This window comes from Pinus tabuliformis, chromosome 3_2 (assembly GCF_031772625.1).
Source record: "Pinus tabuliformis cultivar Carrire ecotype Pingquan chromosome 3_2, CPIR1, whole genome shotgun sequence".
In the NCBI taxonomy this organism is placed as follows: Eukaryota; Viridiplantae; Streptophyta; class Pinopsida; order Pinales; family Pinaceae; genus Pinus; species Pinus tabuliformis.
In genome coordinates, this window is record NC_142302.1 from 138,552,233 (window position 1) to 138,624,321 (window position 72,089).

Sequence of the window (72,089 nt, forward strand, 5' to 3'; positions counted from 1 at the left end):
CTTGCGCCATATCTTGTGTCCTCTTGTCTTGGCTTGTCTTCTGCGTTTTATATTTATGTTCTATCTGCAGTTTATCATAATGCTGATGTGATTGCCAATTGTGAAAATTTAAATAAATTGCTCTAGCATAGAACATACCAAAAATTAACATAATTGCTTGATGAACTAAAAGAAAGAAGATATAAAGAAACCTACTAAGAAATCAAGAACATCACAAGTAATTATCAAGTATAAGAAAATATTTTTGCCTTTTTAATTTTCTAACACCAACGAGCTATTACACTAAGGTGTTTCTTGAAATAATCCCCTCCACACGACACTTTTAGCGTTTTTTATTAAATTATGTTGATAATAACCCCGTTTTACGAGATTCATCAGAATGCAACAGAACCAAGAAAGAACTGTGCAGAATTGCCCTGGATGATGAAATATAGCAAGTGAACTCCATCGAACCCTATAAAACTCCTCCAAAACCCTCTAGGCCCTCTAATGATGTAATCTTGCTCCTGTAAACCGGTTGCCACCAACCTTGGAAGTCCATCCTGACTCCTTCATAAGGGAAACTGAAAATGGGGACATGAAAGTGTAGGACTTCATTATCGTATAGGAAGACAGAAGCTAACATGATGTGCCAATTTTTTCCAAATCTCGCAATTTTTCGGGCCAATTTTTCGTTTGAAGTTTAACATCATGAAAATCACAATGTTGCCAAATTTTTGACGATTTTTAGATTTATAGTTTGACAAAGGATTAGTTATTGTGAGTTATTTGCACTTAATAATGAGTTGAGCACTTTAAATAGAGAATATTTTCTCCACTAGTGTGACTTACTCCTCATGCACAAGTGCACCTTATCTAGAGAGGAAACTACTCCAAGTCACTTGACACATGTCAGTGTAACTTTAGTGAGACATTCTCTCATATGGAAGACCTTCCTAGTATAGCTAGTGTGCCAACGTAGGAGAGTCAAACATGTCTTTTGTTATCTTCTTTAATTGGTGGTTGTCTTCTTCCACCACTTGGTTTCTTGAGATGAGCATGTGGCAAGTTAGAGGGTGAGTCAGTTGTTGGTTTCTTGAGATAAGCATGTGGCAAGTTAGAGGGTGAGTCAACTTGAGAAAACGCACCCATGTGGAGTGCCTACTTTCTGAGGGTATTTCTCTCTTGTTTTGGATTGTTGTAATCATTCTTTTGAGGTTAGTGAAAAATAATGTGATTGTTGTTGTGGTTTTCAAGCTTGCTAGCGTTAATTTTTTGAATTAGCAATTTTCAAATCTATACTCTAGTCTACGACAAGGTGGATTGACCCAATATTCAGATATGTTGTGTTTCTACTCCTGATCTATCCTTCTATTGTTTTAGCTTTTGAAAATATTAAACTTTGATTTGTGTTTCGTAAAATTTGAAGTTTCAGCTTTAGATTAGATCTTGTTCAGATTTCAATGACATGAATAGAAATTTTAACAAGAAAACCATAGTCTTAAGACTATTGATGCTGGTCAAGACAATAGATTTTGTATTTCACTAGAAGAGCCAAAAGATGTTATCGAATCCAAATATTGGTAATATCAGTGAATTGATTTATCATTTATTGTTTGAACAATGAATATTTTAATATTTGCATCATTCCAAACTTTCTGTTGGCAATATTAATCACGCTATTGAGGATGGCTCTGTTTTTACTATGAGTACGATATCTCTATGGATGTACTTGTCATAATTTGAGTGACATGCAAAACTATTTGTATGATAAGTGTTGACACTGAGTTAAAATTTTGATGTTTGCATATATATTAAGAAAACCCTTTATACCCCTAAAACGCTTTTTATCAGGAAACCCAAGAATTTATGTTTCAAAGACTGAATCCATTTCTCGTTTCATTTCACGTTTCTGGTAGCATAGATTAACACTTTTTAAGAAAAAGTTTTTGATGTTGGAGAGCAATATCACCCATTTTACAGGGTTCTTGTTTATGTTTCTGTTCGTGATCAAACAAAACAGTTCGCAATCAATTTGAATCTAAAAAATTATGTTAAGTTCATCTTGGTAGTCCTCGTCAAAAATTTAATAAGTTTTAGACCAAATATATTTGTGTCAAGTTCAACCGCCCAGTCATAAACCTTGATATTTAGTGCATACAGGCTTACAGCAACCAAGAACATTCCATTTGCAGCACATATATTTGATTATACACTATATTTTAAATACTTATTTAGTCACTGGTAACATTGTTATGCAAGGATAGCCCCCTGGGGACAGCTCAATTGGCGATGGCTGTGAAAATGAAGTATTATGTTCCCAGAGCTTCCAGGTTCAAATCCCCCGAGTTTACCCATGGGTCATGTGCTGGGAGTGGCGTGGTTCACCTAGAGGTTATGGTGGTAGCAGTTGGAATTGACCCTGTGTCACGTGACTCAGAGACTTGCCCAGCTGCCGATTCCTCTAGATACAATAAAAAAAACCACTGTTATGCAAGGACCATATGAAAGGCCACCATTAGACCTGCGTTATTATTAATCTCTGAAATCACTAACAAGGCCTTGGGGTTCACTGGTGAGGATGACAGAGTAAGCCATCCACCAGGATTCCATTCTTCTTGTGGTTAGCCCCACCAAAGTGGCATGTCAAAGAAGGATGAGGCTAGATGCATGCCCCAGGCAAATTCAATGGAAATGGAATAGATGCCCCGTGAATAGATTTACGCTGCATCCAATAACCAGAAGGCTGTATGTTTTAAATCATTAGAGGACTGCACACACATGCAAGTAACTCATCCCAGAGATATAAAAGAGTGACCCAAAATCAAGACGAAACAATGACACAGCTGATAAAGATACCTGAAGTGATGATTAGAGTTAAGTCATCTATAGCCCCCATGTAACGCAGCATTCCATACTCAAGTTCAGCAAACCCCTGCATTCAATAAAGTTCAAAGTCTAAAATTCCCTGTAAAGTACTAGAAATATTACCACTAGCTTTGTTGACAAGGTAGAAATTCAGAAGGAAATATGGTTAAGCGAAAGTTACTGATGGAAAACAATAAAACCATCGGCATTACAATATGTCATCTTTAATTCTCTAATAAGGTTTGTCCAAGACACCAACTCCAGTGTAACTCAATTCCAGATAAACTCTCCCCCAGTGTAAAGTGGTATGTTTTGTCCCGATGGTTGCTTCGTTTGAATTTCTGCCCTGTCTATGGTCCTCTGTACAGTCCTTTATTGAAAATATGAGAGCGTCAATGTTTATAATGGTTTCTTATGCAGTAGATTGATATATAGAATATCTAAATTGACTTTAACAGTCTAGCCCTCTTGAAAAAATTGCAATAGATCTATCAATACTGCACATATATCCAGCACTTAGATCCTATACTATTATTTTTAATAATGTACTATTTCCCCAGTTACATACATGATACAACTACACAGCAGAACACTGAACAAAATTCTATAAGCCATCCACTTCAATATCTAGAAATGGATTTTATCATGTAAGAACATATTGAAATCTAGAATAGTCGAGATCAACAACATCAAAACCGCTAATATGGAATAATCCTGCTAAGCAAGTGTTTTAAGATTGCCCGCTCTAATATAGTGGTCTTACCTATGAGCAATAATACTCTAACACATCGAAAGTTACTGTGCTGATACTGTTTTTTATGAGGTGAAATTTCCAATCATGCCATTTCCATTCAAATAAAAGAAATGTAATATTAACTTGAAAAAAAGTGAAAAAAAAAGATGTTTATGTTCTTAGATTTTTCAGAGGAGTCCAGGTAAAAAAAAAAAAAAAAAAAAAAAAACTAAAGCATCATCACCTCGCCTTTCCCAAGCCTTGCACCAGTTCCGGGATCAACAGCAACTGACCCAATGACAATTAAGTCAACTTTAAGCTTTGCATCTAAACTAACTGGCTTCCCATACTTCCCAGCTCCAGCTGAAGTACAAGCTTCATGTATGGCTCCTTGAGGCAAAGTTGTAGCATCCAGAATAGAGAAGAAGCCTGTTCTCAGACGTGGCTGAGGGGTCAGAAGCTTTTTCCCACCTACAATAACCCAGTAAATTCAGTTCAATTAAAGTCCAACACACTAAGAGTATTCTGGAATTCAAACAGACTGAAAATCTTACAGCAGAAAATTAAAAGTCCAAGGCTAAAAACAGTGTAGCTTGAATGGTTGGGAGGATCTTAGGATCGCCTTAACAATGCGAGAATTTCAAAATTGAAAATCCCAAGGAGATAACTGATACGAGTGTTATACAACTACCCCTGCATGGGAGAGAGAAAATTGAGAGTGACTATACCTGGGTTACCTTTAACAGTCACAAAGCAATGATTCTAAATTGTTATAGTTACAAATATTGATGGTATCACAGGTTTCTCAACTCCCTAATTATTGGACATTTTTTCTTTGTCATCATCAGATTTAGTTAGGCAATTTTCACCAAATTTACAATTTTGAATTAGATGATATTGTTTTTTTAATGTAAAAATGAATTAAGAATCCACAATTACCTTTACTGCAACTAGATTATGCAATGTTAACATCTAACATCTAATATTTGCAATTCTATCTAATCCGAAATTATTCTTGACAGATTTCAAGTCAAACATACCCATTTGCACGTGATTTTGAATTAGTGAAAAAGGACCAATTCATAATGCTTTTAAACTATAGCCCAAAAAATCACCACATATAAACAAAATATCCAGATATTGTGGAAAATATTGTCCAATATGGAAATTTTTTCCCTCATTTTGAAGAGAAAAACAAGAAATTGAGAATAAAAGGGTTACTAGCCATTCCCTCTGCCCATATAAAAAAATAGAGAGAGGAGTTGTCTTTAAAACATGTATACCCATAAAAAGAATAGTGAGATGAGGTTGTCTGTCTATATATATGTGTGTATAAAAGGTTGCCTCTATTTTTCCAATATTTCAGATAAGTTGCTGATACAATATTGCAGCATTGCTTTTAATGTAACATTTTTGCGTATGTATTGTATTGAACAGGATACCTGATAAAGCCAGATAGCGGACTTGCTTTTGAGGTGAATCAGGATTCACCTTCACACACTTCGCAGTAGCAAATGCCTGCAAGCTGCCCAACTTGAGGCATGAACAAGAGAAGAACATTATACCATCTTAGGGAATAAAAATATAAACACTCTAATAATGAACCAGGAAATTATGAAAAGCCAATTAATTCCACCCTTGGGACTTCAAAGTGGCAAGATTTACAAGGAAAAACACTGAATTATTCCAACTAATTCATTCATAGCATCCTCTTTCATTTTGGTGCTCACATGGAAGTAGTTTCAATATTGTGCTTGGTTATTGTTGTTATTCATGCAAGCTATACAGTAGCATATATTTATATTAAGATTTTGTTCCACATTCATACTTCCTTGTATGAGTGTAATATCCCTTTATATTATTTTCGTTAAAATATCAGGGAATTAACTTCGGGAAAATTATTCCATGAATTTCATCCAAAAATACCATGAAAATTTCACCAATTCACATAATAGAAACTGCCAGCAAATTAAAAATTGTAAAAACCCTAAAATTGAATAAAGTGTTGCTGATCCGGCAATTTTATTAATGGAATTTCAGGAGAAAATTTACATAAAATTTTGGAGATGGAACCAGGTGAATGAAACCTGAAAATGCTGGTCCTCAGACTTCTGGGTAGTTCAGCCCTCCAACTGAATAAATCAGCCTTCTTGCAGATTGCAAATCCGCCCTCCTTGCTGGTACAAACTCGGCCCTATAATTGAGACAATCCGGCCCTCCTTGGAGACCAATAAATTTGATCTCTGGCTGGAATAACTTGGCTCCTCGGATGACGTAACAATTTAAGCTCCTTGTAAGATCAATGATTAGCTATGGTGGCTTTACAACCACCACCAGCTAGGGTGTATATTTCAACACCAAAACCAGCAAGAGTTTCTCCCTCCCACTGTAAGCTACTAGAGCTCTCACAATAGTTAATAAAATATCAATACTCATGCATATCCCCAAGGGAACTCTCTATAATGTCCCCTATGGATTAATTGCCCAGAGGAGAACGAAATAGCCTATCCAAAATGGGGGTTGTACTTGTAACCCCTCACATTAGATTAAGGAAGAGAAAACCCCATGAGGAATCTATAAATAACAGAGTGAGGGTATCCTTTTCTCATCATGAATTGGATTGAATTGTCTCTCTTTTCTTTGAGCCTGAGGCTTTGAGGGTTTTAAGACCCTTTCTTCTTGATTAGTTTCGGTGAAGGTGATTCCACCCTGTTTAATCCCCTGTCTAGTTTTTGTGGAGGTGATCCCACCCTAGCCAGTCACTTTTTTCTTTGTTTTGGCACAGCACATTATCTTGGAACCATGCAGATTTGTCTGGCTAGCAAAATCGAAATTTTTGTGGTATTCTCTAAATCGACCAGCGGGAATTTCTTCCTAAGGAAACCCTCCCGACCTTTTCCCTGAAGTTGACCGAAGAGATTTGAAGCAAAACAATAAGGGCAACGAAAGACAGTACAGCACATCAATCACCAGCTCTTAGTCTTAAGGTTGATTCAAGGATCGCAGCGTAGCAATTAGGGTATTGCCTGCGGTCAACTTAACCCTCCAAAGACTGTTCGGACAACAAACAATCTACCAAATCTTCCTAAGGCTACTCTAGACAATGAGTTTACCTAAGGACTTTGTTACAGCCAAAAATATCGATTGAAGGGAAGTCAGACCGAATTGGAACCTTGTTCAAGACTGTAGGGAACCGGACTCAGACAGCAAAGTTGATGAGAAGGAAGCCAAATCATTTGACGTCCTTTGTTCATGACAACAAGGACCCCTGAGGACAATGTTCCAATCGGCGAGCTTGTTACAAGTCTTTTGTAGCCACAGATATTGAAGAAAGCACAGTTAGTCTTTGGGTTACAAAAAGGACCTGAAGCTACACTCAGTGCCAACATGAGGAGTGAAGAAATCAAAGGGGAAGACCATATTAGCAAGCTCGGTGAAGTATAGAGTCCATCTATTTTTGAAACAGTAGTATCTGGATAATAGAGTGGTAATGAATAGGGTTTAATTTATTGGTTCAATTACATTACTAGTGTCTAAATCAGGGTTGCAGAGGAGCAGCTCCCCCTCCTCGAACCCGCTCCCGAAGCGCACTCCCTTTGAGAGCGACCCCGGGAGCGAAATTTTCGCTCCATAGCCTTTCTGCAAAAACATTCCAAATACAATTTTTTTTCAAAGAAACAATAATTTTTGAGTGGAGCAACCTAATGATCAAGCCTATGGCCCGAGGATTGATATGCAATTCATGGTAATGTTAAACTCTTAAAGTAAAAGTGACATTCTCCTTAATCTTCATTTTCATCCTTTTACTTAAATTTTTAACATTACCATGAAATGACTCGAGATGTTCGAGAGTGGTTCTAACCTCATTGGATTTCATATGGAGAAAGTAGAAATCTAGATCTCATTCAAAATCTAGCAGACTTATCAATTTTTCAAGATTTTAGGATTGGGGGGATTGCAATGTTTCCATTGGATTTTGTCATGTATTAGGGTATGGAACTTGTATTTAATCAAGAGCACCAATCCCTCTAGGTACCTTGATGTTAGTGACATTGGTTGTCAAACTCCTCTATCATGACACTACTAAAAATGTACCCATCACTCACAAAATCTTGACTTGACATGCTATGTTTTTCTATCTTATGTTAATGCTTAGAGGGTGATATTACTGACAAAGGTCCCTATACAGATCAAGAGGTAATGACAAATATACATCTAGATATTAATGCTTAGAGGGTGATATTAATGACAAAGATCCTGATTTTCCAACAAGACTCAAAAATTAGACATTTCTCGTGGCGGCAAGAGGCCCAAGCATTAGCAATAGATAATAGATTTACTTGTCTTTTCTAGTTTCTAGTAGTTTTTATAATTGTTGACTCTTTCATATTTATTATGATATTTTTTGTAAACAATATATGACAATTTAAGTTTGAAGTTGGCAATTATAACTCATTGGTAATGAATTATGAATATGATGCTTCATGAAAGTTGAAAGTTGTTTCATTTCATTTCATTTTATAACATTTCATTTCATGTTAGAATTTTTATATAATTTTGGTGATCAATGATGATAAATGTTATGTATTGAATTTTGAAAGCTTGAAACTTTAAGATTGATGAATCATGAGACTCGATATGTTGTATGTTACTAACTTGTGGACGTGGTTGATGAAGATTATAACTTCTAGATGATTAATGTTATATGGTTCAATCTATGTTTTTATGCTTTTTATATCTAATTCATCATTCTACATGCTTTTGTTGACATATATGCATCAAAATATATAAAAATATATATTATATAAAAATACGCTCCCAAACCAGGAGCTTTCGAAAATGTCGCTCCCCACTCTCACTTCCCACTTTCGCTTCCGCTCCCAAGTAACCTTGGTCTAAATTGAATGAATTGTTACTGCCAGGGTGCAAAAGCCCTTGTAAATGATTTTTAGGTTGCAACTAGCATAAGCCACTAAAGTCTTTATATTGTTGGATGGCAACTGAAGTATTTTGGTTGATGTTACTTATTTGTGGCCTATTGTAACTCAATTATTACAATAATTTATGTGGTTGTTGAACATATTTATATCGTTGTTGAATTAATGATTTGTTAAACCCTAGACCAATATCGAAAAAACATAGAAAAAACAAAAAAAACAAAAAAAACTATAGCTAGAAAATCCCCTTTGGGATATTACAGTGTTATCAGAGTTGGGCATCCTGCCAGCTTGTGAGTATATTACAGTGGTATCAGAGTTGGGCATCCTGCCAGCTTGTGAGTTTATGACCCTTGAAGGTACAAGTTACAGTCAAATGAAAAGGATTGTCAATAGCAAAGTTATGGAGGATAGGGGAGGTCAATGAGAACAAGATCCTAGTGATCTCTTGAAGGTACTAATCCATGGACAGCAGGAAATGACCAATTTGCTATTGCAAAGGCCGCAGCAGATAGCCCATAAAAAGCAACAAATGACGTAGCTCATCCAGGCCATAAACACTCTAGGTAACAATGTTGCAAATTGTTTGAATGTTGGTAACAGGAATGGGGTTGAAGGGAGCAGAAACCATAATCCTAGCTCTATTAATACTTTTGCACAATCTAATGCTAGGGAAATACCTCAAATGTCTATTGGTCAAAGAGGGGAGTCATCTCTTTTTGTTCAATATGGGGTATCTAGTTTGGTCAATAATAAAAAGCCTGTGCAAGTAAGGGCAACATCTCTGTTGACTCCAAAGGCAGATGGTAATAGTGGGGCATCATCATTGGAAAAGACAATTACATGAGAGACTGGAGACAAATTTTATTATTTAGACAATGACAAACAGTTTTTTGGCTTTGATAAATTGTATGATTCAAAAGGGGGCAATGTCTATAGGATGTCTGGGCCAATGCGTAGTGCTTCCCAGCATGCACGTAAGATAACTGGTTACAAGGTTGATGGGATCCATGTCCACACACAAGCAGAGAGTGATACTTCTAAAGGCCAAATAGGTTGCGCATGCAATTATGAAAAAACAGAACCAAACATGATTAAGGAAATTGATGCTGCAATCAGATTTGAAGGTAGTAATATGTTCCACTAATTTGGAAGTAGAAACGGCTTAAATCAACTTTGAAGACATAGATGAATATGAAGCAACCTTAAGGCAAGATCTCTTTGCTAACAGTAAAGTCAACGTTGGTATGAAACAACCATCCAGGGATTTTAAAGCCACCCCTAACGATGAGGTATCAGTTGTTCAAGAGGAAGTTCCTAGTACAAAATCCGATGATGCTAACACTACTATCAAAATAGAGAGTCCTAGTGAAGCAGAGCCACTTAAGCAGATGAATGAGAAGTGTATCAATGATAAATTTGGTGATGATGTGACAGCTGATTCCAACAAAGAGAACAGCACAGAAATTGAAGAAGGCATTTTTGCTAGCCCCACAAATTTGACGCTTTATCAAGAATTTAAAGGAGGACAATATGACAACAATTTAAAGAAAAGTTTAACACAAATTGTTGTTAAGTTATGGTATGTTCTATGCTTATAACAGTTTACTTCTTTTTCTTATTATATTCCACAGATTAGCAATCACATGCACATAAAGTAAAGTGCAAATAGAACATTAAAAGATTGACAGAAAACAATCCAAGACAAGAGACACAAGATGTGGCGGCTAGCCAGGGACAAACCCCACAATGTGTGGGGAAACCCTTTGATCAAATCTTCTTTTATCTTCAATAATTCAGCAGAGAGAAATAGTACAATAAATATGATTTATATCAGCAGTAGCAAACCCTAGATCAGCAGCATCAGCATTAGCAGCTTCATCATCAAACTAGGGCAGACGATATCTCACAAACCGACCGTCGGATCGGCTTGATTCCACCACCAAAAGTTGCGGCTTCCATAGGAGGTTCAGATGAACCTACAACGCAGTTCAGATGAGGAGATCTTCTAATCCACGCAGGTCAAACTTTACTTCTGCAATTGCAGCTTCCGTTTTGGCAGCTTCCAGTTTCAAACTAGGGCAATCAATATCTTGCAAACCGTTCGTCGGATTGACTTGATTCCACCACCAAAAGTTGTTGCTTTCAAAGGAAGTTCAGATGAACCTACAACGCAGTTCAGATGAGGAGATCTTCTAGTCCAGGCAGGTCAAACTTTACTTCTGCAGTTGCAGCGTCAGTTTCAGCAGCTTCCGGCTTCAAACTAGGGCAGTCGATATCTTGCAAACCGTCTGTCGGATTGGCTTGATTCCACCACCAAAAGTTGTGGCTTTCAGAGGAGGTTCAGATGAACCTACAGCACAGTTCAGATGAGGAGATCTTCTAGTCCACGCAGGTCAAACTTTACTTCTGCAGTTGCAGCTTCAGTTTCGGCAGCTTCCGGCTTCAAACTAGGGCAGTCGATATCTTGCAAACCGTCCGTCGGATTGACTTGATTCCACCACCAAAAGTTGTGGCTTTCAGAGGAGGTTCAGATGAACCTACAACGCAGTTCAGATGAGGAGATCTTCTAGTCCACGCAGGTCAATCTTTACTTCTGCAGTTGCAGCTTCAGTTTCAGCAGCTTCCAGCTTCACATGTGTGAGGGAGAGACCCTTTTCTGCGCAGTAGAGAAGAGATTCTTTTCTGCGCAGTAGAGAGAGAGATGTGATGAGATGAGTGAGTCCAAATGAGGAAAAGTCCTCCTGTATTTATACACAATGTTGGTGTTTGAATAGATGCGACTGTTGGGCTTCTGAGCCTACATGAGTTGTAGGTCGACTTGATAATAATTCCATAATCAAAATAAATTCATATCTCCATGAATACTTATCGGAATCGGATGATATTTATATCAATCCTACACCTCTCGACGAGAGGAATCTAATAAAAATATTATCAGCGATGAATAAGATGACCCACATGAATTTTTCCCTAGTTGCCAATTTTAACAATTGTGTACTAGGAGTAAAAATAGAGAGACTCCCTCCTTCATAACTGAGGTATAGGACATGTTTACCACACAAAGGTCAACTACCCTATAGCAGAGAACACTCCATATTTTTTCAAAGAGCAGTCAGAGTTTTGAAGATTTCATCATCATCTTTCAACTTCTGGTCTTATGTTGTAATTCCAAATTTTGTAGCCCTATCTGGCCATTGTAAAAATTATTCTAGTATGACTATGAAGCCGTGTCAAAACATCTAGTGTTATCGAGTCCATGTAAATTATCATTATAAATCACATCTTGAGTCTTGCAGAATTTGGTAAAGTCTAAGTGTCTAAGGTTAATTATTAAAATTTCCCACTGGCCGGGATTTTAATAACTATTTTTATGTAAAATGTAATGTGCATAGAGGTTGATGGGGGTAGAGTACTCATAATTTGAACCTCTACACGTCAACTTTCTATTTAGATACTTTTTGAGGGTTGAAATCATGTCTATCACCTCAAATTATTTTATTTTTTATTTTCTGGCAAAAAATGGTCAAAAAATTAAAATGAGAGAAAATAAAAATTCTCTCCAAGTGGAAAAACGAATTTTTGGAGGAGATTGACTTTCCCAAGGAAGATTAAATTTGAAGGACTCATTTCCAAGGCAGAAAAATCCCACAAAAAATTCCTTGGACCAGGAAAATCAATTTTTTGGGTCCAGGTGGTTAAATTAAATGAGGGAATTTTGAGGAAAGAAATTTGAAAATATTTTGAGGCCCTCTATCAAAGGAAAATTTTGATTTTTTAAGGAAAATCAAACGTTTGGACCATGGTGGTTAAGTCAAGGAGCAATTTTCAAGGAAAAACGTTGGAAAATTTATTTTTTGGACTGGGATCAAAGCCTTCTTCAACAAATTCGATTTTTTTTTCTTCCAGATCAAGGGGCAGGATTAATTTTTGGCATGGATCAAGCCTCAACTAGCTGTTATTCTCCAGTATCAAGTCAAAGTTGTGCACATCTCTGGACCTAGCCATTTTCCACTTGGAGGGGGATCTAGATCTCTCAATTTTCTATACAAGGAAGCTCTAAGCTCCTCATTTGATCATCATGTGATACAGATCTTGGCTAAGAAGCTCCACTGGTCTTGTAATACTTTTTAAGTTTTTCTATTGAGAAATAAAGCAAAAGTCTTTGGGGTTAAACTATGGTGTTTTTCTCAGCTTGTTATGGTAATGTATTTTGAATAATGTGCTTTTAATTTCTACTATTGTTTTAAGACGTGTTATTTCAATAGCCTACCAGATTTATTGTAGCTTGTTTGCTCCTTTATTTGGATTGGGGAACACATTTGATTAGGCGGATGTAGTGGATCCTTGCTTGGATGCTAGACTTCCTTTTCGCTAGAAGGTTTATTCATTTGGTTTGGCATAAATTCATTGATTTAATTGTCTTTTCTTTGCAGAAGCCGAGAAAACCTTTGGAGGGCTATCTCTTTTCATGAGTTGTGAGCATACAAGTGACATTTCATCTCCGGTTGAAGGCCTTTGGGGTCTGATACATTTGATCAAACTGAGGGCCATAAGCCTCAAGCCTTAACAAAGTTCCCTATATTTTTAAATAAAATTTAATTAAAATTCAAGCTATTTTGGGGAACTGGCCGAGAGTATTTGCATCTTTGTTGTGAAGTTTATTATGGAGGTTGATCTTTTGTTTTGCAGGGATAAACCACTGACTCTTGTGTGCAGGACCTCTGAAGGAAGAAAGCTAGCCTATTGTGTCTTTTCACTCAATAAAAAAGGCACAAATTTGTGGCATTCTGATCACTGGCATAAGGTGTTTTCATCATTTTGCAGGAGCCTCTATGATAGAAATTTCAAACCTCTCCTATAGCAGAGATTTGGCAGATTCGGCAGATTTGTGAGCCTTTGCAATAAAGGGAATCTGAAGTTTTAAGCCTTTTTGGTTGAGAAATTTCTTCCTGCCTGTTGAAATATGTAACTAGGTTTGGTCTTCATAATGACATATGTAATCATGATTTTATTTATTTGATGTAATGAGAAAAATAAATTTATTATTGTTGATCTTGAGGCATGGGTTTCATGCTCAAGAAGATTTATTTTTAGGTCAACCTCCCATTGAGAGCTCTTAGGATTTGTCATTCAGTCATCAAGTCATTAGAGTCATTGTCATGTATGAAGCGACCCATTTGGGCATGTTCCATATTGTAAGAAAATTTTATTGGAGTCAAAAGTCTAATCAAAGAACTCTCGAAGACCAAGTCATAAGGGACAGCTTCAAGTCAGCCTCAAATCATGGATGAGGAAGTATATATATAGGACGACTCGGCCTCATTTTAGTATCATCGATGAACAATTCAGAAGTTCAATCAACAAGGCAAGAAAGGGTCTCAATCAAGCAAAGGAGAAGTGAATTGAAGGAGAGATAAACTCACTATATTTCAGATCTATTTTGGGCTCATTTCCTCACACGTGTGACCTGTAACTAGGGCACATTCTTAGCCACAGAAAGTCAAGATTACAGTTAGGCCGAATATGCAAAACAAGGGTAAAAGAAGTCTGATATAGCAAGCCAAATAATCTAAGAAAGGAAGCCTGCCCAAGCGAAGAGGAGGAGGAGTCTCCAACATCCTCAATCTGTCACACGTGCGAAAAGTATAGTCTGTTTCAGGAGGCCGAGAATTGCAGTCAAGGAGGCCAAAAGTTGCAGTCAAGAAGGTCGAAAATTTCAGGGTCAAAGACTGAAGTTGAAGAAGGGATTGAAGTCAAGAAGAATCTATCGTTGACTTGAGGCAAGTTTGACTTGGTCTTGGAGAAGTTCACTATCAAGGGTCTAGGTCTTGGAATTCGTCAATTGAAGATTCTATAAGAAGAAGAATTCTGTGGGTTTTCCTCTCCATATTGGAGAGGTTTTCGCCCTGGCTGACCGCCTATATCTTGTGTCCTTTGTTTCATTGTTCATTATGTTTTGGTTGCTGTTTGATGAAGAGAACACAATAATAATCAAGCTAAAGAAGAATCTGATCAAGAAAAATAAAAAGCCTCCACAAGCAGTTATCATAAGCAAGTGAAATCACCTATACTGCTGCTCCTAGATTTCTCAACATGGTATCAGAGCTAAGGCATCAAGTCAAGAAAGGGCAGCTCAAAGAAGGACAATCAAGAATAGAAGCATTAGAAGATTATCAAGAACTAAGGAAGCAAGATGAGGAAAAGCAGCTTGAAGGGGGACATCAAAAGGAGGATGAATCTTGAAGAATACTTAAGGGCTGAATTCAAAAAGAGAGCTTGATAAAATTCTGGGCACAAAAATCTCAAGGTCTGATCTCAAGGAAGTTACAGTGAACTACATCTCTCAAGACATTAAAGGACCCAATCTCATTCCAAAATCAATCGAGAGTCTTGACTACAATATTTGACCTTCACCAAGCAAAAAGACCTACAATCTGTGGACATAATAAAGTGATATAAAATCACTGTTTCAAGAAGCCGAAAGCACATTTCAAATGTTCAAAAACAACCTGAGTCCACTAGTAAGAAAATCAAGCATCTAAGCCTTGAAAGAAAGGACTGTTTACTTATTCTCCAAAGGGCTATCCTACTAAAGCAACTTCAGAATCAAGTATCTCGGCATCCTCAGAATCATGAAGGCAGTCAAGATATAACATTCATTTCAATAATTGCAAAACCCAAGTCTGGGGTGAGTCAAACATCTATGGCACTAAGAGTGCAAACATCAACAATTCACATATACTTGTTCTTTGTGGAACGATCAATCATTCTAGAAAGGCTAACCTTCCAGTGGAAGTGCCTTGACAATCATTTAAATACATTCTAAAAGAGAGTGCAATTTGGCATCTACAGACAGTAGACAAATACAGCAAGAAGATTCCCTACTGTGAAGATCTGCAGTAAAGAAGTCTTGATGCTGTCAAATATAGCAGAAAAGAGCTCGTGGAGAAGCTGGTCCCATCAGACGAGCAGTAAAAGAAAGTCAGAAAGATAGCAAAAAGGATGGCAAAGATACCTTTGTGAAGGAACCATGGCATCACAGGTAAGTACTCATAAGGTATGTATACTATTTTTTTTATTTTTAAGGGTCCATCATAAGATGTTGTAGGGTTGAAGTTATGGCTCTAGGGTTTGTATCTTGAACTATAGATGGCTCATAAGAAACCCTAGTATTTAAAAACCCTAATCTTAAGGTACTTATTCCCTATAACTAGACTTCTAAGGTTTGTTAGGATGTTAGGGCATGGGAGAAACCCTAGTGTGACATAATATGATTTAGGGTTTGTACCTAAGAAACCCTAGGATGACCTCTTGGTTGCATAGAAACCCTAGAAGGATAACTTGACATCATGTTTTGGTATTGTTGACCCTGCCGCCTACACCTACCTACAAGTCAGTGAGAAAAGCCTTCAACCCCACAAGGTGTGGCTGGTGGCAGAGAACTCAGAGAAGGGTCTGTCACACTAAATCCCTTCTCTCTCCGTTTAAGCTATCTCCTAGGTTAGCTAAGGGGGGTGGTCCCTATTGAAAAGTTAAGTTAAAAAGGATGTGAGTTTCTATGAGAATTGTTTAAACAAATTATTTCTTTAAGATTTATAAGCAAAAATCTGATATGAGCAATAACCATCAATACTCAAGATAAACCTGAAATACATAAACAACCAGTGCCTTCAAAGTATTGCTCTTTAAGAAATGAAATTGTATTGCTTAAAATGAAGTGAGATGCTTTCAAATGGAAAGCCAAAATAATCATGAAAATAAGACAAAGATGACATGAAAGAGTCAAAATGATAATCTACAATTAGTGTACAAGAACTAGATCAAGACATGCAAGTAGAACTCCATACTTGTCTAGTTAAAACCATGCTCTAGGTAGCAAATAAAATCCTTGAAAGCACAAGATATTGATCAAGAAAAATATTTAATTTAAATTTATGTGATCTTAGTAGGCTAGAGGAAAGGAAACTCCCTCTTTCAAAATCATTTGATGAGATCCTTGAGGCAAACCGATTGGGTCCTTCTATTCTTGATCTTGGGAGTTATTTCGTCTATTGGAGAGTTACACCACGCCCAAGTAAATCCTTCAACCAAATCTAAAGATCTCTACACACTTGGAAAAAGATGTCAGCAATCATAAAGGTATTAGATTATACAATGGAGGAGAAGGCTAGAGATTTCACCAAAAATCTTCTAGTGCTCATCTTCCTAGAGTATTTCTCTAACCCAAAACCATACAAGATAGCTTGCATATGTTAATCCAAACAAGTAGCAAAATGATAAAAATGATAACTAGCATAATCCAACATACATGTAGAATGTAAAGCACAACAACTGAAATAACATCACCTCAAGAATGGAAGGAGAACACTAACACAATAGTACCCCAAAGTCTCTTTTATTATATGAAAATGAATACAAAATCTAGCAGAGTCTCCATAAGCCCAATAGGTCGTTCTAAATATGCAAAAATGAGAGCTCAAGACTCGTATAAATGAGAAAATGGGAGATGATCCCAATGGAGATACCAAGTGATAAGTGTAGCTTGATGACAATCCCAAAGACCAAGTCAAGTTTCAAGTCGCAATGTGACTGTGAAGTGTGGAAATCAAACTGTTGTGAATACCCTCTGTTGGCCTGTGCGCACATCCTCACTGCTGCCATGTGTATAAATGTTGGTGGAATGGGGAGACAACTCCTTAGTTAACAGTTGTAAACTCCAATGCAATCCCCACAAAATACGATGTCAAACTGCCTATGCGTATGAACTTAGCAACATGTATCTCTTGACTGATTTTGTAGGGGGACAAACTCTGACACATGTCCCCCACTAACTGAAATAACACAGCCCCTTCCAAATCTACGTGTAGTTTGAACTAGCTGTTATGTAGAGGCTAAGGTAGGTACTGTGCGTACAAGTGTAAAGGATGTGAAATTGTGTGGAGATATACTCCCAAAATAATAGCAATCTAATCTGTTATTACAAACTCTGAACCATGCATTGATTTCCCTTGTTGTGTGGAACCTTCTTTTCCCTTTACGTTGAATCTTTAATGGCATGTGCATAAATCTGATTTGATTGCCTCCTAGTAGACTATATGATTGAGGTGGGGTCCAAATTGGCAACTAGGGCTAAACTCCATGTGGGTCATCTTATCAATGGAAGCCGATATTTTTCTTGGATCCCTCTCATCGAGAGGTGTAGGATTGATCTAAAGATCATCCGATTCCGATAAGTATTCATGGAGATATGAATTTATTTGTGTTATGGGACAATTCGTCAAGGTCGGCCAGCAACCAAATAAACCCCACTTGTGCTCAACGTTTTAGTATAAATAGAGGTGGCCTTCAAGTCATTTCAACACACTTGGGATCTCTTCCTCTCTACTTGTCTTTGGGTTTTAGTAGGAGGAGAGATCCTAAGAGATAATGTTGCCCTAATCCAGAGGGCAGAAGCCGAAACTGCTGGGAGAAGCCGGAACTGTTGGGAAAAGCCGAAACTGCCAGGAAAAGCCGGAACAGCCGGAACTGTCGGAAATAGCCGAGAAAAGCCGAAACTGCCGGGAATAGCCAGAATTGTCGGAATTGCTGGAACTACCAGGAATAGCCAGAATAGCCAGAACTTGCCGAAACTGCCGGAATTGTCGGGAATTGCCGGAATTGTCGGGACTGCCGGGAATAGCCGGAATTGCTGGAACTACCAGGAATAGCCGGAATAGCCGGAATAGCCGAAACTGCCGGAACTGTCGGGAATAGCTGGAATTATCGGAACTGCCGGGATAGCCGGAATTGCTGAAACTACCAGAACTGCCGGAACTACTAGCCGAAATTGCCAGGAACTGCCAGAACTGCCGGGAAAAACCGGAACTGCCGGAATTGATAGAACTGTCGAGAACACCCGAAATTGCTGAAACTGCCAGAACAGCCAGAGCATTTGTCTCCGAAGGAGAGCAACATGCAAGGGACAACTAACTAACATTGGGACAGTTGTATGGTACTTAGCAGCAAATACACCAAGCATGCAATGTTACAGCTAGCATGCAATAGTAAGCATGCAAAGGACAACAAGCATGCAAAGGACAACAAGCATGCTAGGGACAACAAGCAAGCAAGATGCAGTGAGCACATAGGTCAGTATGGCAACATGGTGCAACAATGGCACATAATGCAATACAATGATGGGTATAGTCATGATTAATGAAGCATGATGAGATGCAGCACAGTGATGATGAGTGCAGCACGGTGAGGTGCATCATGATGACGAAATGCAGCACAACGATAGGTGAAGGAGTCACCTTGGAGAATCAGTTGAAGCAGCATGTCTTCAACTGATCTCATGTATCATCTTCTTAGAGATGATCTATGTTCTTATCTAGATAAGTCAAAGTGTTGACTTCTGTTGTAAACGTACTATCTCTCTCTCTGTGCTGAACTATTGAAGAACATATAAGAAGAATTGATCAAGGGTTCCCCACATTGGGGTTTGTCCCTGGCTAGCGCCACATCTTGTGTCGTCTTGTCTTGGCTTGTCTTCTACGATTTATGTTTATGTTCTATCTGCAGTTTACTTTAATGCTGATGTGATTGCTAATCTAGAAAAGATATTGAGCTAGCTGTGAAAAATGAAATAAATTGCTCTAAGCATAGAACATACCTAAAGTTAACATGGTATCAGAGCTGAGGTGAAGACAATGCCCAAGCAAGAGTGAAAGAGCAATCGCTGAACACAGTTGGTAAAGGAAAAAAGGATCAGTGGTTTCCTCATCCCTCTTCAAATTCACCAATGGTGAAGTCGAAGCAGAGAATATTATCAGAATGGCATAGCAGAAGTTTCTGATGGCCTACCTAAAGATCACTTCAATGGGAAGTTCAAATCTAAGGGTGGAAGGAAAGGCAGATGCCTTGGTTTTAATAAGTTTGGCCATTATGCGAAGGAGTGTCTGAATGGCAGAGACACATCTCTTAATGAATATAACAATCATTCCAGGGACATCTTCAATGATCAAAGGAATGACAGGTAATGCAAGTCATCAAGGAAATGGCCAACTCTTCAAAGAAAGCAAGGAACCCCAGGTATGAAGAATCAAATGTTGTTTTTGATAAGATAAATAAGCGTTATCTTGTATTGGCCCTCTCCTTCAGATTCTTTGGGAATCTGGCTTATTGATTGTAGTGCTTCAAGGCACTTCATCGGATAGAAGGGTGCACTCTCTAATTTGGTAGAGATGGAAACAATCATGGGATTATACTTGGAGCCAATGCCACCTATCCCGGAAAGGGTGTAGGGAATGTTACCCCTCAATTGAATGAGGGTAACTCGATTCATTTACAGAATCTCTTTTATGTACCTGATCGCAAGAAGAACCTGGTGTCCATTTCAGCAATGGAAGTCAAAGGTTACGAGGTGGCACTCATCGATGGAAAGGTACATGTTTGAAAATAGAATTTTCAAAGATGTTTTTGAGTTCAGGGTTGTATCAAGTTGCAGGAAGTCCACTGGGGACCATGTCCATTGACACATAGCACCAGAGGTCTGTGAGTCAAATGGTGATAGGGATGCCTGAATTCAAGAAGAGCATGAAGGTACATCTCTGAGATGTACCGAAGGAAAATCCTATAAGGGGACCATTCCCCTCATGCAGCAAGTCCACAAGTTTGGAACAACCTGAGGAGTTTGAGATTCATGAACGGGAATCTCATGTATACAAGTGGAAGAAAGCCCTCTATGGCTTGAAGCAAAACTCCTCGAGCGTAGTATGAGAGGATTGATAGTTGTCAAATGAAGCTAAGATTCACTAAGAGTGAAGCCGATCCAAACCATTGTTCGAAGGTTGTGGATGATAGACCTCTCATACCAGCACCTTATGAGGATGACCTATTTCTGACAGGTGCAGACTCTCTCATTTGCAGAAGTAAGAGGGAGTTGGATTCCGGATGTGCAATGATAAACTGCAAGCCTATGACTACCTCGAGGATCTTAACTTTCAGAAGTTATATGGTAGTGATCTCTGACCAGATTTGGGAAATGCCTCTGAGTTTCAGAAACTCATTCGCATTAATGTTCTTGGTGAACTTCCGTCCAGACATATGTTTTGCAATTAGCATGGTGAGCTCATATTTGGTTGAGCCTCACTGGATTGGTGCCAAGAATCTTCTGAGATATCTTTGGGGCACAATCTCTCATGGATTGAGATACACTGCCAGAAATATGAAACTGCATGATTATTCGAATGCTGACTGGGCAGGCAATGTGGAGGATCACTAGAGCACTTCTCAGTGCTAGTTCTCTTTGGATTCTGCTTCGATATCATGGATGAGCAAGAAGCAGAAGTCGGTTGCTATAAGCACCGTCGAGACCAAATACATAGCTACAAGTATGATCTCGTGTGAAGCTGCATGGTTGCAGAAGCTCTTAAGTGAGCTGTTTGTACACATGATGAACACCACCGTGATTCTTTGTGACAACCAAAAGGGGGATTCGATTATTGAGGAATCCCATATTCGATTATTGCTCCAGCAGATAGACATCAAATACTGCCTTATTTGGGATATGGTAAGTCGATGAGCGAGGAGGTTCCATCCTATTGAGACTGATGTACAGGTTGGAGACATTTTGTCAAAGCCTCGGGGAAGGTCAAATCTATGACTTTCCCGAACGACTTGGAGTCATTGAGAGACCTTATAAGGGTCCTGCATGTTGCATGCATTGAGCTCTGGGAGCTCTGGGGGGCTTGGGGTACTTAGTGGAGCAACATACGACCACAGGGCAACTCACCCTCCCCTAGTGGTGCGCTATATACAAGATGACAAGTTCAACCTTCCCTTGTGATATCCCGTGGCAACTATGGAATAGGAATGACTAGTTCTCGTGTGGGCCGAGATGATTAGTTCTCCCGTGGCAACTGTGGAACAGGATGATTAGTTCTCCTGTGGGCCAGGATGATTAGTTCTCCTGTGGGCTGGGATGATTAGTTCTCCCGTGGCAACTGTGGAACATGATGATTAGTTCTCTTGTGGGCCGGGATGATTAGTTCTCCCATGGCAACTGTGAAACGGGATGATTAGTTCTCCTGTGGGCCGGGATGATTAGTTCTCCCATGGCGACTGTGGGGCAGGATGATTCGTTCTCTTGTGGATAGGATGATTAGTTCTCCTGTCGAGGCATCCTACCCATGCAGTCTAGGACTCATGGGAAGTACCTCTCATCTGATCAATGAGCAGGGAAATGGGGTTAGGGACCATAGTAGTACTATCGATGGACGCATCGATGTATCTACCGTACTCCCTATGCTAGGATGACCTCCATTGATCTGGGATCAATGAAACTCATATGGGATCAGTGCGAATGGTTTGAGAAACTCTCTTGTGATATTGATCTAGGATCAATAAAACTGACTTCGGGCCAGTAAGAGTGATGTGACACACTCTCTTCAGATGAAACTGACTTCGGGTCAGTAGAGAATGGTATGAGACATTCTCGATCAATTCTTCTTCTTCATGGTTCAGCAAAGCAGAGTAGATCAGTGCAAAGCACTGATGGTAGAGATAGTATAGTCGTACATATGGATCAACGGATGGAGTTCTCCCTAATTGAGAGGGAGTGTTAAAATTGGCAACTAGGGCCAAACTCCATGTGGGTCATCTTATTAATGGAAGCTGATATTTTTCTTGGATCCCTCTCATCGAGAGGTGTAGGATTGATCTAAAGATCATCCGATTCCGATAAGTATTCATGGAGATATGAATTTATTTATGTTATGGGGCAATTCGTGAAGGTCGGCCAACAACCAAATAAACCCCACTTGTGCTCAAGGTTTTAGTATAAATACAGGTGGCCTTCAAGTCATTTCAACACACTTGGGATCTCTTCCTCTCTACTTGTCTTTGGGTTTTAGTAGGAGGAGAGATCCTAAGGGATAACGCTGCCCTAATCCAGAGGGCAAAAGCTGGAACTGTCGGGAGAAGCCGAAACTACTAGGAAAAGACGGAATTGCCAGGAAAAGCCGGAACTGCCGGAATTGTCGAGACTGTCGGAATTGTCGGGACTGCCGAAACTGCCGGGAATAACCAGAATTGCTAGAATTGTTGGCACTGTCGAGATAGCAGGAATAGCCGGAACTGCCGAGAATAGCCGGAATAGCTGGAACTGCCGGAACTGCCGAGAATAGCCGGAATAGCTGGAACTGCCGGAACTGCCGGGAATTGCCAGAATTATCGGGACTACCGAAACTGCCGAGAATAGTCGGAATTGCCGGGACTGCCAGAACTGCCGGGAATAATCGGAATTGCTAAAATTACTGGAACTGCCGGGAATAGCCGGAACTGCCGGAACTACCAAAACTGCCAGAACTGACGGGAATAGCCGGAATTGCCGGAACTGCTGAGAATAGCCGGAACTGTCGAAACTGTCGAGAACTGCCGAGATTGCTAGCCGGAATTGCCGGAACTGCCGAGAACTGCCGAAACTGCTGGGAAAACCGGAACTGCCGAGAATAGCTGAAATTGCCGAAACTGCCGAAATAGCCAGAGCATCTGTCTCCAAAGGAGAGCAGCATGCAAGGGACAACTAACTAACATTGGGACAGTTGTATGGTACTTAGCAGCAAATACACCAAGCATGCAATGTTACAGCTAGCATGCAACAACAAGCATGCAAAGGACAACAAGCATGATAAGGACAACAAGCAAGCTAGGGAGAACAAGCAAGCAAGATGCAGCGAGCACATAGGTCAGTATGGCAACATGGTGCAACAATGGCACATAATGCAGTACAGTGATGGGTATAGTCATGATTAATGAAGCATGATGAGATGCAGCATAGTGATGATGAGTGCAACATGGTGCAGCACGGTGAGGTGCAGCATGATGACGAATGCAGCACAACGATAGGTGAAGGAGTCACCTTGGAGAATCAGTTGAAGCAGCCTGTCTTCAACTGATCTCTTGTATCATCTTCTTAGAGATGATCTATGCTCTTATCTAGATAAGTCAAAGTGTTGACTTCTGTTGTAAACGTAGTATCTCTCTCTCTCTGCTGAACTATTAAAGAACATATAATAAGAATTGATCAAGGGTTTCCCCACATTGGGGTTTGTCCCTGGCTAGCGCCACATCTTGTGTCCTCTAGTCTTGGCTTGTCTTCTGTGATTTATGTTTATGTTCTATCTGTGGTTTACTTTAATGCTGATGTGATTGCTAATCTGGAAAAGATATCGAGCTAACTGTGAAAATTGAAATAAATTGCTCTAAGCATAGAACATACCTAAAATTAACAAATCCCCACCCACTTTATTAAAGTTTAAACTTCAGATTTATATTCCATAACATTTGAATTATATCAAGGTGAGCTTTTGGCCATACGTATGAACTCAACGTGGGCCCAGTTTGACTTTGACTTGACTTGTAATTGAGCTAGCGTCTTTTTGGTGGGCTCCATGTAACTGCCACATCACCTTTGATTCTCCACATAATTTCCATGTCAAAATTTGACTTATTTTGACTTTGGAAAAATCTATAAATTTTTCCAATTATTCATTTTTTGAATTTTTGCCTAACATTAGGAAAATTGACTTTTGAGGGACTATAAGTCATTTTTTGACCCCCAAAGTGGCTCCTAGGATAATGTTGGGCCTCTGAGGATGAATTTTGAGTAGTCATACGCCCTAGACATTTCCTAAGGCCACTTATTTACACCATTACATAGAAAATAATTAAAAAATTCCGTTTTGCGAGAAATTTTTAATTATTAAAAAATCCTACTTAGACCTAGCCAAATTCCACGAAATTTTTTGTGTGATCTAGTATGGTAATATACATCGACTCTAGACACTAAGATGTGTTAGGGGCTCAACCTTCAAACTGTCACCCCGGCTTTGGGGTAAAAAGTGAGTGAAAAAACCCAGAAAATTATCCGCCTCTGAAAAAGAAGGGATAATTAACCGAATAAAAAAAACACTCCAAGGTGTACTCGTTTGTTGATCGAGTCCCAACATCCTAGGCCTGTTACAGACTCAAAAACTCATCATTACTAGTATCACTTATTACAATTCCCCGCAAGGTGTGGAATCTGGGTACAAGAAAGATGATGAGAAGATAGAAAGAGTTTAAAAACTCTGTTGATTGATGATATATGATGGTACAACTGTCTTCTGGATCATCCTTGGGCGTGGAGTCTTCATATAATCATCAAGTGCCACTCCATTGGTCAACATGTATCATATTATTTGCTTGGGGTACTTGTTAAGTTATATTGCAGGTACAAGAAATAAAGATGGATGGGCTGATCCTTTGAGAAACATGATGGAAGAAGGGAACTATATGGACCCTTAGACACTATTCATGATGTAGATGGATAGCAAGGAAAAATAGAAGATGAAAGACCTCTGCCATGGTTGAAGAATGATAGGATGCATCTTAAGAAGGCATCATAGTAAGCATACAAGAGCTCATGTCATAACTGAAGTAAAAGTCTACATACTTGTAGCAGTCATCATAGGAAAAAGTAGCTCTTGGTAACCTCATTAGAAGCATAAGTAGCACTTATGGAAGAAGGAAGTCATCTAGTATAGATCTCATCATACATCATTAGAAAGGAGCATTTGCAAGACAAGGATATTCAAGATCCTTCATAGGAATCTTCATTAGAAGGTTCATCCCTTGGAAGAAGCAAGTGTCTCGTTAAGAATACCACCTTGGATGGGATTCACTGTTTAGAAGAATGATGGTATGATGACAAAGGAATGCAGCAGGTCAAAGATGATTGAAGCACTCTCAATCAAGGACAGGAAGCTGCTGAAGGAAGTCTAGATGACCAAAGAAGAAAAGAGGTATGTATGCATATGTTCAATGAGTCAAGTCATGTCATTATATAGTTGCAGATAGTAAGGATGCATGCTCTACCTCATGAGCATGATCAAGGGAAAAGGATCTCTTTCATTAAAAGGATGCATAAAGGCATGGGTCACATATTAACTAGATGAAATCAACATAATATGTCCTCATATGGAATATGAGGTGGTTGACAAAAATGAAGGAACTATGATTGGGAGTTCCTGGGAAGTAATATGTGAATAAAGAGAAAAGAAGAGATCGTGAAAGATGCAACTATGGAGAAGGCAATCAACATCCTATGACTAGAAGAATTGACTATGATATCTCCATGGGAAAGATATGAAGACCTTGGAAAATTCTGAAAAGAGAGAAGACCCTTGACAAATGAATATCTTGGAGATGTGTCAATATGAATGCAGGATGTTGATGTTGCAACAAGCAGATGTCATGATGAAGGGCCATCACAAAAGGTAATTTTTTATTTGATGTTCATTTCTGATTTTTGAATAATATCTGGATGGGCTAATACAAGGCTACCTAAAGAGAAGTGTGGATGTCATCTACAACTGATACTCATGTGGAAGGATGGAAGATCCTGAAGGAGACATGATGTGAAAAAGGTAGTTGTATGAGGAAAAGCCAGATATGGTCCAATGGATCACTCTCTAAGGAAAGGAAGGATGACATGATTGCCTTGATTCAAGAAGGAAAGTGATGGATGGCCGATGCCTTGTAATATCCCTAATGGAAATTTTAACAATAGATACAAAAATGAACTTGAGAAGAAAAATAATTGTAAATAGACACACAACCACAAAATTGATACACAAATAGATGCCAATAAAATCACTAAGCTATTTTATTAATCAACATGAAGGAATAGTGGAACCTGAGCTTGCCAAGCAAGCAGAGCAAAACCCAGAAAAAGATCTTTGACCCACTGATGATGACTCTGGCAATAACGTAGATGGCCCGGTGAGAAGACTGTTGCAAACCCGCTACTGCAAAACTACTCTCTCCAAAACTCCAATGAAGCACTCTGAGATTTATGAGTGAAATCTCCTAAGTGTTGGGTCTTCATCCAACACCCACTAGCACACCCTAGGGATTCCGTCCCAGGGCTACCAATGAAGTAGAGAATCAGGTTCTCAACCTCTCATACAAGAAGAAATATCAAATCCAAGATTACCTCTAATGGCCTTCTCCTCTTTTTATAGATCTGATGGACCCCTCTAGAAGCTCTTATTTTAATATTATTTTAATCATTGAGCACATTTCCCTCAATTAAAATATCTTTTTAATGTGGGAAAGTGGTAAATTGGCCACCATGCTCTCTCTGAACACTGGAAGACACTTCTCAGCATCCCATCTTGTAGATCTTCTCGTTTTAGTTCCAACGAGTTATTACACTGAGGTGTTACATCAATTAATCTCCCCAGAATGCCACCTCGAGCATAATTAATTAAGTTAGGCCCCATAATAACGCTTATTTTTTTAAGCTGTCAGAATGCAACGAAACGAAAGGCAAACTATGCGGATGATGAAATATGCCAAGTGAATGCCATCTAATCCCATAAAAACTCCTCAAAACCTCTGATGATATAAAATTGCTCCCATGACCTGGCCATCCCCTGCCTTGGAAATCCACCCTGGCTATTTAATGGAGGAAAATAAAAATGGGGACGTGACAAATCCTCCCACCCCAAGATTGCTTGCCCTCAAGCAATCCACACATGCCCACTGTAGAGGCATCTACAAACTGATACCAAGATCCCATATGAACCATTGGTCCACATCATGCCTCCAAGCAAACCAAACATGACTAAATCCCCCAATAACTGGATCCAATGCCCATCTCTCACTCAACCTGCTACTAGTAGATCTATCTTGATCCCAATGCCACCATGGCCAATCGTGGCCCAAGCCCCATGGCTCTGATTGTGCTCTGTCGCTAACTAAAGTTGTTGCTCCATCAAGCAAATACCAACTCATTACCTCTCTCCAATCCATCCTCTGGCACAGGCCAAAGTCAACCCCACTGTGTGAATGTTGGGCTAGTGCTACTGAAATACTAATGAACTGTCGACCTACATCCCTCAGCCAACTGAAATATGCAATATCCCTTACATCTAAGGGCTCTTGATGTACTATGTCCCTAAATAAAAACATCACTCCATCAATAGAGTACCAACTCATGATCTCCCGCCAATCCATCCCATGGGAAGGATTGGATGCACATGTACCTATATACGATATGAGTCCACGGTGTTGCACCATGCTCAACTTATGCAACTCTGTCCAACAATCAACCAGATATGTCTAGGAATCCCTGCCTCTCTCCCTATAAGTGGGCAACCCGTGTTGCACGCGCTGTCTATGTACTCCTAGAGAAGGTTGTGGCCTGGAAATATTGCAGCTCTACTGGCTGCCACTGCACCTATCTGCACCTCATCAATGGGTAGGCCAAAAGATGGTTGCGCGACCATCACCAACAGCTCCTCCCTCCTCTGATCGGAAACTCCACGCTCCTACCAATTACTAGCCTCCAGCAAAACTACCCTGTCAGCCTCCAGCACCTCTTGAGGATAAGTGTCTACAAACACTACCACCCTGCTAGTTGTCTATACATCTATCTACACCTCATCAATGGCTGACCCCAAGCGTGTGTTGGAATTTCTAAGTCTATCCATTAGAAATTCTTCCTGTACTATCTGATTTATTTCCTCCTACTTGTTCAGTTACTTAACAAGTTATTTACTATGTAAATACTGAAAATAAATACAAGTACAGTGTCCACATACAGATAATCAACTGAAATAAAAAACAAACACAAGTAACACCATTGTTTTTGGAGTCTGGACTAATGTCCCCGGAAAAACCCAATGCGGGAAAACCAGTGCAGCTATTAGAGGGTTTTATTATTAAGCAGTTTCATAATACAATTTGGGTGCCAGAAATGGCTCACCCAACAGAGAATGCCCTCGGCAATAGTACCTCTCAGTCGGAGATAGATATTCTCGCTAAATCGCCGAATGAATGATCCCACAACAACACTGCAGCACTTTTGCTGCTCTCTGTCACCCTCATAGGGACTGCGTCACCCTATCTAGCTCTCCAACTCTTAGTCTGTCCCACAAAATTCTCCCAGCACTACCTCTAGGCCCTGCGTCAGCCTCTTTGGCCCTGCGTCAGCCTCTCTGGCCCTGTGTCAACCTCTCTGGGCTCTGCGTCAACTTCTAGAGCCTCTGCGTCAGCCCCTAGACCCTCTGTGTCTCACATGCTAGCCCTCTCTGGCTCTGCGCAGCCACTGGCTGCCTTTGCGTAGCCTCTAGCTGGTTCTGCGTCAACCTCTCCCAGCTCTGCGTTGATCCTCCTGGTACTAACTCTGCCTCTCTGCTATGTATTCAGTTCCCCTCAGCTGTAATTCAGATCACTCACTCGATTTCCTCAACAAACCCTACCCCAGAAAAACGAATTCTTGATCTCTCTTGGTGTGTGTTCTCCAACTGACCCTCAAGCCTCCTCTTATACTTTTCTCGTTGGTCCATCAACAGCCGAGATCAAATCTCTAATCAACGCTAAGATCAGATTTGGCTTGATCCATGACTTTTGGACCATTCTAACTCAGTTTTATATTAATTCACATTAATATTTTATTTTTCCTAAGTTTAGACTTAGGAACTCCATTAAAAATATTAAATATTTTAATATCTCCTAAACTAGTTAGATTCTGCCCAAACCATTTCTGAGTTTTGGAGATCTCATGTGCTATAGCCTCTCTACCAAATTTCGTGGCTAGAGCACATCCGATGCTACCCCAAATCAACAGCATGGCTGCTCATCCTCCTCCATCACGGGCTCAATATGAACCTCCAACTAGCTCTCCCCAAAAGGCTCATCATGCATATTGTGCACATCATCCTCCTCAGTTGACTCATGCTCCACCATATGTTGCTCATGTTGAATCATCACTAGTGACTCATCATCCTGAATGTCTCCCATAGGGTCCACTGACTGCTCACCATACACACCGGAATATAAATTTGGCCTGTTGTCAACAACTCCACATGACTCATGCTCCTTAGAGGCATCCTCGTATGAACCCATGGACTCGTCCAAAGAAGAATCTTCACCCTGAAAGTCAAAAGGAATCTCCTCCTACTCTACCTTTGTCATCTCCTCGGCATCACCCATGCATGAGTGGTTAGGTCCCCAAGGTCCCTTGCAAATGAAGCAGAGACCCTTTCTCCTCAGCTCATTCTTGTTGCATGATCCACCAACCCTGAGCAGCCCCTCCCAACTCAATTGTCTCCTGAACAGCGCAATGTTTTGCTCAACCAACCTTTCAGCCAGTTCATAAGCAACAGGTGAAACCAATTGTTCTCTCCTCCAAATGGTCAAAATTTAGTTCGCAACTCCCTGCAAATGGCATCACGATCCCCCATAACTGAAGACAAAATGGACAGCATGTTTTCTTTGACCGCGTCAGGGTGATGTTTCTTAATGCTGAAGAAACATTGGAACATCTGATGGATCAAGTCATCAAACCCTAAATCAAACATGATTTCATATGTTCTGACCATGACCGTGATTTCTAGAATCTCAAGCTTCTTCCCAAAGGTAGAGCCTACACTATTGTCTAAGTCCTGAAAAGTCTCTACTATCAGTTTAAAAACTCTCCTCATAACATCATTGTTGTAAGGAGGTATAGGTGTGGTTAGTCTCATGATGTTACTGAGACAAGATGCAACTGGAAGTTTGACCCCATCACAAGGTTCCTTCAAAAACTTGTTGTATGAGAGCAAACATAGTTGGTTTTAGAGCCCAAATTAGTTCCTTCCCTTCTAACTAGATCACATTGGAAAGGAGTGCATCCAATTCATCTAGTTTGAAAAGAGCTTTCACTGTGACGCTCATGTGTTTCAAATCTGACCCAAGTGCAATGATTTTGTGCCATATTTCATGTCCCCTCTATAAATCTTCTAGCGGTTCTTGTTGGAGAAGGGTGTGAATCCCTTTTGGGAATGGTTTGTTGTTCTGTGTGGGTTTTTGGCCCCATGGTACATGGTGGTTAACTTATGTGTTGTTCAATCTCCTCAATTCATTCATGAGTGTTGTGAGCCTTTGCATGGTTTAGTTTAGTGAGGATAGTACATGAGACTGACTTATACAAGACTTTTGACCAGTACAACAATGGTAAAGATACCAACAAACTTTCTTGACTTTTGTTTATACATGTATCAACAGACTTCAAAATAGACTGATGCTACTTGTATCTGACCCAAAAAATTTGTAATGACCCACCTACCATTACAAATAGAATGTGAATATTAAAACACATATGGGCCACCCATTTGATAGCTACATATGCATGACCCGCGTGTAGTGCAATAATATACATACCGGCTAATGTTGGACTCTATCTTTGCTCAAGTTAATAAATCGATTATCGAAATAACTCACCATAATATATATATATAGTGAATGGCGCCTTTTGATATATATATATATATGTCCTTAATCAAAGATATATATATATATATATATATAAGTCCTTAATCAAAGATATATATATATATATATGATTAAGTCCTTAATCAAAGATATATATATATATAGACAACAACAAAAATAATAAATTATGAATTAAATTTAATTGATGTATAATTTAATTTAATTTAATTATATGTTAAGAATAAAAATGAATTATTCAAAATTATAAATAAAGTAAGTAACATAAATCATAAAACGTTATATTGAACTAAATAAAATAAAACCATAAAATAAAAATAATTCACTCAAAATAAACAAAGTCAGCAAACTTAATGACCCACGTAAAATATATATATACACTCATTTAACATAAGGGAGACAGAGAGGCATTGCAAGTGGCATGTAATGAAGAAGAGTCGAGGAGATGACAAGTAGGGCGGTGGAGAAGTGGAGACGGTGAGAGAAAAGGGAGTCGAAAGGGAGTTTTGAGAGAGGATTTTCTTTTAGAGAATGGAGAACACAGAGAAGGAATTTACAACAAAGAGCCATAACTAATCAAAGATTACTGAGCCTTGATTGTTCTTGATGCTTTTGGGCACGGGGGCTAGGGTACTGAAATTTTGAGGTATTGTGGAGCTAGGTACCGGGGTTGTGCCCAATTTGGCACAGAGATTTTGGTCTTTTGGTAACGGGGGCAGGAGCAAATCAGAAGCATCTTCAACCACAGAAACCCAGGTACGTACTCAACATCAAATTGATAAATTTTGATATTATGAATTTTGGTTAAATCTTTAAAGCAGGTTTCATATTCTGTTTAAAGTAAATATTTGATTTAAATTATTTAGAGCCTTACAGTTTGGTATCAGAGGCATCTTAAACCCTTAGACCTGTCAAGATAGTGTTAAATTATTTTTTTATCCCAATTATTGACGTTATAGATTCAAATCTCTGTATCTGTGTTCGAATTCGGGTATGTTCATATCTTGGGCTTTGACCTTGCCAATTCTGTAAATAAAGCTTCTCCTGCAACTTACCTTTGGATTTAAGAAAGCCCAATTAGGAAGCGAAAATGAAATACTTCGTCAAATCTGGCAATATCATAAAATACTATCTATATTGCGGCTATGTAGGTTAGCTATGATTGTCGGGAATTATAGAGAAACTTCAGGAAAGGGTGTTGTGTGGTTGTATTACTGTATTTAGTACAACACCATACCTATGTACTTCATTGTGTTTAAGTAAACCCTAATAAAGTTTTTGCTTTAGTTCATCATATATAGTAATGCGTTTAGAACCCATTCAACAGTCTTTTAATCTAAGGGCTAATATGTTCTAGTTGCCTTAATTGGTGATCTCTTGCAAACCCAGCTATAACGGGATGTGTGATTCTTTCACAATATTCGCCTCTCAACAGGCAAGTTATCTAATATTTATAGGCGTGTTCGTTGGACACAAATGACCATTCAATTAATTATTTAACATCATTATATCAGTTGATTGCCATTACCAAATGGAAAATTTGCAGAGGTATTGAGAATAACATAGCATGAGGTATCGGAAAACAGACTGTAGTCATAAAGAGGGATATGTTTAGGGATTGTTGAAATTTTCTTGTGATTAGAACTACTTTTAAAAAGTTCTTATCACCCAATTCGGCCAAAGTTATAAAGGGCCTAATGTGAAATTAAGGCCATCTTGAACTAGCAAAATTGATTCACGTAAGATTTAAGGGCCACACTACACGTTGTTAAGGCTTTTGTTAAGCATCTTGAATAATTCAAGTTAACAATTCTTAAGCATGCCTCACGAATCACAATCTCCGTCAAGAAACCATGCAAGGATGTTTCATCGATTACAGTTTTCTCTTAGCAATCTTCGATCCATCTAAAGCTACTCCACCAATACAAGCATAACTTCCTATAGAGATAAGGTGAGTTATAGTTGCAATTTATCGAATAATATCGGCATATGGCCTATAGTTTGTTGGACGCGTTTTGCATGCCCTCGTGGGTTCCTTCCTTTGTTGGACGCGTTTTGCATGCCCTCATGGGCTCCTTCCTTGTGGCGTGACGCTTAGCCTCGGTTAGAACATTGGACCTATGCATCCTGACGTTCAGACTTGGTGCCTTGTTTGATAGTCATGATATACTCGGCATATACTCGGCATTAATATTAGGCGTTAACAATTGATTAACGTTAACACTTTAAAAAATATATATAAAACCCGAACTATTTTATTATTATTGTATGTATTGATTAAATTTAAATTTTATTTATTGTTTATTTAATTTTAATTTATTTTAATTTATTCTTTAAAAAAAAATTGTGAGGCTGGACCTGATTGGGGAACTGAGCAATTTCCCTTGTTGTCTGTCTCAATATTCCTGTTGTCGGCCCATCATAGCAACAACGTTGATCATTGAGCAAGACTCTGTTGGACCTTTTTCTTTTGGGACAACTAGATTGGAGATTGTCGAATTATATAATCGAGCAAATTATTGAAATTTTGTCATTGTAGAAAAGGTAATTATTCGCTCGCTCGGAAGGCAAGTGTTTACCACCGGGTTTAACAATATGACCGTACTTTATTTTTATATTTTAATGATATTTTGAATTATATTATAAGAAGGAACGGGATTGATTTCATTATTTAAGTCTACCTCCTTGACTTCGATGCTTCCATTTACCCACTGCAACTCTGTTTGCTTATAAAGTTGTATTTATAAACGCTCCATTCCCAACGATCACTCCTTCGATTTAAATTATTTTGAGCCTTAAATTGCAATATAAAGATTCTCACGTAAAACCATTTATTCTCCTTTCCTTGAAAATTCCAAATTATGGAGCCTCACCACTTTCACAATTATTTGTAAAATTCTCATTTGTCGAGTCGTGTCCGAATTAATTTTATTTACACATGCTTTTAGGTTCGTGGATATTATAGTGTTGCAACTTCATATAACACAGCAACTAAAATCATTATATTACAAAATTCTGAAGGGAGTTGTGTTGTTAATATAAAACACTGAACGAGAACATTTAAACTTTACCAAGCTTTGTCATCAGTCACGTTACTGTTTTTAAACATATTTGTTTACTGTCTAACTAAACAAATATTTAGAATCGAACAAAAACAATTGCAAAATTAGAATGGCCGCTCACTATCGTAATTACAACAACAACAACAAAAATCTGTAAAAAAAAAAAAAATTATAAATTAATAAATTAAAAAAAAAAAAAAGTATTAATTTAATTACATAAGTTCTATATATAAGTGATACTTGTATATAGTAGTATTCTTTCAAATAACATACCTTGTGAAGTTATCACGTTTCTTAGAATTTCATAAAGAGTTCTAATAGTGTATTTTATAGAGTATTCTATAAATAAAAGACCTTTATTATAAGTTATAAATATTATGAATGATACTATGATCCATGAGGATCCATGCATTTTAGTAAATATTATTAGGCATCAGGATAGAACACCATGCATTAGGACAAGGAGGTGACGATACCACCCTCCTTGACCTCGGTACCAGTAAGACCTGCCTGCAGGTAATAATAGCAAAAGACTATACCCGTTTGTGAGTTTGAATTTACGAAATTATATAGATTAAATCTAAAAATGTACCTCAGATTTTCATAATTTTATTATGTATCCAGGAAAAACTGCGATGGTAAGGACATATCAACGACGACAACGCAATCGAGTAGCATCGCCATCACTAACGCCACCACCATCATCATCGCCATCGCCATCGCCATCGCCACCACCAAGACCATCATCAACGCTAACTACTTCAACACCTGAGTTAACCGTTATAATGTGCTCATTGGAAGCCATCTTGGAAACATTAAAAGCACCGCCAATAGCTAATACCAAAGAGAAGCAACCTCAACTTGAAGAAAGAAATCCACCAAAGCCCAAAAGTTCTGATTATAGACAACCGAAAGAAGATATTTCTAGGGAACTGCAAAAGATCAAAATCCGAGAATTTTCAAGAGGACAAGCGGGAGAATGTGCCGAAGCATGGCTAGAAGGAACGAACAGATGTTTTGTGTTAAGGGAATGCTCTTCTACCTCCAAGACGAAGATTGGCATCCTTCAATTAAGGGAAAGTGCCTTGGTTTGGTGGGGAAATTTGGAAAAACAATTACACTTCATAGTGGATAATGTCCCCTGGGAATTGTTCGAGGAAAGATTTTGCGCTAAATACTTACCACCTTACTATCAAGAGCAACAAGCCGGGACCTTTCATACGCTAGTCCAAGGTAACAAAACAGTGGAGGAATATGAGATAAGATATATGGAGCTTGTGAAATATATTCATTATTTAGATACTGACGAACGTCGACCTGAGCGCTTCATATATAAAGTAAATCCTCGAATCAGGGCCATGGTTAGGACGTGGAAGCCATCATTAGTAGCCGAGGCAATTAAACATGGTCGTTATACAGAGGAGCATCTAGGGATAAAAAGGGATGTCAGACCAACAAAACCCCTATAGCCAGGACTTCCAAGAAAAACTCCCCGAAATTTTTTCAGGGGAAGTAGCTCGAAACCACCTCCTTATGGTAATAGATTTACCCCAAGAGGAGTAGGAGCAAGAGCTCCCATGACAATTAATACTATAGTTGTTGAATCATCAAACACAAGTCCATGGAAATCTCGAGGAACTGCTAATAGAGGAAGAAACACGAGAGGAAGTGGCACAAGAGGATGGAGCTCCTTATCTAGAAACTCACAATTTGACTCAAGGGGACCACCCCAGGTTAATTGTTGGGGATGTGGAGGAGATCATTTTCAACATGATTGCCCAGAAGCTTCGTCAAATAAAATGCATAGAACAAAAAAAGAACCATCATCAAATACCTAAGGCAATCATAAAATCCATGTAGTAGTCAACAATAACCAAGCAGAACATCAGTCCACTGTAATGGAATCCTCGGGTACTATTAACGGTATAAAACTCAAAATTTTATTTGATACTAGTGCGACTGATAGTTTCATTTCATCATATGCATTAAATAAATGTGGGTTGGCAGCCTACAAGCAAAACGATTTCAAACAAGTAGAAATGACTTCAGGAGAACTACAATCCGTAGACTTAAATGTGGAGGAATGCAAAATTCATCTAGGGATTTGTTCGACTAAGTTAAAAGTTTATGTCACAGCCCTAGGAACTTATGACCTCGTCATAGGTATGGATTGGTTAGAAGCTCATCAAGCATGGGTAGATTGTTGCAGGAAAACAATTCTCTATATAAATGATGAAGGAGAAATGATCAAAATCTAAGGTATTAACAGGAAAGCATATTTACGCTTCATTTCAGCAATGCAAATGAAGCATTGCGTAAGAAAAGGTTGTCAGGTATACATAGTTCAAGAAGTAAGCAAGGAAAGGACCGTCCTTAGAACAATATCCAATGTTATCCGAATTTCCGGATGTTTTTCCAAAGGAACTACCAGGATTACCTCCCGAAAGAGAGTTGGATCTCACAATAGAATTGAAACCTGGTACAGAACCAATCTCTAAAACACCTTACAGAATGACAGCTCCAGAACTTCAAGAATTGCAAATTCAGTTGAAGGAACTATTGGATATAGGACACATTCGACCCAGTATTTCACCTTGGGGTGCTCCTGTAATTTTTGTCAAGAAGAAGGATGGTTCCTTACGGTTATGCATAGACTACCGAGACTTAAATCGAGCTACAGTAAAGAATCGATATCCAATGCCTCAAATTGATGACCTCTTCGACCAAATGAAAGGAGTTTTTGTCTTTTCAAAAATCAATCTACGATTAGGCTATCATCAATTAAGAATTAAGGAAAGCAATATCTCTAAGACTGCATTCCGAACACGCTTTGGGCATTATGAGTTCACTGTGGTACCATTTGGGTTGACCAATGCACCAGCAATATTCATGAACCTTATGAACAGTGTTTTCCGCAAATATCTCGATCAATTTGTACAAGTCTTCTTAGATGATATTCTCATCTACTCCAAAAATGAGAAAGAACATGAAGAACATTTACGAATAGTATTATCTTGCCTCAGAGAACACCAGTTATATGGAAAGTTATCCAAGTGTTCTTTCTTTCAGAAGAAGATTCATTACTTGGGCCATATCATATCTAGTGAAGGAATCTCAATAGATCCTAAGAAGGTAAAGACAATCATAGAATGGTCGATACCAAAAAATGCACATGAAGTGTGAAGCTTTATGGGTTTAGTTGGCTACTATCGAAGGTTTGTAGAAGGATTCTCCAAAATTGCAAAGTCTATCACAACCCTCCAGCATAAAGGAGTTAGATATGAATGGACTAAAGAATGTCATAGAGCATTTTCTGAACTTAAAAGATTGTTGACCAATGCACCAATCTTGTGAGTACCTGATATAGACAAAGACTTTACTGTATGTACTATTGCATCTAAGCAAGGATTAGGTGCAGAATTTATTATTAATGTAGGATAGAGGCGTAATAGCGTATGCCTCAAGGAATTAAAGCCCCATGAAAAACTCTATGACATGCACGATTTAGAGTTAGTCGTTGTAATGCTAGCTTCAAAGATATGGAGACACTATCTAGTAGGGAGAAGCTTTATGCTCAAAAGCGAACATCAAAGTCTACAATATTTATTTACTCAAAGAGACTTGAATGTTAGGCAAAGACGATGGAGTGAATTCCTAAGTGAGTATGACTTTGGAATTTCATATATTAAAGGAAAAAAGAATGTAGTGGTAGAAGCTTTAAGCAAAAGACCTCAGATATTTTCCTTCATAGGTATCAAGATAGACTTAAAGCAACGAGTACTAGAACATTTCTTGAAAGACAGTTGGTATTTAAAAGTAAAACCCGAGCTTGATAATAAAAACCCAAAAGAACCTAAATTTGAGGGATATGAACTAGAAGATTGTGGAATTTTGTGATTCTATGGAAGAATGTACATTCCTGATAATGGGGATCTCTGAGACACCATCCTTAAGGAAGCCCACAAAGCATTGTATTGTGCACATCCTAGTGTAAAGAAAATGTATGTTGATACAAAGAAACTCTTCTTTTGGGCAGGCATGAAACGTGATATTGTCCAATTCGTTGCAAAATGTCTCGAATGTCAGCAAGTGAAGGTTGACCATTATCATCCAGCGGGTCTCCTACAACCTCACGACATTCCTATGACCAAATGGGAGATAATTTCCATGGATTTTATCGTTGGGCTACCTCTTACTCCACAAAGGCATAATGTCATTCTGGTTGTGGTGGATAAATTAACGAAAAACATCCATTTCATCCCCATAAGAGATACTTACGAAATTGTTGACGTAGCTCAAGTATTTATAAATGTAATTATCAGATTTCATGAAGTACCTAAGAAGATCATATCAGATAGCGATTCACAGTTTACTTCAAAATTTTGGACTTGTATGCAATCAACCTTAGGAACTCAACTAAATTTAAGTACAGCTTATCATCCTGAGACTGATGGACAAACAGAAAGGGTGAACCAAGTACTAGAAGATATGTTGAGGATGTATGTTATGGACCAACAAACACATTGGGAAAAGTACTTTCCCTTAGTCGAATTTGCATACAATAACAGTTACCACAGTTCAATCGAGATGCCTCCATTTGAAGCATTGTACGGCAGACCTTGCAGGACACCGTTAAGTTGGGACAGGTTAGAAGATCGAGTGATAGTGGGGCCAGAATTAATTCAAGAGATGGAGGAACAAGTAAAACAAATTAGACAACAGTTAAAAGAGGCACAGGATAGACAAAAGAGTTATGCTGATGCTCACAGGACAGATAGGAATTATGAAGTAGGGGATCAAGTTTTCATCCGCATTAGACCAAACAAAAGCACTATCCGATTTGGAAAAGGGACAAAGTTGTCACCCCGATTTATTGGGCCATTCAAAATTCTAGAAAAAATTGGATATGTTGCCTATCGTCTTGCACTGCCACCCCACTTGCATAAAGTTCATAATGTATTTCATGTATCTGTATTAAGACATTACATAGCTGACAAATCTCATAACCTTCAATGGAAAGACTGCAGGTATCAGACAAGGGAACCATTTTGGTCGAACCATTACGTATACTGGAACATAGGGTTCGACAACTCAGGAACCACCTGGTAGACCAAGTTAAGGTCCAGTGGGACAAGTATAGCGCTGGATCAACTACCTGGGAAGATACAGAGACCATATGTCGAAGAAATCCCAACTTGTGTTGATTTTGACGAATGTAAAACCTTATTTTGTATATGACTACTCATTTTAATTAGATACTTAACACTATCATTTTGAACTATCACATGTAAAAATGAATTTTATTTTGTTGGTACATGGATACCTATAAGAAATATGTTATTCACTTAACTCTGTTGATATATGGTATATGTTATCTGCTTAACTCTACTGGTACGTGGATACCAATATGAAATATGTTATGTAAACGCAAAGATAGCATTGTAATGTTATTTAAATACAATTTATTTTGAATAGATTGATTCATATGTTATAATGTATGGACATGTGTTTACATTGCAGATCGCATCGTTACCAAAATGACCACGTGATGACAAAAGCTCCAAGAACAATTAAGGCTCAATAAGGTTCCATGATAAGGGATTGACTCTGGTCCTACTAGAAGGAGTGGAGGTGTTGCCCACCATTATCCTCCAAAACTTGGAGTCGTGGGAGGACTATGCAAGTCACGCTCCCCTAGATGTGTGATGATGACTGTCGGATGCCTACTCGAAAATCAGGTCAATATAGTCAAAGTTGTCATCCTTAGGGTTTATGAATGGTTAGGTCAGTATAAATTACACCATGACATACTCCAGTAGAGGACGAATAGGATGGGAGCGGAAGAGATTAGGAAGGATAGGATGATTTAGAATAGCTTGGGAACCCGACAAATGCAAGGCATGACTATCATGGTTGAAAAAATTTAAATGTTCAAAAACATAAATTTTAAAATGTCATCATGTTAAACAAAAATTCAATTTTGAGACACAATTCTTAAGTGATTATATTAATCACTAAATAATTACTGATAAACCCTAACTTCGAGACGAAGTTTTCAGAAGGAGGGGTGTATGTAATGACCCACCTACAATTACAAATAGAATGTGAATATTAGCACACATACGGGCCACCCATATGATAGCTACATATGCATGACCCGCATGTAGTGCAATAGTATACATATCGGCTAATGTTGGACTCTATCTTTGCTTAAGTTAATAAATCAATTATCGAAATAACTCACCATTATATATATATAGCGAATGGGGCCTTTTGATATATATATATATACAAGAATAAAAATAATAAATTATGAATTAAATTTAATTGATGTATAATTTAATTTAATTATATGTTAAGAATAAAATGAATTATTAAAAATTATAAATAAAATAAGTAACATAAATCATAAAACATTATATTAAACTAACAAAAATAAAGCAATCCACTCAAAAGAAACAAAACCTCAATGAGCCACGTAAAATATATATATGCACTCATTTAACGTAAGGGAGACAAAGAGACATTGCAGGTGACATGTAATGAAGAAGAGTCGAGGAGATGACAGGTGGGGCGGTGGAGAAGTGGAGGCGGTGGGAGAAAGAGCTTATAAGGGAGTTGAAAGGCAGTTTTGAGAGAGGGTTTTCTTTTGGAGAATGGAGACGACAGAGAGCCATAAATTGATCGAAGAATACTAGGCCTTGATTGTTCTTGATGCTTTTGGGCACGTGAGCCAAGGTACTAAAATTTCGAGGTATTCTGGAGCTGGCTACCGAGGTTGTGCCCAGTTTGGCAGGGAGATTTTGGTATTTTGATAATGAGAGCGGGAGCGGGAGCAAATCAGAAGCATCTTCAACCACAGAAACCCAGGTAGGTATTCAACATCAAATTGATAAATTCTAATATTATGAATTCTGGCTAAATCTTTAAAGCAGGTTTCATATTCTGTTTGAAGTAAATATCTAATTTAAATTATTTAGAGCCTTACAAATTTACCCAATGTTGTCACACAACAATAACATCACACGGGAAATAAGAAGAGTATAGTGAACATCAAAGAATGATGAACATGGAATATGTGAAAAACCAAAAACTCGAATCATATTGTAGCAACTGGAAATTATTCACCTAATTATTATTTTAATTAACAATTTATTATTGTTTCCTATAGCAAACACTGAATAACTCACACTGCAACCTACACAAATAAAACTATGGAAGAATAAACGTTGGAAGAAATGCTAGCGCACACGTAAATTTACACAGTTATTTTTGGACCAATGTCCTTGGAAAACCCCAACTTGGGAAAACCAGTGCAACAGTGAAGGTTTTATTTATTATGTAGCAGTGAAATCTGAGTACATCTATGGATGCCCAACTGGCAATCCAAACAGCAAGAAAATTTGAGTAAAATATTAAAGGGAATTACCCTTCTCCCACAGGCAATCTCTAGTTGGACTTTCCCTATCAAAAACTCGGCCTCCTGGAGCATTGCGTTGGCATCTGCGCTGCTCTGCGTAGCTAGCTGGACGACTTGCTTCGGACTGAGCTCAAATGAAGTTGTTCTGCCTCTAGAAGCTAAGAAAATCGTCTCTCCAACCCTCTGGGACTCCTTTCGGCCTCTGGAACTGAGAACGATTTTTCTTCTCTCCAAATCAATATGCCTCTTTGGGATTGACTCACTTGTTGCTACCTCTCCGGATCTGGAAAATCTTTCCTCCAGATCACTATCTCTACCCCTCAGTCACTGCTTCAATCTCACTAGCTCTCTCTCCGACAACTGACTATTGCTACTCTGGAAATCGCCCTGCTCATGAAATCGAACTGCTTTAGTGTTTTTCCAAGTGTCCATCGCCTTCTTATAATCCTCCGTTGAGACTTCAACAACCAACATTAGATCTTAATCTATGGCTATTATTAACTTGAAAACGATATGTGTGAGTTTCTAGATCATTCACACCTTGACTTAATTAATTCTGATTAGTTAGTCATATTCTCTAAGTTTAGACTTAGGAAATATTTAAAAAGTAACTAATAAGCTAATTAAGTCATTTTTAGGCGAAATTTCCAGAAACGATTTATGGATTTTGGAGATCTCATGTATTCTAGCCTCTCCAATAAATTTCAAGGCTAGAACACATCTGATGCTACAAAAACTAAAAGAATAAGGATTATCTAGGCACCCTCCAAAGCAGTGACCAAGTGCAGATGTAATTTCAACAAGGCGTTTTGACTAGCTCACTATAACAACTTTTAATCGTGCCCAGAATGCACGCACATCAAAAAGTGAGCCACAACTAGCATGTTGACTTTGTGAAGTGGTTTGATCAGCAATTGCACAGTGAGGAATACGGCCTTATAATTTTTTTATGGTTGGTGCACTAATAAATCAACCACTTGGAAATGTATGGCTAATGGCACTCAAAACCCCTTGTATCCTTTGAAGAGGAAATACAATCTGATAACTATCGAATCTGGAATGGAAGAGTACATTGGACAGTCACATGCACAAGTCCATAGTCTCTAGGTTTTCTAGTGTTGAACTCCAGTGCTTTGATTAAGGAATATGCTGCCTAGGTATTGAGTTAACAACCCGGACTTTCAAGATGAGGTCACATGTCTAGTTCAGCAAGACTCTAGCTTAAATATGTTGCATATACCTCACTATCAAACTGCCCAAGTGCGTTCAAGATTTTAATACATAGGTCCAGCAATATTTACCAACTTGTGATAGCCCAGAAATGGTAGAGCTCGAGTTCTTTGTGAGCAGAAAAATCCCTTGTGCAGAAGGGACTCCCTCAGTGAAAACGTACCGTCAACGAGCAATAAATCGTGGCCCTCAAATTCGATACCATAGACAAAGCTTGATTAGGATGGCCTGGAAATGCTCTTGAAGCTAAAATATGTTGCTACAGGGATGGCTCCCAAGAGAAGCTTCAAATTTGGAACACGACAATCAATTGACCCCTTAGAATGCAGTGTTCTTTAAACCATTCGACCTCCTCCAATATTTATATTGCGTTGTAGCTATCAAAAACTCGGCCCTCCCTGAAAATCCCTTCACAAAACAACCTCTCTTATGTCAAGGGACTCTGCCTTTACAGGACCATACACCCCACAAAAGATAGAATAAAGACTTCGGCCTTTCAATCAAGGCAGCTCTATTCTTTCTTGTGCCCAGAAAACATTTAGGCGAAGATTTGGCCCATGCCTAGCAAGCAAAACCACTTCGGCCAGGAGGAAACTCATCTCAATTGAACAACAAACTCGGCCAATCAGATAAAGCACCTGAAAAATCGTTCATTCTCTCTGATTGATTCGATTCTCCCTTTGGATGGCTCAATTTCTTGTCGACATGATACTGGAAATTTGTTTGAATTATTTATGAAGCCCTCCATCCTTTTGAAGAAAACTGGCACAGCATATTCAACTTGTCATCACAATTCTTCAACAATTTGCAGCTCAACCCTTCAATTAAAATTGGACAGCTTTCTAAAATAAAATTAAAAGTCTATCCTTTATCCTAAAGTTCGGCCCTTCTTAATATTCTATGTCAAAAACATAATCGGCCCTTCTTAGTATTCTATGTCAAAACATAATCGGCCCCTCCAAAGATAATATTATCACGGCCCCACTTATAAAATAATGTGCTACGGCCATTTTGAAACTTTTTCTCATGACCTTTTTTAAAAAAATATTTGATCCCTTTATAATAATTTCAATCTTTGGGCCCTTTATAAAATAATCAAAATGCTTCCTTAATACCTTGGCAAATTGTAAATTTGTCGAATAGTTATTGAGCGAAAAACAATTTGGCAGAAATTTGTTAGACGCTCAATAAGGAGAATTTGTCGAGCTAGGTCTTTGGCTTTTCTGGCAAATGGAGGAATCTGGCACTTTGCAGAATTTCTACAAATAATCCTGAAACCCTCAAACCATAACAGTTGCAACAGAAAATTGAAAAGCCGCATGCTGAGCCAAGATCAATGCTCTGATACCACTGTAATATCCCTAATGGAAATTTTAACAGTAGATACCAGAAATGAACTTGAACAGCAAAATAATTGTAAATAGACACACAACCAGCAAATTGATACACAAATAGATGCCAATAAAATCACTGAGCCATTTTATTAATCCATTGAAAAGAGTACATCAACATGAAGGAATAGTGGAACTTGAGCTTGCCAAGCAAGTGGAGCAAAACCCAAAAAAGATCTCTGACCCACTTATGAATGACTCTGGCAATGATGTAGATGGCCCAGTGAGAAGACTGTTGCAAACCCGCTACTGCAAAATTGCTCTCTCCAAAACTCCAATGAAGCATTGTGAGATTTCTGAGTGAAATCTCCTCAAGAGTGTTGGATTTTCGTCCAACATCCACTAGCACACCCGAGGATTTCTATCCTGGAACTACCAATGAAGTAGAGAACCGAGTTCTCAACCTCTCATACAAGAAGAAATATCAAATCCAAGATGTCCTCTAATGGCCTCCTCCTCCCTCTCTTTTTATAGATCTGATGGACCCCTCTAGAAGCTCTTATTTTATTATTATTTTAATCATTGCGCACATTTCCCTCAATTAAAATATCTTTTTAATGTGGGAAAATGGTAAATTGGCCACCATACTCTCTCTGAGCACTGGAAGTCACTTTTCAGCGTCCCATCCTGTAGATCTTCTCGTTCTGGTTCCAACGAGCTATTACACTGAGGTGTTCCATCAATTAATCTCCCCGGAATGCCACCTCGAGCATAATTAATTAAGTGAGACCCCATAATAATGCAATTTTTGAAAGTTATTGGAATGGGACAGAACAAAAGGCAAATTGTGTAGATGATGAAATATGCCAAGCGAACACCATCTAATCCCATAAAAACTCCTCAAAACTCCCTCAGAGCCCCTAATGACATAAACCTGCTCCCATGACCTGGCCATCCCCTACCCTGGAAATCCACTCTCGTTGTACTATGGAGGAAAATAAAAATGGGGACATGACAGCCGTACATAGAAGTCCCAAAGATGAAGGCTCCATAATATTAGAAATGAAATCCATGACATCAACTGGAGGAGCTAAACAAGCAGCTGAAGGTCCCATGATCTCCACCAATGAATAAAAGAGTTGTTGCAGGGAACAGATCCCTAGTAAAGAGGGAACCTGGAAGCAAGTTTCTGATCTAGTAGAAACTTGGAAGCAAGTCCCTAAGTCAAGAGAGAGCTTGGGTACATTCCTTTTATAGGAATGGGTAAATTCCTTCATTGGAATGGGTATATCCTCCCTAGTTGAGAGGGAGAGATAGACACATCATTCGTGTCTTCACTTGGGAAGAAAAAAATGGAGGATTGGGTAAGCATCTAGCATATGATACTCTTTGAGGATGTGGTAGGGCATCCAAGACAAGAGTAGTCGTAGAGGACTGATATTCTTTGAGGACTGGGAGCCCAAGATAAGAATAGTCTTGAAAGGTCATACCATGTGAACACCCAAGTGGGGTATGCTCCTGGAGAGACAATGATGAAGGTGTCTATAAATCATTGGTCTCGCAACATTGTGCTCTAATCTTGTTGAGAGATAGAGTTGTTAGTCAAGGCCTTGCTATGTGACAATGCTGGATGATATCATGCTATGCAGATGGGTTACCAATCCAACTCTTCTTATGAGAATTTTTCATATTGAGAATGTCCAAGCACCTTGTATGGATAATGAATACCTCCCTAGTTAAGTGGGAGTGTTGAATTATGTAACTAGGTTCGGTCTTCATAATGACATATGTAATCATGATTTTATGTATTTGATATAATGAGAAAAATAAATTTATTATTGTTAATCTTGAGGAATGGAATGCATGCTCAAGAAGATTTATTTTTAGGTCAAGCTCCCATTGAGAGCTCTTAGGATTTGTCTTTGAGTCATCAAGTCATTAGAGTCATTGTCATGTATGAAAAGACCCATTTGGGCACGTTACATATTGTAAGAAAATTTTATTTGAGTCAAAATCTAGTCAAAGAGCTCTCCAAGACCAAGTCATAAAAGCAAATCACAAGTCGGCCTTCTTAAAGATCAAGTTGGCCTAGGGACAGCTTCAAGTCGGCCTCAAATCATGGATGAGGAAGTCTATATATAGGAGGATTCATCCTCATTCTAGTATCATCGATGAACAATTCAGAAGTTCAATCAACAAGGCATGAAAAGGTCTCAATCAAGCGAAAGAGAAGTGAATTGAATGAGAGATAAACTCGCTATATTTTAGATCTATTTTGGGCTCATTTCCTCACACGTGTGACCTGTAACTAGGGCACATTCTAGCAACAATGAAAGTCAATATTACAATCAGGGCGAATGGGCAAAACAAGGGTAAAAGATGTCTAATATAGCAAGTCAAATAATCTAAGAAAGGAAGCTTGCCCAAGCGAAGAGGAGGAGTCTCCAACGTCCTCAATCTGTCACAAGTGCGAAAAGTATAGTCTGTTTCAAGAGGCCGAGAATTGCAGTCAAGGAGGGCGAGAATTGCAGTCAAGAAGGTCGAAAATTTCAGGGTCAAAGACTAAAGTTGAAGAAGGGATAGAAATCAAGAAGAATCTATCGTTGACTCGAGGCATGTCTGACTTGGCCTTGGAGAAGTTAACTGTCAAGGGTCTAGGTCTTGGAATTCGTCAATTGAAGATTCTATAGGAAGAAAAAATTTGTGGGTTTTTCTCTCAAGATTGGAGAGGTTTTGGCCCTCGCTGATCACCTATATCTTGTGTCATTTATCTCATTGTTCATTATGTTTTGGTAGTTGTTTGATGAAGAGAACACAATAATAATCAAGCTAAAGAAGAATCTAATCAAGAAAAATAAAAGTCTCCACAAGCAGTTATCATAAGCAAGAGAAATCACCTATACCGTGTGAAAATTCAAAAACCCGAATCCTATTGCAGCAACTGAAAATTATTCTCCTAATTGTTAATTGAGTTTAACATTTATATATTGTTTCCTACAGCAAATACTGAACAACTCACACTACAACCTACACAAATAAAACTACGGAAGAATAAACACTGGAAGAAATGCTAGCACACACACATAAATTTACACAGCTATTTTTGGACAAAAGTCCCCGGAAAAACCCAACTTGGGAAAATTGGTGCAACAGCTGAGGGTTTTATTATTGAGCAGCAGTGAAATAATCTGAGTGCAATCTGGATGTCGAATACTGGCAAAAAATCTAGTGAGAAAATCCCCTCACCCCACAGGAAAATCCGAGCTCTGACCTCAGCTCCAAGTGAGTCATCCAAATTGGCTTTGCGCAGCTACTATGTCACCCTAGCGCAGTTCCTTCTGCACTTAGTTCGAATCAGCCTCTTCTCAAGTCGTCTGGTCTGCTGCATTCTAGGAAAATGTTTCTCCTGGCCTCCAGAACCTTTGTCCAGCTTCTGGCACTGAAACTCGTCTTTCCCCAACAAATTAAAAATTGTAAAAAGCCCAAAAATTAAATAAAGTGTTAGTGCTCTGGCGATTTTATTAATGGAATTTCGGGAGAAAAATTATATAAAATTTTGGAGATAGAACCTAATGATTGAAACCTGAAAATGTTGGTATTCAGACTTCTAGGTAATTCAGGCCTCCAACTAAATAAATCGACCTTCTTGCATATTGCAATTCAGCCCTCCTTAGTAGTACAAACTTGGCCATCTAATTGAGATAATTTGGCCCTCTTTGGAGACCAATAAATTTGATCTGTGGCTGGAATAACTTGGCTTCTCGGCTGATGTAACAATTTAAACTCCCTGTAAGATCAATAATTAGCTAGGGTAGCTTTACAACCACTAAAACCAACCACCACCAACTAGGGTGTGTATTTCAACAACCAAACAAGGAAATATAACTAGGGTTCCTCCCTCCCACCGTAAGCTACTGAGCTCTCAGTATAGTTAACAAAATATCAATATGCATTCATATCCCCAAAGGAACTCTCACACTCCTTTTTATAATTTTTCTCCTCTCATATATTCTTTTTCCTCTCAAATGCCATGGGTGGGGTGAAACACAATAGGTCCCTCAAATTCCATGGTCCTCTCTTCTTCTTTTCTTAATAATAGAGTGACTTTATAAATTATATTTCTTAATTAAATCAAAAAGTCATTTTTAAGCTTTTTTTTATTTAATTACTCACTATCACCTTTCAATAACATTAAATATTTAAGCTCCTTTTAATTTAATCACTCACTATCACCTTTCAATAAGGTTAAATAATTAAATTAAAGAACACAATAAATAATGAAATTAATTTTCTCAGTTCTTTCTTACGTTCACTGCAATGAGATAACTCCAATCTATTTCATTAATGAGACTTTTTGCCCATAAAGACTCCGAAATATTTAGGAAAATAAAAACTGTCATCCATTTGAGTAACAACTGAATTTTATTAAAACCCAGGTAGTTACAGGTCGTTTGGATTTGTATTAAATCTTTTAAAAAGTTAAGAATGAAGGATGCAGACACTCACCATTTGAGCTGCAGCACCGGCCCCTACAAAATTGGGAATACGATGATGAACAGGGCGGGGGTTCTGAGCAATATTTTCCCTCTCCATCAAATCCCAAATTCGTTTCCGTATTTCCCATTTCCAAGCATTGGAATTGGAATCGGTCTGCTGAGATTCTGCTTCTGCTCTGACCAACATTGCTTCGCGAGCGTCGGCGTCTAGACGCAGCCTCTCGGCCTCGTAAGCCTCTTTGTCGAAGGCTGTTGAGCTGTTGCTGTCTGCACGAATTTGGCCACAGCGTTGTGGTACTGGTCGATATATCCTCTTCTTCATGTGACAGCACTGATTAGTGGGTGCGGAGACCCAATTCTCGTGGAGCACAGGGCAGTGGAATTCTCCAGACCTTGCGGACTTCAGATGGTGCACTCTAAATAACGCCCATGGCGCTAAGGTTGAGGATGCCATTCACAATGCTGTAAACATCATTGCCATTTGCATAAGGTGATATTAATGTTATGTTGCTCATGTCGTGATAATTGGTTTGGGTTTTGTTATTTGAAATAGGAAGGTTTGTCCCTAGAATAAATGGAATTTATATTTTAAAAATTTCGATGAACAAAGAGAAAGCGAGAGAATTAGATTAAATATTTTTTGAAATCCCATTATATATTTAAATATATGGAAATAAAAGTTTGAAATAAATATATATCAAATTTCAAACTTTTATTTCCATATATTTAAATATATAATGGGATTTCAAAATACATATTTTTAGTCTAATTAAATATTATTATTAATAAAGATGGTTATTATTTTTTCATATTTAATTCATTTTAAATGATATAGTGATTGTTAAACTACCTTATTGTTATAATAACTTTAAATACATTATTTTCCTATTGGAGTGCCACCCGACATTAATTAATGTTGAAACGCCTGAGGATCAACAAGACAAAAGAGGTGATGCGGAGAGGCAACAAGCAGCCACCACGAACCCCCCACACGCAACATTGCATAGCTTTAATAGTTGGAAGGGTTTATCGCCATCAAATGGTGCAAATGATAAGCAAGTTGGAGGGCTCGCTTTGCAATGAGCCTCCCCACTTTGATTTCGCATTATTGTCACTAGCTTGTATGGAGCTCTATCTTCATTTAGCTATGTTTTGCAACATGTTCCCAAGAGAATTTCAGCGCTTGCAAGGTAATTTCCCCATTCTTGTGCTTTGTTGCGAAGCTTTCGCCTGGTTCAGAAGCAGAATCATTTACATTCATCAAGCGCTTCCCCTCCTTACCTTCCTCCTTTGACTTGTAGAAGGCACAGGCCCTCCCGCCCTAGTGTCTTTTGTTTTGATTCCATTCTTGCCTTTTGTTTTTTACTTTTTGCAGAAAGGTCTCAAACTTGCCTTGTTTCTTCTTTTGACCTCTTCTTTCTTTGGCCCGCACAAGCTTCTCATGGCTTATGAGCTTCACCTCCAATCCTATCCCCGCACCCTCTATGTGCTCGCCTACCCCACTCCTTTCACCTATCCCTCGCCAGCCCTTCCTCTACCTCCGCTCTCCCTCTCAGTTTCTCCTCCTCTAAGTTAGAATGCCTCGTCAATGGGCATGGTCCCATAGAGGTGCAGGTGGTCATGATGGTTTAGGCAGTGCACAGGCCCAAGTCTGAGCACGCATAGTAATGAAACACTCTAGGGAGCACACTTCACTAGAAGCACAGTGAGAGATTGATGGCATTGAACAAGAGGCGGTCGAGGAAAGAGGAGACTACTCTGATACTGAAGTGCACAAAACCATGGTTTATTGGGTACGACACTTGAGCACCGAGAGGGGGAGGCGTTGTTGGCATAGTTGTCATTGATGGCAAAGGAGCATCAAGGAGGTGAAGGAGTTAAGTATGTGTTGCTTATTAGAGGTTGCTTGCATATGGTGTGATGTTGTGATGCTATGTTGCTTTTGGATGAATATGTTGATCACTCTTGTGATGCAAGGCAATGACATGAAGAAGTTATGATGCAAAGGGAAATGGCAAATGTTGTTGAGCTAGTGATGTCGATAGGAGTATGTTGCAGCCACAAAGATTAGGTTGCAAAACAAAGGCATGTTGTTAACCATGATAAAAACATGAGGTTTGATGCTCAATTGCTTATGAGCCTTGACGATGTTTGGTCATTGGAGGTATGAATGCTCAGTTACATGGTCTTATGTTATCCCTATAAAGTTACATGGTATTGGCATTATGTTGGTGTATTTAATCATTACAGGTGGTTGAAAATAATATTTGGTGGAGCATTTATTTTGTTTTAATATTCAAAATCTAAAAAGGTGTGAAACAAATTGGTGGAATGCAAAGAGGCAAGATTGTTCACTTCATATTCTTGTGTGGAATACTAACAACCAACAAAGTTTGTTTATAAAATATGTGATTTTGGAAGGCTAGTGTGTGGAAGAGTTGAGTTGTTGTTAGTCCTTGTTCATGAGTTACCAGACACAAAGAGACAGATGTAGAAGAAGTGTATGTGAAGCAGATTTGAGGAGGAGTCGATGTAGAGACAGAGATGAAGGTATGTTGAACTAAAGACCAAGTAAACCAACACATTGTTTCTTTCATGTATAAGGGGATTGCGGTCTCCTTTTAGGTTGTAACCTGATAAAGAACAGGTTGGAGCTTGTTGAAGTGGAAATAAGAGCTTTCAAGAAAGTTATAGCTTGCCGAACAAACTGAGGTAGAAGCCTCCTGCGGGTTGTAGCCTATAGAAAATTAATATAAGAGGGAGTAGGAGCTTCCCAACAAGTTGTAGCTTCCAAAGTATAAGATAGGTTGCAGCCTCCAAAAGTTGATGTAATAGAAGAAATAGGAGCTTGCCTTTGCATCAGAACAAGAACAAATTCATGGTTTTCTCCCTTTATGGGTTTCCACTTATATCTTGTGTCCATATGTGTTGATTTTATATTGTCATGGAATGTTGTGTGTTAAAATATGCCTTTTGTATGGAGGAATTTTGCTCATTTACTAGTTCAAATAAATGTTAAAAACAAAAGTAAACAGAAATTTGATGTCCGTGAATGGACTAACTTGATTCACCCCCCTCTAAGTTTAGTCAAGTTTCCATCAATTGGTAATATAGTTGCTTCCTTATGTTTCAACCTAATAGCTGGAAAGTAGACCTAGTTGAATCATGGATTATTAAAGTGTAGTTGTGCTTAGTACATCAAACTTTCAAGAATGGCAAGAGAAAGTAAAATCTACACTGATAGCTCATGGATCTCATGCATGGAAGCTAGTATTTGATGGGTATTGTAAATATTCCCCCTCAACTCAAGAACAACAATGGAATGCTCAAGAAAAATGTGCAATTTATAACAACCTTCACAATATGGATCTTGAGACAGTGATAGATTTAAAATTTGCAAAAGAAATTTGGGATAGATTGCAGCTCATGCATGAAGGAGATACTAGTAGCAGCAATGTAGAAAAGGAGAAGAAAAAGGCCTCTCAAAGAGAATGTGTTCAGTTAAATGAAACATATTCTGCTAGTGTGAATGTACCTAATTGTCATGAGGAAAAGTTAGTTGAAGAACAAGCCAAGCTTAACTCAACTTTGATTGAAATAGATAAACTAACAAATGAAAATAGAGATCAAAAGAAACTATTGTAGATATGTGATAAAAGAAAGCATGAGTACAAGGAGGAAATTATTAGCCCGAGGACGCAGTTGGAAGAAGCTAGAAGAATTAAAGAGATGTTGTGTAGTCGATTGAAGGAGAGATAGGAACAGTGTGAAAGATTGGAAGCTGAGATTGGTTCAACAAGAAATGAATTGGATGAAAAGAACAAACTGTATAAAAAGCTAGAAGATGAGGTTGTCTCCAAGAATAATAAGTCTAAAAAGAGTAGTAACTCAAATGTAGTCACGAAAGAAAATAAAGCAGCTCCAAAAATGCCCATAGAAGAAGGGGCAAGCAGCATGATTAGTAAGGAAACAAACAAACAACAAACAGCAAAATCAGAAGTAAAGAAATGAGTTAAAGATGATGTCCTTTGTAATAAGAGCGTTTACTCATGGAGATGAGTTGAGCAAATTTGGAAGGTCACAAAAGAGATTCTTTGCTCCCTTGAAAGATGCCAAGTGCTTCTCAAGCCACAACATTGTACATATAGCAGTTGACTGTAGGAGAAATCAAATCAAGACTTATTGGTAGAAGATACAACAGATAAAGAAGCTACCTCAAGCAAACAATCAAAGAATATTTCCTCCAAGGAGATCATTAGCAACCAAGTACACAAATCATTTCTATGGCTGTTGTTATTTGTGCAATGATTTTGGACATAAATTTGTTGATTACAAACACTATGGAAAGAAGAATAGAAATGACATAAGAAAATACAAACCCCTTCCTTCATTTCTTGGCCATACAAGATGTTATTTATGTAGCAACCTTGGCCACATAGCCAAACACTACAAGTTGCCTTGTACCCTAAAGAAGCCTAGATAGAAGAAAGAAGCCACTCAAAGCAGATCGAACAATGAGTCAAACAGAAATGTAGACAACATAAGGCAGCTCACTAAAGTGTGGAAGAGGAAGAAAGAGTAGCATGTGACTTCAATGAAAAATTGAAGTCAGCATGGCCTCAGGGGGAGCTACTCAAGGAAATGAAAGCATCCATCCAATCAATGAAAAATAAGTAACATCTTAGGGGGAGCGCAACCCCAAACAATATCTTGATGATATATTACATAAGTTGGAGTCTCTGCAATAAGATTTCAAATGAAAGAGATGGCCATGATTAGTTGAAATACCAAGGGGAGATGTGTTTAAAGGACCTTGTTAAGAAGCATTCAGAGTTCATCAATTTTCCTATATCTCTATAGAATAAGAAGGCTACAAAAATGAAGAAGGAAAAATGTTGTGACATTTGAAGAAAGAAAAAGTACATAAATCAATCTAAGACTACCAATGCAAAATGATAGTCCTTTTGTGTTTAGTGTAGTTTCATCCATAAACAAAGTTGACACATGTACAAGACATAAGAACAAGCACACAAATTGTGACTTCCTCAATAGTACGCTTGAACAATTTACCATGGAAAACGACTACATATTTGAAGACAAATAGATTGAATTTACCAAAGAAGTGTTGGTCAAATTAAGAGCCACAACCTCATAAAATGACACCAAAACCTTGCAAAATGACCTTGTTTTTGTATGCAAATTACTAAAGGGTCGCTCACACTATGAAAAGATGTGAACAAATCGACTTGAGTATGCATTAATCAAATTATTCACATGAAGTACAGATGGAGATAAAGACTATGAAAAGATGTGAATAAACAGGCTCAAGTATGCATTAATCAAATTATTTACATGTAATGCAGATGGAGATAAAGACTATATTGAAAAATGCAAGCAAATACAAATGGTAGAAGACAAAGACAAACAAAATACCAAGGGCTCAAAGAAAAAGTGAAGTGCATTTGTGAGGAGGATTGTTGCACTTCACATATAGAAAAATATGTGACAACATGCATTTGAAACTCCATAAATCATTATAAAGATTTTATTCTCAATCCATAAACTACATGAGCACTGTAACATAGAACACAATTTCAAGATATTGACATTAATTATGGCTCAAGCTAAACTTTGCACCAATTCTCTTATAATGTATGCGGCCAACTCTACCCTTCTTAATGCAATCCGTTACATTCTCATTCATCTTGGCAAGAGTCATGTTGAAGTAATTCATCAACCATGCAAAGTGACGGGAAATTTCCAGTGTGAGATTTATTTTATAAATGTGTCATAAAATATCTTTTGCACACTGTTGGGTACTTGTTGCCATCATAAGGACATTGTTCATATTAAAAACTAAATATGTTATCCAATAGAATGAATTTGAGAAAAGGCTATGAAGAAACCAAAAATGAAATTTATAGAGAGAACTATCAATACGGGCGAAGACAAAACCATGACTTATATTCAGAAATATGCATACACAGTCCATACACAATGAATATCAGAGAGATACGTATTCTAATATGAATGACTCTTGAAGAAGACTCTTTTTCAAATCAGGGTGGAATATAGGATTAGAACTACTCACTAACATTAGCCGACAACAAGTTGAACCTTGTGAGTGTGATTCGTGTGTTGGCATATAAAGTTGAGTGATCATAAAATGACCTGTGTGTGTGACCTAGCCTACATCCCATGTAAGCATGGAAGTGCATGGAGTGTGGAGATTTACTTGTGGTGTCACACGGTGTGTGTTGGAATGTGAATCCTATGTGGCTCATAATGTGAATCCTAGAATGTGAAGGCTATGTAGGAATGTGTAACCTATGTGGGATGCATGGGATCGCAGAGGGATGTGAGGCTTAAGAGCTACTAGCATCTAATGTGAGCACACTTCTTTCAATTGAGGGATGTGATGGTGTGCACATGGAAGTATTAGAAGAAGGCAATGTGGGCAAGGAAAGTGGTTAAGAAGAAGATAATCGTTGGAGTTGTGATGTGTTGTGTTGGACTAAGCTAGAGAGTCATGTTAGAATCAATTGTCCATTCAAATATTAATGCAAGTTGTTTTACATCGTGTGCATGCATGTGCTAAGTGATCTATAAGCTAATTCATTAAAGAAATAAGTTTCACTTGATATAGAAGAAGGCAATGTGGGCAAGGAATGTGGCTAAGAAGAAGATAATCGTTGGAGTTGTGATGTGTTGTGTTGGACTAAGCTAGAGAATCATGTTAGAATCAACTATCCATTCAAATATTAATGCAAGTTGTTGTACATCGTGTGCATGCATGTGCTAAGTGATTTATAAGCTAATTCATTAAAGAAAGAAGTTTCATTGGATATAGAGCACAATAAAGAATTTATTTCATGCTCACATGCGGAAGAACAAGAAGCAATAATAATAAGACTTGTTGCTAAGAATTTAGCTGAAGTAAGTGTTTAGTGTCCATCTAGGAATCCATACAACCAAGGAAGAACAATAAGCTCACGATTTCTCATATCTATGTTTTTCTCCTGGAAAAGGAAGCAAAGACTCTTATAATATTAGCTCATTCAAGCCAATGGTGATTATGCTCACTCATTCGCTTGATTCTTCTCTGGTAAGAAAGTATATTCACACAAATCGATATGCAAAGAGATATAAATCAATACACAAACATATATATTTCTATGAAGTTTACGTAGAGATAAATATGCATTACTCTATGACTAACCCAAAAACATATGTAAATATAGATATGCATTATTTCTATGAAAGGAAAGATAAAATTAATTATACACAAAGACTATTGACAATGCTTTCATAAACTTCAAAGATATGCATATTTATCTTTGTGTTGAACTTCATAGGAATATATCTATTTGTGTAATCCATATTTGTCTCTTAAATATATTTGGCTTAGTCTCACAGTAATGCATATTTATCTTTGTGTTGGACTTCATAGAAATATATATATCAGTGTATTGATTTATATATCTTTGTGTACTGATTTGTTTTCTCTGCATATGTTTTCACTTCATATTCTTGTGTGGAATACTAACAACCAACAAAGTCTGTTTATAAAATATGTGATTCTGGAAGGCTAAAAAGTAAGAGAGGGTGTGGAAGAGTTGATTTATTGTGAGTCCTTGTTCACGAGTTACTTGGCACAAAGAGACAAAGGTAGAAGAGCATATGTGAAGCAAATTTGAGGAGGAGAAAAGGCAGAGACAAAGATGAAGTTATGTTGAGCTAAAGACTAAGTAAAACAACACAATTTATTTCATGTGTGAGGGGATTGTAGTCCCCTTTCAGGTTGTAGCCTAATAAAGAACAAGTTGGAGTCTATTGAAGTGGAAATAGGAGCTTCTAAGCAAGTTGAATCTTGCAGAACACACTGAAGTAGGAGCCTCCTATAGGTTGTAGCCTGCAGAAAATTAATGTAAGAGGGAGTAGGAGTTTCCCAACAAGTTGTAGCTTGCAAAATAGAAGAGAGGTTGCAACCTCTAAAAGTTGATGTAATAGAGGAAGTAGGAGTTTGCCTTTGCATCACAACAATAACAAATTTGTGGTTTTCTCCCTTTATGGGTTTCCACTTATATCTGGTGTCCATATGTGTTTCTTTTATGTGTTGATTTTATGTTGTCATGGAATGTTGTTTATGTGTTAAAATATGCCTTTTTTATGGAGGAATGTTGCTCATTTAATAGTTCAATTAAATGTTAAAAATAAAAGTAAACATAAATTTGATGTCCATGAATGCACTAAACTTATTCATCCCCCCTCTTAGTTTACTCAAGTTTCCAACAGGCGTAGCCTGTTTCTCCTCACAATGGAGTTGTACTAGAGAATTAATTAAATGTTGGGGAAATCATTGTTTGAAAGGAACACCAATCAAGATGAACTTCTCGAGATGGAGGATAAATACTTACTCTATGAGATCTTGGATCAACGATTGCAGCGCATCAAACAACCACTCCAAGCAGTTCATGCACCTCCGTCATTTGATCATGCTCCTCCATCCCAAGACATCTAATGACTCAAGTCTGCTTAATTACACAGTTCATAATGATAGCACTTCGACAATCTAGTTTACTCCAATATATAGGCTTCACTTTTCAATTTCCTTGTTACATTAACTCATGAGGCAAGTAGCCCAACCTTTGGTTTAGTTTTGATAATTTTGACAAACTAAACTTCCAGTATCAATTTTTGCCACTAGTCTGGTTTCCAGTCTGGCAGGTCGTGGCAATATGGCTATAGCATGTTATGCATTGTATATTTACAAATAATTAAATATAATACTAGAGCTTACAATAAAAAAAACTTTAAATCCACTATCGAAATATTCTTGAACTTTTGGAAAATCAAAATAATGAATAATAATAAATTAAACAATATAGAAAATAATGAATAGTGATTCAATTAAGTCACAAGTAAAATGATATGTTATTAAGAATAGAGCAAGTTAAAAGGAAATAATGTTTATCTTTATTTGTTCTCTTTTGTATACCAATATAAAATTTGTCTATCTCAAAGTGATCGTAAGAAACCAGTAAAGTTATATTTTATATTACTCTTTTAAGAAAAACAAATAAAGTTATACTTCATATTATTAGGAGTAGAAATTGTGTTATTTCTCATCCTCATTTGTATAATAGGTTTTATAAATATGTTTATTCCAAAGTGTTTTTGAGTTAGTTTAGCTATATATATATATATATATATCAAATGTGGGCACATGTCAACTATTAGATTTAATTAAATTAAGTCACAAGTAAAATGATATATTATTAAGAATAGAGGAAGTTAAAAGGAAATAATGTTTATCTTTATTTATTCTCTTTTGTAATACAAATATAAAATTTGTCTATCTCAAAGTGATTTTAAGAAACAAGTAAAGTTATATTTTATATTACTCTTTTAAGAAAAGAAAAAAAAAATTATACTTCATATTATTAAGAGTAGAAACGGTGTTTATTCTCATCCTCGTTTGTATTATAGCTTTATAAATATGTTTATTCCAAAGTATTTTTGAGTTAGTTTAGCAATGACCCTTCCCATCTCCACTTGTCCCATAAGTTTTACAAATATGTTTGTTTCAAAGTGTTTTTTGAGTTAATTTAACAATAATTTTGGCAATATCATTTTATTTTTTGATTCTGAATGTTGGCACACATTAACTATTAGATTTAAAATTGGGACAAAAACATCTTGCCACACATAGAAGTCTTGTTCAACTAAGAGGCCACAAGCTTGTTTACCTAAGAAGCCACAACCAAGGAGTATTTTTTCTACTACACAAGAATTGGCCCCACCCAATTTCACAAATACAAGTGCACATTCAAGCACAAACACATGCATGTCATTAAGAAAGTTAGCCCTAGTGGGGATGATAATAACACCTTACTTTCATAAACCCACTCATTGATAATAAGATTTAATAGTATTGATCTTAATGATTTGATTGCCCTTTTTTATGTCCCAATAGTTAGGCAAAGCCTTAGAATTTGTAGCCCAACTTTTCTTGAGTTTTTGATGACTAATGCTCATGCTAGAAGCCATAACAAGGATCCTCCATAAAAGAATGTTCAAGGTCAATCAACAAAGTGAGATGAGAAGCATTGCATTTAATATTATAAATATAGGTAAAAGAAGACGTTATTTTAATTTGTTAAATTTATTCCAATCATCATGAGAAATGTTGCAAGAGCAAACTTCAAAATGGTATAGAAGTTTTGGGATAATTAAAATGTTGAAAATGGTTTTCTATTATCCCTGACAAATTTGTATGTGTTTCAAAACCATAACAAATTTTCCAACAGTGAGTGGTTCTCTTCTCAACATTGCAATGACCATTTCATTTATTACTTATGACAACATTTAAGTGGTTACTAATAATTTAACCAATGCATTTCTTTTAAAATAGGATCTTTGATCAATTGGTCAAAAGAAGGGGTCTCAAAAAACACATATCATTAAGATAGAAAGTTTTATTTATGTTGGTCAACCTATGCATGTAATCTTAGGACGTGTAATGAGATGATGGAGGCACCTTAACTTAACACTTTACAATGATAAAAGGAAATATTCAAAGAATGGAACTTTGTCACCAAACTCCACTTATATAATGTTGATTATATCTTTAATATTTTTTAGATGAAATTGCAATAATTAGTCAATGGTGGCTTGTTGAGTCAATAAAATTAGGGTGATGTTGTAGCCTCCACTAGGGTTTCATTTCTCTAAGGACATTTTTGCTTGTCCTTATGCTCATTTTGCACTTTTATAGTCGGTAATGGTTGGGCTAGGTGCAAGTCTTGTACTACAAATTTTTGGAAGATTAACCACCCAAAAAAATCTAAGAAATCTCTCTACCTTGACATCCCACTTAAATCATTGATTTTACAACCAATAGTCTCTATATTGGATGATATATAGTCCATAGTCACTACAAATTTTTGGTTGATTAACCACCCAAAATAATTATAAGAAATATCTCTACCTTGACATCCCACGTAAATGGGTGATTTCACAACCAATAGTCTCTATATTGGATGATATATAGTCCATACGAAACGTCTTCCATAACAATTATCATAAACATCTAAATCAATGCCTAACACAATGTCTAAAAAAGTGATTTATGGCCCAAAAAATAGGGCATTTGTTGAAAATGTTGTTAGTTCTTAGTTGAACATTAAATAAACATTCAAACTAATAATATTAGAAAATGTAATAGGAAGATATAATAATAAATAATGATAATAATAATCAATACAAATGATAATGATGATAAAATGTTAACGAGGCTTGGTTGGTTAGTGAGGTAGTGACATTACTACTCCCCCACAAAGATTCAAATCTCCCATTCACATGTTCACTCATCATGACATGGCCAATATTAGATCGAGGAAGGACAGAGCCTAGTCTCATTAGATCAGGGAAGGAATCATTGACTGATCGACCTACCACTATATTGACCTAGAGTATTTTCATTTCTGACAATAGGGCTTTGGCATTCATTTTGTTTTTCTTTAAGCAATCCCTGTGTTTAGAGAATTACGATCAAATTTTTTGTACGTAGATCACATAAAAGCAACGTACTGAGAATTCTAAGGTCAAAGAGATTTATAAGGATTATTATGCGTTTTTATTTACATTATTTCCATTATGATCATGGATACACTAATGCTCCTAACCCCTATTGTATGTTATATAATCACCCCCTAAGCACTTTGATCCCATACCCATTATACTCCTAACCCTTGTGACAATAACACAATCATCATTTAACAGATTGTGACTCATGAATAGAGAAACCCGTTAGCATGGAAACACTCCTAACCATTATGATCCTATACACAATTACCTCTTAACCTTTATGATCTCCAATATAATATACCCCTTGATCGTTATAACCCATAACATAATGACTGCTCTTTAACACACCAACCTCCCGACACAATCAATCTCTAACAGAATTTATATTGGGAAATTTAGACACTTAGGAGTTAGTTAAGATCAACTTGGTATAATCTATCTTTGGGTAAAGTGGCTTACCACCCAATTGGTCCATGATCGCTATTTAAAGAGCATGGAGGGTCATTTTTTTATGATCAATTGTGAGAAAATCATATGTAAAATGTTCTTCTTTTGTATTAATATAGTTCCTCTAATGATTGCATTGGATAGGGTCATGGGTTGTTTCCCTCTCTTATATTTTTGACCATATAATACATTAGTGTGTTGATATTTGATATAATCGTCTAAGTAGTTGCTCAATGGTGTTTGACATGTATGGATATACCATATTTTCAAAGATGGTATTGGAGCCCCTATAAAATCTCACTCACATCATTGATCAAGATATTGAACCTGTATCACTACATGCATTGAAAACTTAAGGATTTTTTTGTTTGTGAACATGTTTGGGATAAGAGAATGATTCCATTTCATCTAGAGCATTGTTTTCAGCTGGAAACCCTTTTTGTTTTACCTGAAAATGTTTTCATTTGCCTAACATAACCATTTTTATAGAATATAAAGGTACTTAGTTTCCTTTCGATCTTAAATAAATTCTTTCATTCTATTTTAATATTTCATTTTCGTTTTTCCGCTTATATTGCTAGTTCATTCCCTTCCCGATTTGTATATGCTCTTTTTTGTGCACATAGTTCAATCTTGACAAATCATAAATAGAGCAAAACATGTTTTATTTTATGTGTATGTTCTTTACCCTATGTTTTTTGTGATCTTGGGAAATTGGAAACAAACAAAAAATTTGTGATTTTCAAGTAGACTAACCAAGATCAAGGCCCAAGGTTATAAAGTTTAGGATTATTTTTTTCAAAAAAATTGATTATTTTATGCATGATTGTGTTGAAGCTTTTTACAAGAAAAATCAAGGATTTTGGGGGTAGGTATGTAATTATTTTCTGTGATATAGTAGAGAATTTATATTATACTAAAACAAGAATAATTGTACATATATTAGGTCTTGTTGGTCTTCCACCAGGGAAACCAAACCCCCAAAAAAAAAATTCCTTTCTCCCTATTGTTGACATCAAATTATCCATCAAAGATACATAAAACAAGGAAATGTTTAGATAACAAGCGATAAACTTATAGAGATTTACATAATTGTTATTCCTACAAGGAGGAATAAAAAAAATAAAGAACTTGTGCATGCTAGAGACCATTCAAAGAGGATATTGATTAGAGCACTAGATGCTTATCCTAGAGTATGTTATGGCCTTGCAAAATCTAGGGCACGAGCATTCTTAGCTAAATCTATAATCTTAGTGTCTACAACTTTGACTTGTAGTTGCACTTCATCTAGTTATGACAATATTTCTTGGTAGACCTCATTCCTCTCCAACAACACCTTGCCTACTATTGTCGTCATCTATGAGTAATAATCAATTGCCTTGAGGTACATGGTGTCCCTAGTTTTGGGTTGTCAATGTTAGGTATTGAATTCCCCATCTCACCATATATATTTAGATTATGGATGAACTTATGTTCCATCCTCCTTACCTATTCTATTGTGTTGATTTTTCCTTAGTATCGTATATTTGTTCTATGTATAATCACGATCATAAACACACTGAAATACATAACTACAAGCACTTTGCGCAATAGAAATCTATAATACTGAAATCAATAAAATACACAAAAATGTTTGAGCCCAAACCTCAATTTTTTATTATTTCGTTAATAAAAAAATCACGAGCCTCCTATACTAGGGATCATGGGCCTTTAGATTACTAGTACAACTATTATACATAGTATCCAAAGAAATTAAGGGTTGAGGTTAGATCCATTAGATCCTTAATCTACCCATCACATCAAAGAACAAATTCATGACTTACTTGATGTAGCAGCCCCTCACTTGCATCCATTTCTGTCCTCTTTTCCCTTGATGTACCTGATTGTCCTTTGTCTCCATCACATAGAGGAGTAAGTACTTTCACTCCTTTACATATTCAGCTGCTCACAGTGAGTTTAGTCCTTCAAAAAATTGCATAACCAACTCCATAACTTGTAGTTACACACAATGACTTAGATCCTTTAAGGTCATTGTGTAACCATCCCTTTAACATGTTGTTCACAACTCCATAAATGAACGAACTTTAAAAATCCATCTCAACAATTCATCTTCTCCAACATATCAACTTTCCATATTGTCCCACTGCCTTCTCTCTCTGCCTGAGGTACTCGTTGCCTTTGTTCCAAATCTGAGGTCAATTTCGGCATCTCATAGGGCTCGACCGTACCACATAATCCATCGAACCTTCTAAGGCCTTTAAACCCTCCACAATGGTTTGTTCTAAGGCTTGTTAGGCCTATTTTCAGGGATTAACCCTCCTCCCTTTGCACATAACAAAGCCCTAACTTTAGACAAAATTTTCGGTGCCTTCCTGCTCCTTATTTTGGCATGGACAAAGACCTCTTAGGGCACATATCATCCACAAAATTCTCAACCAATCTACCTAGGCAAACTCAACCGCTTTCCAACAAAAAACAAACCATAAAATTTTAATCTTTCTTGTTTTGGCTACTCTTGAGGTTCAACGTATTCTTATTGGGCTAATGTAGACACAATATGAGTTGTTATCTTCATTTTATTCTCACTCATAGAAACCCTTTCCCTTGACTCTCCGTAGTAATTCAGTTCACACATGCTGAGGCACTAAACCTCCTTCAAGGGTTACAATAGCATCGCCATATCTCCTTTATGGGATTTAGACCAGGCCCTAAACCAGGCTTGGCTGTGCTCTTTAGCCCTCTAAGATTTTGGCTACCATGCTCCTCCTATAACATTTGACTCAACCTTCTCAGAACTGGAGTTGCGGTCTTCTCTCAAGGGTATATCAACCTCCATGAGCAAAATTCGACCCTCCATTAGGGCACACCTTGCACAACAAAAGTCGCATCTCTCTTGCACAATGGGCCTCTCCTTTGGCTCCTCTATTTATTCTTTCTCTTGGCTCATTTTGGAAACCTCTAGATCTTATGGTTTTAGCCTCTCAACTCATTAGTATAAATAATTAGTTTCTTTTAGGTCCTAAACCCACTACTTTGGGTCCATAGAGTACTTACCCTACTAATTCATTTAGGTGGGTTTTACTCTTGAAAATATCTTCTGAGCTACCCAAAATATAACACTCTCTCTTAGCAAGGAAGGTATTTCCTTAACGCTTCCAGCTCTGTGACTTTCCTTGCATACCCATGACTGTCCTCATGAGTTATGTCTTTCCTCGCATAGCCATACTTGTCCTTGTATGTGCCATGTCTTCTTTTTACTAAACCTAGCTTTGCCTTGCATGGTGCATGATTGTCTTGAATGCAACATGTCTTTTCCTTGCACCACCATGAATGTTCTCGTAGGGTATGTGACTATCCTTGCATGGGATGAAAACTCCTCTATCTCATTAGAACCTGAAGATTCAAACTTCCATAGGGAAATTGACAATCCTTTGTAGTCTCCCTTTGAAGCTAGACTCCCTCTGATCCTACACAACCTCCACTGACTCACTTTGCTTCCTACACACACTTTGATTCGTGTGCTCTTTAAAGTAACTCTAATACCATGTTGGTTTTTCCTTAGTATCCGAGATATGGCCTATGTCTAATCACGATCATAAACACACTAAAATACACAACTACAAGCACTTTGCACAGTGGAAATATACAACATTGAAAACAATAAACTACATAGAGATATTTGAGCCCAAACCTCGATGTTTTATTATTCATTAATAAAAAATCACAGGGATCCCATACCAGGTATGATAGCCCTTCATATCACTAGTACAACTAGTACTTTGTTGTCGTTGCGAAAAAGAACATCCAAAATTTTTGCCTCATTCAGTTTTGGAGCCTACCTATGCTGTCATGAGTTGTCACTTCAAGCTATATTGTGTCATCTTGTCATTTGTTCATGTTTTTCTAAGTCTCAACTATCCTTTCAACATCTCTAAGTGTTTCTTTTTCTCCTAGGTCAAAATTTCTTAGTGTCACTTTCTTTTCTTTGGAAGTTATTGTGTTACCTTTCTAAATATAGAAAAATCACTAGCTTTTCTTTGTCTTGTTCAAGCTTTCATCACTTAACATGCACACCACACAAAATCAAGAAAGCACAACCTTTCTCCTTAGTGAGAGTGCACTTTCTAAATTTAGTGACTACAAATGCACTGTTGGAGAAAATTGCGCCCTCTTGAGCCATAGCGCACTTCCTTCTCGCAGTGCAGTACACTTCCTTCTCATAGTTGAGCACACTCCTTGTAAACAGTGATTGCACACTTCTTGTCAACATCAAGTGCACACCACTTGTCCTTAGAAATTGTGCCCTCCTTGTCTCTGGTAGGTGTGCACTTCCTTGATTTCATGTAGGGCACACACCTAAAAAATAGGTATCCTCTCCCACTTATCTCACCTAACTAAGTGATCAAGCAACAAGTCGTGAACATGCATTGAAACCCTAATACTATCTTGCATGTAGTTTTTTTTATAACGAGCCCAACCCATTTTTTATTCTCACAATTTCTATTCACTTTGAGTTGATCACATTCTCTCATCGTAGGGAGTTTTTCTCACTCTTAGTCATAAGTGTGTCGATCCTTGATAAGTTTTGTAAAGTGTCGCTTTTGTTTGATTTTGTCATTTTTAATTGTGCTTTTGTTTTCCTTAGTGGCATTTCGATCTGCTTTTTGCATATGAAGCATCATTTTTATCCATTCTTGCTCCTACAAGTCTCATATTGTAGTCGCAAGTGGTGTTTCTATCGACTCTTCACATTTCATGACCTTTCACCTTCTAGTCATGATTGCGACATGATATATAAACACTTGCAACCTATTTCTCTTACTTTCACTTTGCTATTAACTGGTTATTGATCATCACTTAACATTTTGAGCTAACCCTTCTCTCTTTGAGCAATGAGCACTTCCAGGTAACATGCACTCACTACAAATTTGAACTATGCACAACTGATAAAGGCTTCCCTTCCAAAGCACATAATGCACTTCTAACCCACAATGAGGCATCTCTACAACTGCAACTGTGATTTGTGCCCTTGTTGAGCCTCCCTAGCACATTGCACACTTCTAGTCAATGGTGTGCCTCACCCTTGCTCACTGCAACTATGACCTATGCCTAGGAGGAATCTCTCTCTCACACAGGTGTGCATGGCATAGTTCTAAGCTCCAACCTTGTCTTCCTTGTCCACTGTGACCCCGACTTGTTCCCTCTCTTCCTTTCCTTGGCGCAGTGCATACTTCCAATGGCTATTGAAGCCACCTTGTCTCATCTTTACAAGATTGTGCTCCCATCTTAGTCAATATCTTTTGTATAGTTGGCATGCGATAGCTAGGAGATTTCTAGGAACTAATCTTTGTTTTCCATGAGTGATCTTCCACTTGCAGGTGTTACATACACAAAACACATTAGTCTCTTATATTCTGCAGAAAGAATGCCTCCCACCACTTGATAGGATACATCAAAAGAAACTTCAGAAAGTAGTGTTGAGGAGGAGGAGGCAATAGAATGTTCCAACCCAACTATTCCTATCTTATAATACACAAAGTGATTCATTGATAAATCTATCAAAGTCTCATTGAAGGACATAAAATATTCCTTCATGCAAAAAGAAATATCGTAGAGTTAGAAGACAAGGAAGAATACATAAGCATTAAGAGCTCTAGAATCCATAAAGTTGTAGTTTTCCATTACTACCCTGTGTAGAAGCTATTGAATAAATCTTACTATATATGGATAACAAGAATATGGTCCTCAACAGTGAGAGTCGAAAGGATATTTCCACCTATCATCCACATGATTTACATTCCTATTATAAGATGGTAACTCCCAAGCAGTGTTTGAATACACACTTATATGTAGCTTAGGCTAACTTGGATACCAAGGATATTATCAAGTCTTGGTGGCAAGAGCCTGCAAAATTTCACCAAAATCCAAGTGCGGTTTACAAGACCAAATATTTGAGAAACATCTATCAATACCTTATGGCAATGTGCTACATATTACATGGGAGAAATAACACTGAGAATTTTGAAGAGAGATGGATTTATTTAGTCAATCTGGTTCTTTCTAAAGGCAAGATCTTCAATTGGGCTGACATCATGTCTCATGAACTGTAGATCAATATACAACAGGCCAAGACAACTTTACAAGCCAAACAATCACCAGAATTATATATGTCTACTTATCTGCTGGATGGAATCTATGATTACTATGCATTCACTGGGATGAAATGGAATTGGACCCCTCAAGAGAAGTTTCATGTCTATTTTCATTTCATATTATTGCCAAAAATTAGTTTCCAAGGAGTATATACAAAAACAACTAAGCATTTCTTTGTAGTTTTATATCAAATGATTTTTGAGACAAAACCTCCTTGCATGACAAATCAGGTGAAGGGGGCCCTTTATGAAATTGTTTATTGGTTCACTTCACCACAGGGCACATACCTCAGGGTTTCTGATGCCAACCTTCCCCTCACCTTATGTCGACGTATGTGACCAACAAGGTGGTCCTACAGGAATATGCCTATAAGTTGAATAATGGTTTGTCTACATAGCTCCAAAGGAAGAAGAAGAAGTCTCCTTGGCCCTCTTTTCCTTTATGGATCATATTGTACGCTATTAAGATCCTTAAGGTGGTTGAAGTTGAGTTTGAAGAACTTAGGCACCTTCATTTTGTAGTAATGAGTTTTCATAGATATGACCCTAGAAATGTTTGCAGACAACATTGTATCAAGATATGTTACACCTGGTCGTATGTATTTATGACATTACTAGAAGATGAGAAGATCAAGAATTGGTACAATGCATTAAGTAATAATCGACCAGGAGATGAGGTAGGTCCCTCCCATGTTACTCAACTACTGGATACACATATGGAGGAGATTCAACAAGAAGTGACTTCTCAGGCTGACATTATATCATCGAGGAAGAGACCAAAGAATGATCCCATAGTGGAGAGTAGTAGAAAGTTCAAGGTGTATCCTCTTTGCAAAGGTGCAATTGAGGCAGAGCAACAAAATAAGCAAAGGGAGCAAGGGAAGAAGAAGTAAAATGACTTGCTGAAGAAGAAAGAAGGGATGACGAAGAGAAAAATAGAGGAGCTATGAAATAAACAACAAGAGGAAATCTTAAAGAATCATAAATCATAAGAAGATAGGAAAATAACATAGGAAGAGGAACAACAAAAGTGGTTACAAGAGGAGGAGATGAAGAACAAACAAGAAGAAGAAGCTACACAGGAAACGAAGGAAGGACTAATGGTCTGTGATGTAGAAGCATATTTTGAAGAGGAAGAAGACATTGAACAAATTATAGATGAGCTCAACATTCAGTCAGGACCTCCTCTCACTGGTGGCCATCTCCCATTCAACAAGATGGGAATTGTCCTTCCACCTAACGACAGGGTTATGGACATATCCAAATTTACCTTCGACCAACTGAAGAAGAGAATCATATAGGAGAGGCGAAGGTATTTTCCCAATGACCTTGTTCATCATGTCTCCATAGCCACATAGAAAGTTATAACATCTAACACCAAGAGGAATCCTCGAGCAGTTATCATAGCAAACATGGCCTTTGTGACAACAACACATGATAATACAGAGTATCTTTTGAGTCATAATGAACAACTGCAAAAGGAGCTGATTTTTGTAAAGAAATAGGTTGATCATATTGCTACATAAAATCAAAGGTTATCTTCTACCAGTCATGACAAAGCTATGGTCAGCTATTCTTGAAGAACAGAAGACAATGGAAGACACAATGAAATAAATTTACAATGAGATGATCCTTTTACATGAGATGATGATGCCCCCGGTCAAAATATAGAAAAGATATCACTAAATCCTGAAGGTTCTAAAGGTTGTAGGCACAACTATGGATTTGATGTAGGATTAGGGAATCAAGTATCTTAATATTCCTGAGTAGTTGGTCAAGAAGGACATATTAGTAGTCGAGGTGGATAGAGCATATTTATGATTACATATTCAGAATTACAACCAGCTTGGCGAGAAAGTGACCAACATTATAACTGCCTATGTTCGAATGCACAAGAATTTAGAGTCCCTGGCACAAAAACATAAAGCACCTTCTATTGTCACACTTGGAGAAATAAGGGGAAATGATATCATCATGCAGGAGTTGAAATATTTCATTGAAAAATCCAGTAAGCAACAAATTAGGAGAGCTTGGAGGTGACTGAGAGTACCATTCTATAGTATGCAATTGGGTCAACAAAAGTTCATATGAAGCTATTCATGTTGTGGAGTAGTATACAACCAAACTCCAAATATATATTATCAGATGCATTGGAGGTGAAGATGTGGTATAATGCAGATCTACCAACAAGATCCAAAGTTATCGCAACAAAGTTTAAAGCTTAGCACTCTTATATTACTAATGAGATCCACTCTCAAGCTATTGATTTGTCCCTTCCTCCTACATGAGGAGTTTTGTCTTATTATAATTTTGTCCTATATAACCACCATTTTTTAATGTAATTTGTCTTTTATGGAAATACAAAATTCAATGTAAAAGAAGTCCAAGGAACACATGTGGACTGTGAAGAGTCACATAGAAGTCCATAGGTTGTAGAAGTCAAAGAGTCTTGTGGAAGCTCAATGATCATTTCATTTGTTATAAACAATCCCTCATAAGTCAAACAAAGGGCTTGAACTTTTGGAGAATTGGCCTTGGTTTCTCTAGTTTTGCATAGGGGAGAAGATCATTCTTTGGAGAAGCAAGTGGTAGCTTCATGTTCCACTATTAGGGCTAGTGTTTAATAAATGTAACAATGTACTTGGATCTTTCATTTAATTATTAAAATCTCTTGGATCCAACACTATTTCATGCATGTATCATGAATGTTGTAAGACTATTCTTTAGTTGTTTGCGGTATACGTTTATGTTATGCATACTAAAGAGAATGAACTATTTCGTTAACTTTGTATATGAATCTTGTTGAATGGGTGTTGTTCATGATCATTGTTATCTTATGAACTATTTTGCAAGTAAATAAATGATTCTTCCCCTTTTGCTCTCACATATCTCTCTTAGGACAGTACTAATACTTTTCTATTAGGGGCACATCTTTTATCTCCCTTTCGTGGAAGCTACCTTTACACTTTACAATCTGTGTCTCACAAAGATTACACACTTGTTGTCCACAAATTTATGTGTGTGATCTCTTGTGTGAGTGTGTTGTGCAACCAAGGCATATCTCTAAGATCTCTCGCAAATGGTGTCTGAGCCTAACAACCGAATGGGGCTCCTATCCCAAAAGGTGTGAGGTCTAATTGGGACTTCACATCGGGGATACCCCCTGTATGTTGGCAGTATCCACACCATCAACATTTTGGCACTAGAAGGAGGGCCAAATGACAAGTTGAGCCCGTGAATTCTGTGTGAGTCTCTAATCTTAAATGGATTCATCCCAAATCATAATCCCTATATGTTTTTATAATGCTTTGGATCTTTCAATCCCTAAGGAATTTTAACATAAGTTGTCACATTTAAAGTTTGATGGAAAGGGCCAAACAACCCTCCTTGATTATGTGTTTGAGTTTGTTCAATTATGCTTTTCAATCAAATTTTATATTGAGGATATCCTTGATAGGTTGTTTACCCTTACATTGGAAGGTCGTGCCAAGCAGTGGTGTTATTCTTTACCTGTTGCTTCTATCCATTATTTTCAACAATTGGCTAAGGAGTTTCGTCAAGTTTTTGATATATCAAGATGTTTTTAATAGGACTAATAAACTTAGGATGAAATCAAATGAATCTCTAGAAGAGTTTGTCGATAGGTTTCTTCACATCTGTTATGAGTTTTTGAATCAAGATGTGGATTGGGAATCTTTTGATAAAAAAAATTGATTTTTGGTTAGGATTTCAAGGGAGTCTTTTCAATTAGATCTTCCAGATGGTATTTCCCAAGGGGAACCTCAATCTTCCAAGGCAGAATCTACTACTCCTTTTGTTCCTTATCCTCCTCCTTTCCCTGTACCCTATTGGGTTCCACCTATTAACTTTATTGAAGTTGGAAAATCTGGAAACCAAATCACCAATCGCTTCTTCTCTTCTCATCCCCTATCCATGAATTTGATACAACAACTAAGTCCTCCATTATTTCAAGTAATAACATGGTCTCAAATGATAATTTTAAATATGATTTTAATGAAAATAAGGCTAAATTTTTTTATTGATGATGAGTTTTATTTCCTTTCAACTCTTTCTCAACATGACAGTTCTTCTTGTCTCGTTTAATCATTCATCTCATAATCTTGGTAAACACCCTGTCAATCTCGAATCCTTTAATCATATTGAATCCTTGGACAAACATTATCCTAATCATCCTATTTCTATGGAATTGTACGATGATGGTTGTCTAAGTCTAATGGATGACTCTTCATTTTCACATGAAGGATTAGATTTTCTTAAATTTCAATTGGAGTCTGATGTGATCATTAAAGAGTTTCTTATAGGAATATCTATCCCCACCCGCCATGCCTTGAGTCAGGATGTATGTAGTGAATCGATTAGTTTGTCAGATGAAGGTTTTCAAGATGATGAGATGCTACTCATTGAAAATTTCTATCATAATCTTAAAAGTTTGTTTGATAAGGGTCAAGCGTTCCATGAATATTTTAATTCAAACAAATCTTATTCAATTTAGGAAGATCTTATTAATGCAAATAATGGAAGTTGTTCTCATTTAAGTACTAAAATGACCATACTTTCTAATCCTAAGTGTTCATCATTAGAAAGTTCGAAATTTTGTCAGGAAGTTGGGGCACTTCAATCTACACTGATGGTTATGTCAGGTCCTCGCTACCCCGATGAGACTTTTGAACTTGGTTGGATTAAGATTTTCTTGCAAAAATATATTATTAGCATCCTCTCCTAGGCTGATAAATCTCTCTTGAAGTATTTTTAGTATCTTCATGTGGATTTCTCTCATCCTCAAGATGGAGTTTCTGACCAGGTACATAAATCTCCATTGATGCATCCATCTTCATGCAAATCTTTGATCTGGTACTCAGAAATGAAGAATGTGTTAAATGATTATCTGATCCCTCGTTCTGACACCCCTTGATTCTTACCCATCATTAAGTTTGACTCACACACCAACCATGATAATTTTTGATCTATGGTATTATCGCTCGATCTCTTATATGATGAAGATGTGTTCATAGTAACTTTACCCCTACAAAGTTTTCAAGATGATTGTTTTTAGGATCCCATTGTAGATTGGTTAGAAGGAACATACTTGGTGAGTTTAATGGCTCATAATAATTACTTTCAAGAGTTTAATCAAACTTTGTGTAGATGCAAGTCTGAGAGGTGTTCCCAAGGTGTCTCCTTTTATCATCCATCTTACCATCATTCGATAGAACGAACATCTACCTTACACCGTTATACTTATACTACATACCTTCACATTCATGTGTATATGTTTTGGTTGTTTATCTGTCTTACTGCACATGGTGTTACTTTGGTCTTACTCGTTGTTATCTTTCAACTTAAGGGTTGGGAGAAACTTTTGTGGTTGCATTAGAAATTTCGTTTTACTTAGCCCCGAACTTCTAGCTCCTTAGTATAGGTTAGGTCACTACAAGGAAAAGACCTAGTAGAGGTTTTTGTGGAAGCTCTTATAAAAATAGCCCCAAAATCCATTTGTAGCAAAGATAACTAGTGGAGGTGGG

At 37.5% G+C, this 72,089-nt stretch overlaps 1 protein-coding gene across 1 annotated transcript; it reads right to left on the minus strand.

The window, feature by feature from the left end:
* Positions 1-2,803: 2,803 nt before the first annotated feature.
* Positions 2,804-48,887, minus strand: LOC149180209 (5-formyltetrahydrofolate cyclo-ligase-like protein COG0212). The gene is made up of 4 exons (XM_089413807.1): positions 48,369-48,887; positions 5,023-5,113; positions 3,825-4,051; positions 2,804-2,914 (listed from the first exon to the last, which is right to left on the minus strand). Exons 1-4 carry the CDS (start codon positions 48,810-48,812, stop codon positions 2,804-2,806), a joined length of 873 nt encoding a protein of 290 aa, XP_089269933.1. The 5' UTR covers positions 48,813-48,887.
* Between the last annotated feature and the right edge of the window lie 23,202 nt (positions 48,888-72,089).

What these genes read in the sequence shown, in the direction of transcription:
- LOC149180209 (XM_089413807.1), bottom strand. Translation starts at nt 48,812, where the DNA reads ATGGCATCCTCAACCTTAGCGCCATGGGCGTTATTTAGAGTGCACCAT. An exon ending in CCGGTGCTGCAGCTCAAATG is followed by an intron (nt 5,114 to 48,368) that starts GTGAGTGTCTGC and finishes TCATGCCTCAAG; the next exon opens with TTGGGCAGCTTGCAGGCATT. An exon ending in CCGCTATCTGGCTTTATCAG is followed by an intron (nt 4,052 to 5,022) that starts GTATCCTGTTCA and finishes GGGTTATTGTAG; the next exon opens with GTGGGAAAAAGCTTCTGACC.